Consider the following 63,871-nt stretch of genomic DNA (forward strand, 5'->3'; position numbering starts at 1 on the left):
AATGCTGAACAACCTTTTGCTCATAAACTACTGGATTACAGAAGAAATTAAGGACAGAATAAAGAAATTCACAGAATCAAATGAGAATGAAAACACTTCCTATCAGAACCTTCGGGACACAGCAAAAGCAGTACCCAGAGGTCAATATATAGCAAAAAATGCACACACCCAAAAAGAGGTGCACACATTCAAAAAGAAGAAAGGGCCAAAATTAAAATATTAACCATACAACTCAAACAAATAGAGAGCAGCAAAAGAAGCCCTCAGGCACCAGGGGAAAGCAAATAATAAAAATAGGAGCAGAATTAAATGAAATAGACAAGAGAAGAACAACTGAAAGAGTTAATAAGATCAAAAGTTTATTCTTCGGAAAGATCAACAAAATCAACAAGCCACTGGCCAAATTGACAAAATATTTGTCAACTGATGCAGAAAAGGCATTTGACAAAGTCTAACATCCACATATGATAAAAACTCAGCAAAATAGGAGTAGAAGGGAAATTGGTCAACATAATAAACAGCATTCATATAAAGCCAACAGCCAACATCATCCTAAACAGAGAGAGACCGAAAGCATTCCCCTTGAGAATGAGAACCAGGTAAGGATGCCCTTTATCGCCAATCGTATTCAACATTGTGCTGGAGGTCCTAGCCAGAGCAATTAGGCTAGAAAAAGAAATAAAGGGTATCCAAATTGGTAAGGAAGAAGTAAAGGTACCTCTATTTGCAGAGGTTATGATCTTATACACAGAAAACCCTAAAGGATCTACAAAAAAGCTACTAGAACTAATAGAAAATTTCAGCAAAATATGAGGATATAAGATAAACATACACAAATCAGTTGGATTCCTCTACACCAACAAAGAGAACTTCAAAAAGGAAATTACCAAACTGATACCATTTACAATAGCCTCCAAGAAGATAAAATACTTAGGAATAACTCTAACCAGAGACTAAAAGACCTATATAAAGAAAACAAGATTCTACTGCAAGAAACCAAAAGAGACCTACATAAGTGGAAAAACATACCTTGCTCACTGATAGGAAGACTCGCTATTGCGAATACGTATATTCTACCCAAAGTGATCCACAGATACAATACAATCCACATCCAAATTCCAATGGCATTTTTTAATGAGATGGAGAAACAACTCACCAATGTCATATGGAAGGGGAAGAGGCCCCAGGTAAGTAAAGCATTACCAAAGAAGAAGAACAACGTGGGAGGCCTCACACTGCTTGATTTTAGAATGTTTTATATCACCATGGTAGTCAAAATAGCCTGGTACTGGTACAACGACACAGAGACCAATGGAACAGGATTGAGAATCCAGACATAAATTTATCCACTTATGTGCAACTGATATTTGACCAAGGCCCGAAGTCCATTAATTGGGGAAAAGACAGTCTCTTTAACAAATGGTGCTGGCATAACTGGATATCCACCTGCAAAAAAAATGAAACAAGACCCATACCTCACACCATGCACAAAAGCTAACTCAAAATGGATCAAAGAGTTACATATAATATCTAAAATGATAAAGATCATGGAAGAAAAAATTGGAACAATACTAGGAGTGCTAATTCATTGCATAAACAGTATACAAGACATAACAGTGCACAAATACCAGAAGAGAAACTAGATAACTTGGAGCTCCTATAAATCAGACACTTAGGCTCTTCCAAAGACTTCACCAAAAGAGTAAAAAGACAAGCTAGAGACTGGGAAAATTTTTTGGCTATGAAAAGTCCAATCAGCATCTAATCTCTAAAATCTACAAGATACTGCAAAATTTCAACAACAAAAAGACAAACCAATTAAAAAATGGGCAAAGTATATGAAAATGCACTTCACCAAAGATGATACTGAGGTGGCTAACAGATATACGAGGAAATATTCACGATCATTAGCCTTTAGGGAAACGCAAATCGAAACTATACTGAGATATTATCTCATGCCAGCAAGGCTAGCATTAATCCAAAAAACACAAAATAATAACTGTCGGAGAAGTTGTGGAGAGACTGAAACACTTACACACTGCTTGTGGGAATAAGAAATGGTACGACCAGTTTGGAAATCGATTTGGATCTTCCCTAAAAAGCTAGAAATAGAAGTACCACAGGATCCAGCAATCCCACTCCTTGGAATACATCCTAAATAAGAACCCTCATGTGAATAGATACATGCACACCCGTGTTCATTGTAGCACTGTTTACAATAGCAAAAACATGGAAACAACCAACATACCCATCAAAGAATGAATGGAAAAACAAATTATGATATATTCACATGATACAATACTATGCAACAGTAAAGAACAATGATGAAACATCTCATAACATAGACAAATCTGGAAGACATTGTGCTGAGTGAAATTAGTCACAAAAAACAGATATTGTATGAGACCAATATTATAAGAACTCAAGAAAAGATTTAAACAAGAAGATAACACTCTTTCATGGTTAGGAGGGTGAGGGAGGGGGGTATTGACTAACTAGATAGTAGACAAGAATTATTTTAGGTGAAAGGAAAGACACCACACAACACAGGGGAAGTCAGCACAACTGAACTAAACCAAAAGCTAAGACGTTTCCTGAATACAACCAAATACTTCAAGGGACAGAGTAGCAGGGGCAGGGGTCTGGGAACCATGGTTTTAGGGCACATCTAGGTCAACTCACATAACAAAGTGCATTAAGAAAATGTTTTTCATTCCACTTTGGCGAATGGCATCTGGGGGGCTTAAAAGGTAGCAAGCAGCCATCTAAGTTGCATCAGTTGGTCTGAACCCACCTGGAGCAAAGGAGAATAAAGGACACCAAAGACACAAGGAAAATATGTGCCGAAGTGACAGAAAGGGCACGTAAACCACAGACTCCATCAGCCTGAGACTGGAAGAGCCAGATGGTGCCTGGCTACCTCCAATGACTGCCCTGACAGGGAACACAACAGAGAATCCCTGATGGGGCAGGAGAAAAGTAGGATGCAGATCTCAAATTCTAGTAAAAAGACCAAACTTAATAGTCTGACTGAGACTGGAAGGGCCCCAGAGGACATGACCCCCAGACTCTCTGTTAGCCTAAAACTAAAACCATTGCCGAAGCCAACTCTTCAGACAAAGATTACATTGGATTATAAGACATAAAAAGCATACTGGCGAGGAGTGTGCTTCTTAGCTCAAGTAGACCTATGAGGCTATGTGAGCCGCTCCTGTCCAGAGGTGAGATGTAAAGGCAGAGGAAAAAAGGAGCTGGTTGAATGGACATGCGAAATACAGGGTGGACAGGAGGAGTGTGCCATCACATTATAGGAAGAGCAACTAAGGTCACATAACAATGTGTGTATATGTTTTTGTATGAGAAACTGACTTGAATGGTAAACTTTCACTTAAAGCACAATAAAAAAATAAAATAAAATAAATGAATAGAATTAAGGTGAAATTAAGACATTCCCAAATATAATCCTAAATATATAAAACAAGCACTAATAGACTTGAAGGCTGTGTACTAGTAGTAGGAAACTTCAAAACACCACTTTCGATAATGGACAGCACACCTGGAAAGAACAATAAAGAAAGAGAGCCTGAATGACAATAAAAATCAACCAGACTTAACTCACATAGACAGAACACTCTACCTAACAAGACTATACTATATAGATTCCTCTCCAACGCACAGAAATCATTCTGCAAAATAGATGACATGTTAGATCACAAAGCAAGTCAAAATAGACAGAAAAATATTTAAATCATGTGAGTTGTTTTCTCTGACAAAAAAGGGAAGAAGCTAGAAATTAGTATCAGTTAAAATATACAAATACATGGGAATTAAACAATACACAGAGCCCTGGTGGTACAGCGGTTAAGAGAATGACTACTAACCAAAAGGTTCAGCAGTTCAAATCTACCAGCCACTCCCTGGACACCGTACTGGGCAATTGTACTCTGCCTGTCGGGTCACTATGAGTTAGAATTGCCTCAACAGCAGTGGGTTTGGTTTTGGGTTTTTAAACAACATGCTGTTAAACAACCAACAAATCAGGAAAAAATACAAAAGAGAAGTCACAAAATATTTAAGACTGAATGAAAATGACAACACAACATATAAAAATTTGTGGGATACAATGAATGTAGTGCTCAGAATCATAATTATAGCTGTAGATGCCTACGTTACGAGAAGAAATATCCCAATCAGTAATCTAACTTAACAACTTGAGGATTCAGAAAAAAAAAAAGCAAACCAGACCCAAAGGGACAAGATCAATACAATTTACAAACCTTTATTTACATAGATTTGAAAAGAGAGAGAGAAAACACAAATATCTAAAATCAGAAATAAAAGCAGGGTCATTAAAACTAACCCTACAGAAATAAAAAGGATTTTAAGAGAATACTCTGAAGAGAGACTTGTATGCCAACAAACTAGATAACGTATGTGACATGGACAAATACCCAGAAATAAATAAAATTCCTTCATTAACTCAAGACGAAATAAAAACATCTGAATAGATCCATTACATGTGAAGATACTAAATCAATTAAAAAAAAAAAAAATCTCCCAACAAAGAAAAGTCCTGAACCAGATGCCTTCACTGGAGAATTCTACCAAACATGTACAGCAGAATTGGCCCTAATCCTTAAGCTTTTCGAAAATGTATAAGTGGGAACATTGCCTAACCTAGTCTTTGAAGTCAACATTATTCTGATACCAGAACCAGACAAAGACACCACAGAGTGAAAAAAAAAAGGTACACACGAACATCCCTTATGCATACAATTGCAAAAATCCTCAACAAAATACCAGCAAACAAATTCCAACAGCACATTAAAAAGTTTACACTTTTATGTTAACAGTGGAGAAATAATTCAGAAAAGAAGGATGAGAATGGTTGCACACCTTGAACAGTGTAGCCAGTGTCACTGAATTGTACATGTAGATTTTGTTGAATTGGTGTATGTTTTGCTGTGCATATTTTTAACACCAAGAATATAATAAATTATTTTTAAAAAAGACAATATGATCAAGTGGGATTTATTACAGGAATGCAAGTGTAGCTCAACATTAGAAAATCAGTGTAATATACCACATTAATAGAACAAAGTAAAAGAACCACAGGATCATCTCAATAGATGTAGAGTTGGCATTTGACCAAATCCAATACCTTTCTCTGATAAGAAAACACACAGCTAGGAATAGTAGGGAAATCCCTTGATATAATGAAGGCCTCTTATGAAAAACCAACAGCTAACATCACACTTAGTAAAGATTAAGAGCTTCCCTATTGTGTGTTTCTGTGTAAAACCAAAACTAGACCAGGCTCATTGCTGCCAAGTTGATTTCCACTCATAGTGACCCTACAGGACAGGGTAATACTACCCTACAGGGTTCCCAGGGAGTGGCTGGTGGATTCAAACTGCCGAGATTTTGGTTAGCAGCCTTAGCACTTAACCACTGCACCACCAGTGCGCCGTATACATATATAGAGCTTGTTCTACTCTGTAACACATGAGTTCACAATAAATCAGAATTGATTGGATGGCAGCGATATATGTATCTGTAAATATATGTGTATATATGTACGTACCACACATATGATGGCACTGGGGTTTTTTTTGTGGATTATATATAATATTATATGTATTACTTTGGCTAGTAGCCATAAACAAATATATATATATATATACATATATATATATACATATATATATATACATACGTACATACATTTATATGCATGTAGGAGACCCTGGAGGTGTAGTGGTTAAGTGCTATGGCTGCACACATACACACACACACAGATATCACTGCCATCCTATGTGTGTGTGTGTGTGTGTGTGTATACCATTGCCACTAAATCAGTACCGACTTGTGGTGAAACCGTGAGTTACAGAGTAGAATGAGCTCCATAGTGTTTTCTTAGCTGTAATGTTTATGGAAGCAAATCGCTAAGCCTTTCTTCCGTGAAGCCTCTGAGTGGATTTGAGTTACTAACCTTTTGGTTAGTAGCTTAGAGCAAACCATTCACACCTCCCAGGTATCTCATAAAACATTACTAAAGTAAATTAAAGAAGACCTAAATAAATGGAAGGATTAAAGAAGGCCTAAATAAATGGAAGGACATTCCAGATTCATGGATCAAAAGAATTCATATTGTTATGCCTATACTACCTAAAAATTAAAAAAAAAATTAAAAAAAACCCAAACTCGTTGCCATTGATTCTGACTCATAGAGACCCTATAGTATGATACTACCTAAAGCTACCATAAATTCAATGTAATCTTCATCAAAATTCCAACAGCTTTCTGTGCAGAAATGGAAGAGGCAATTCTCAACTTTATATGAAACTTCAAAGAGGCCTGAATTACCAAATTCTTCTTGAAAAAGGAAGAACAAAGTAGGGAGACCCACACTTCCTGATCTCAAAACAATTATAAAGCTAGACCATCTAACAATCTTATACTGGTATGATAGGGATATTGATCAATTAAATAGAGCTGAGAGTTCAGAAAAAGCCCATACATGTATGGTCAATTTTCAACAACAGTGCTAATTCCATTCAATGGGGAAAGAATAGTCTCTTTAATAAGTAGTCTTAGGAGAACAGATTTCCACAAGCCAAAGAATGAATCTGGACCCACACCTCATACAATATACAAAAACTAACTCAAAATGGATCAAAAACCTAAATATAAAAACTGAAAACACAGGGATAAGGCTTCAGAACCTAGTTTTTGACATTGGGTCCTTAAATATGACACCAAAAACACAAGCCAAAAAAAAAAAAAAGATAAATAGGACCTTATCAAAATTAAAAACTTTTATCCAACTTCCGATCAGTGCCTGACCTCTAAAATCTACATGATGCTGCAAAAGCTCAACTACAAAAAGATAAATAACCCAATTAAAAAATGGGCAAAAGATATGAACAGACACTTCACTAAAGAAGACATTCAGGTAGCTAGCAGATACATGAGGAAATGCTCTTGATCATTAGCCATTAGAGAAATGCAGATCAAAACTACAATGAGATTTCATTTCACTACAACAAGGGTGGCATTAATCCAAAAAACACTAAACAATAAGTGTTGGAGAGGCTGTGGAGAGATTGGAACACTTATACACTGCTGGTAGGAATGTAATATGGAAATTGATTTGGTTTTTCCTTAAAAAACTAGAAGTAGAAGCACCATACGATCCAGCAATTCCACTCCTTGGAATATAACCTACAGAAATAAGAGCCTTTACACTAACAGATATATGCACACCCATGTTTATTGCAGCACTGTTTACAATAGCAAAAAGATGGAAGCAACCAAGGTGCCCATCAATGGATGAATGGATGAATTGTGGTATATGGAATACTACGCATCGATAAAGAACAGTGATGAATCTGTGAAACATTTCATAATGTGGAGGGACCTGGAAGGTATTATGCTAAGTGAAATTAGTCAGTTGCAAAAGGACAAATATTGTATAAGACCACTATTATAAGAACTTGAGAAATAGTTTAAACAGATAAGAAAATATTCTTTGATGGCTACAAGAGCGAGGGGAGGGAGGGTGGGACAGGGGAATTCACTACTTAAATAGTAGATAAGAACTACTGTAGTTGACGGGAAAAACAACACACAATACAGGCGAGGTCAGCACAACTGGACTAAACCAAAAGCATTTTCGTGAATAAACTGAATGCTTTGAAGGCCAGCGTAGCAGGGGCAGGGGTTTGGAAACCATGGTTTCAGGGGACATCTAAGTCAATTGGCATAATAAAATCTATTAAGAAAACATTCTGCATCCCACTTTGGAGAGTGGCATCTGGGGTCTTAAATGCTAGCAAGCTGCCATGTAAGGTATATCAATTGGTCTCAACCCACCTAGATCAAAGCAGAATGAAGAATACCAAGGACACAAGGTAATTATGAGCCCAAGAGACAGAAAGGGCCATGTAAACCAGAGACTACATCATCCTGAGACCAGAAAAACTAGATGGTGCCTGGCTACAACCAACAGCTGCCTTGACAGGGAACACAACAGATAACCCCTGAGGGAGCAGGATAGCAGTGGGATGCAGACTCCAAATTCTCGTGAAAAGACCAGACTTAATGGTCTGACTGAGACTAGAAGGACCCTGGTGGTCATGGCCCCCAGAACTTCTGTTGGCCCAGGGTAGGAACCATTCCCAAAACGAACTCTTCAAACAGGGATTGGAATAGACAATGGGTTGGAGAGGGATACTGGTGAGGAGTGAGCTTCTTAGATCAGGTGGACACTTGAGACTATGTTGGCATCTCCTGCCTGGAGGGGAGATGAGAGGATAGAGGGGGTTAGAAGCTGGCAAAATGGACACGAAAAGAGAGAGTGGATGGAGGGAGGGGGCGGGCTGTCTCATTAGGGGGAGAGCACTTGGGAGTACGTAGCAAGGTATATATAAGTTTTTGTGTGATAGACTGACTTGATCTGTAAACTTTCACTTAAAGCACACACACACACAAAAAAAACAACACTTTTATCCAAAGGCTTTATCAACAAAGTGAAGAGACAACTTATAGATTGGAAGAAAGTTTCTGAGAACCACGTGTCTGACAGGGTTTTCAAATAACTCTTGCGTTTAACAACAAAAAAGACAAACAACTCAATCCAAAATGGACAAAAGACTTGAATAGACATTTATCCAAAGAAGGGATACCAATGACAAACAAGCACATGGAAAGATGTTCAGTGTCATTACTCATTAGAAAAAAGCAAATAGAAAGGACAATGAAATATTTCACACTTACTAGAATGGCTGTGATTGAAAAAGAGAAATCCAACAGGTGTGGCAACAATGTGGATGATTAGGAACCTCATCCATTACCTACGGGACTGTAAAATGGTTGCAGCCACTGTGGAAAACAGTTTGGAGAGTCTCAAAAGTTAAACATAAAATTACCAAGTGATCTAGCAATTTCACTCCTAGGTATATACACAAGAGAATTAAAAGCAGGACTGCAAACATATACTTGTACAGCAATGTCCACTGCAGCATATTCACACAGTGGAAACAACCCAAGCGTGTACAGACAAATGAATGGGTAAACAAAGTGAGGTGTATATATACATATATACAAACGCATATATATGTATATATGCGATGGGATATTATCCAGCCATAAACAGAAATGAAATTCTGATAAATGCTATAACATGAATGAGCCTTCAAAACATTTGCTGTTGAGTTGCAGGAGTTCTGTATATGTACTGGCTATTACAGCACAGAAGTTTTTGTGGTTTTGACTCCCTAATGACTAGAGGAGTTCTCGATTCTATGAAATCCATTGGTCTGTAGGTCTGTACTTACTCCAGTACCACACTGTTTTGATTACTGTAGCTTGATAGTATGTCTTGAAATCAGGAAGTGTAAGTCCTCCTACTTTGTTCTTCTTTTTCAAGATTGCTTTGGCTATTTGGGGTGCCTTGAGATTTCTTATGAACTTCAGGAGAAGGCCTATATATGGCAATAATAATTACCACAAGGAAATAAGTATTGGGGTGAGTTTATTAACTTAGTATGCATACTTTTGGTGTTGTTCTACAATCACTACAGTAACAAGTATTGTCTGTAATTTCAAAAAATCTAATAAAAATGGATAATCCCATACAGACCTTTGAAAAGGAAATTATAATTGTTTCAGATAATGGATTAATTTGACACACTTTCCTTTCTTCTGTGCACCATTCTGAACTTAAAAATTCTCTCCAAAATGAATATACACTTAAAAAAAAAGAGCATGGGTGAATAGTCAGTAGATACAGGAGTACTTGATCCTTGAAAGAAAAATTGCTGAACACAAAATATTATCACAAAACATATGGCAAAGGCTGTAGAGAAAAGATAAATCATTCACTGAATAAGGAGGATGACATGGTGGGTGATTACTTAATGTTTATCAAAACTTGCAATATAAAAAAACTTGCAACAGTTTCATCAATATATGGTAAAGAATTTTGCCACTATGACACTGTAAATCATGTGGTTTCACCTGTATGCTCTATAAGCACACACTGTTGTTTTTCCTGCTGCTGGTGTTCATATAGTCGCTGACTTTGGCAAATTTTCTGGTGTTTTAGCTACAATATTGTGGTAATTAGCAGGGAGGGGTGGCCGCTAGTGACACTGTTATTTTCTCCCACAGAGTGGGATGGTGAGTTCAAACCACTCAACTTTTGGTTAGCAGCTGAGTGCTTAGGATGGCAAACTCTGCTTTGCTTTTCCCTGGACTATGGAGGACCCTGCAGCCATTCTATACTACTTGCTGCACTTCTCTGGTGAGAGGGCAACCAGTCTCTCTACAGCTCACTCGGAGGAAGGTAAGGTACATCCCAGGCCTTCACATCATTGGCTGCATTATTAAACGGCTAGGCAAGGCCTAGATTTGGAGAAAATAGCACATAGACACATCTTAGCCTCCAAGTATCCCAATCCAGTTTTATTAGATTAAATCACACATTCGGCGTGATTAGAATTCAAAAGGCAGAACGTATGTGATTAGCACCATCAAAACCTCAGCAGATGTCTTTGCAATACCTTCCATTATTTCAAGTAATCTCCAACTAAAGGAAATAGATTCTGCATTTAAAGGCAAACATAAGCATGAAGCAATTGGATAGCAAATGTAGGTTTAACGAACTAATCAAGTTTAATTGATACATTTTGAAATTTCTGTCATAATTCACATAGCTAAATATCATCTAGAATTTCTAAGCATTTTTTCTGACTTTTCAATATCAGGAGGTCACTATAATGACAAATCCTATGTTACTCATTACCAGCAATACAAGTAACACAGGATACCAAGTAGATCCAAAAAAAAAAAACCCAGAGCTGTTGAGTCGATTCCGACTCATAGCGACCCTATAGGACAGAGTAGAACTGCCCCATAGAGTTTCCAACGAGTGCCTGGTGGATTCGAACTGCTGACACTTTGGTTTAGGAAAAGCCAAATCAGAAAAAATAATTCTTGATTTTTTAACTCAAATTTCAGTAATTTACTGCATATTGCCACCTCAGAACTTGAGAAAATGATTTTAAAATCTAAGTGGGCACAAATATTATGGCTACATGGATGCAACAGTCATTCATAGTTTCACTGGTGCTAGAAATGCCAAACTACTCAAGGGGTCACATTTCCTGAATGTAGAACATGTAATTTTAAGCAGCCTTATTTCTCTGTGTGTGTGTATCTGTGTATGCATACTCATGTATATATACATATACAGTCACACATACATATATGCCCAATAAAATAGTAAGTTATTTGTAAATATTAGCAAATATTTTTAAATAGCAGGAACAATATATTTAAAATTTAAAACTTGTTTTATAGGCAGAACAAATAATATATGTACAACAAAGAAAAACATAAAATCCAAAAACAGTACTGATGGCTGCACATGATGAACATAATGTCTCTAAATTGTGCAAGTGAAAATGTTCAACTGGCAAATGTTGTGCTATGTATGGTTTTTGTTTTCTGTTTTCACACACAAAAAAACAAATCAATAAAGGTCTACTTAATTTTGACCTTAACTAAAATAGCTACAGGATGGCGGGGGGGAAGTTTTCTAATATGAATTACTTAAGTCTCCCTACAACTACTGAGTTGAAATTACTTATTTCCCTATGACGCACACAACTTTTTAAGCCCTTCACCTTTACTTGCCTAATATTCCTCTGAATTCTCTTTACCTTTCAAGAATTTAATTTTTGAGAGTCTATACAATCAACTCTTTGGCAACGGGTTTTATTTTTCATACAAGGTTTGAAAGGAGCCCTGGTGGCACAGTGGTTAAGTGCCTGGCTGCTAACCAAAAGGTGGTGGTTCAAACCTATCAGCTGTTCCATGGGAGAAAGATGTGGCAGTCTGCTTCCACAAAGATTGAAGTTGTTGTTAGGTGTTGTTGAAATGGTCTAACTCACAGCAGCCCTATGTAGAGTAGAATTGAAAACACTGCCCAGTCCTGTGCCACCTTCATAATTGTTGTGATGTGTGAGTCCGTTGTTGCAGCCACTATGTCAATCCATCTGGTTGAAGGTCTTTCTCTTTTTTTGCTGACCCTCTGCTTTACCAAGCATGAGTCCTCCTCCAGGGACTAGTCCCTCTCGATGACCCACCCAAAGTACGAGGTGAACACTCTTATTCAACATTGTGCTAGAGGTCCTAGCCAGAGCATTTAGGCTAGACAAAGAAATAAAGGGCATTCGGATCAGCAAGGAAAAAGTAAAAGTATCTCTATTTGCAGATGACATGATCTTACACACAGAAAACCCTAAGGAATCCTCCAGAAAACTACTGAAACTAATAGAAGTGTTCCGCAGAGTCTCAGGTTACAAGATAAACATACAAAAATCACTTGGATTCCTCTACATCAACAAAAAGAACATCGAAGAGGAAATCACCAAATCAATACCATTCACAGTAGCCCCCAAGAAGACAAAATACTTAGGAATAAATCTTACCAAAGATGTAAAAGACCTATACAAAGCAAACTATGAAGTACTAGTGCAAGAAACTAAAAGGGACCTGCATAAGTGGAAAAACGTACCTTGCTCGTGGATAGGAAGCGTGAACATAGTAAAAATGTCTATTCTACCAAAAGCCATCTATACATACAATGCGCTTCTGATCCAAATTCCAATGATATTTTTTAAAGTGATGGAGAGACAAATCACCAACTTCATATGGAAGGGAAAGAAGCCCCAGATAAGTAAAGCATTACCGAAAAAGAAGAAGGAAGTGGGAGGCCTCACTCTACCTGATTTTAGAACCTATTATACAGCCACAGTAGTCAAAACAGCCTGGTACTGGTACAACAACAGGCACATAGACCAATGGAACAGAATTGAGAACCCAGATATAAATCCAACCACATATGAGCACCTGATATTTGAAAAAGGTCTAGTGTCAGTTAATTGCGGAAAAGATAGTCTTTTTAACAAATGGTGCTGGCATAACTGGATATCCATTTGCAAAAAAATGAAACAGGACCCATACCTCACACCATGCACAAGAACTAACTCCAAGTGGATCAAAGACCTAAACATAAAGACTAAAACGATAAAGATAATGGAAGAAAAAATAGGGACAATGTCAGGAGCCCTAATACAAGGCATAAAGAGAATACAAAACATTACCAAAAATGACGAAGAGAAATCAGATAACTGGGAGCTCCTAAAAATCAAACACCTATGCTCATCTAAAGACTTCACCAAAAGAGTAAAAAGACCACCTACAGATTGGGAAAAAATTTTCAGCTATGACATCTCTGACCAGTGCTTGATCTCTAAAATCTGTATGATGCTGTTAAAACTCAACCACAAAAAGACAAACAACCCAATCAAAAAGTGGGCAAAGGATATGAACATGCACTTCACTAAAGAAGATATTCAGGCGGCTAACAGACACATGAGAAAGTGCTCTCGATCATTAGCCATTAGAGAAATGCAAATTAAAACTAAGATGAGATTCTATCTCACTCTAATAAGGCTGGCATTAATCCAAAAAACACAAAATAATAAATGTTGGAGAGGATGAGGGGAGATTGGAACTCTTACACACTGCTGGTGGGAATGTCAAATGGTACAACCACTTTGGAAATCTATCTGGCGTTTTCTTAAAAAGTTAGAACTACCATACAATCCAGAAATCCCACTCCTCCGAGTATACCCTAGAGAAATAAGAGCTTTTACACGAACAGATATGTGCACACCCATGTTTATTGCAGCACTGTTTACAATAGCAAAAAGATGGAAGCAACTAAGGTGTCCATCAATAGGTGGTTAAATAAATTATGGTATGTTCACACAATGGAATACTACACATCGATAAAGAACAGTGATGAATCTGTGAAACATTTCATAACATGGAGGAATCTGGAAGGCATTATGCTGAGTGAAATTAGTCAGATGCAAAAGGACAAATACTGTATAAGACCACTATTATAAGTTCTTGAGAAATAGCATAAACTGAGAAGAACACATTCTTTTGTGGTTATGAGAGTGGGAAGGGAGGGAGGGGGGGAGAGGGTGATTTACTGATTAGTTAGTAGATAAGAACTGCTTTAGGTGAAGGGAAGGACAATACTCAATACCCAGAAGGTCAGCTCAACTGGACTGGACCAAAAGTAAAGAAGTTTCCTGGATAAACTGAATGCTTCAAAGGTCAGCGGAGCAAGGGCAGAGTTTGCGAACTACGGCTTAAGGGGACTTCTAAGGCAATTGGCATAATAAACTCTATTATGCAAACAAACAAAAAAAGAAACAAAGTACAAGGTGAAGTCTCCTCTTCCTCTGTTCTAAAGAGTATTCTGGCTGTATTTGTCCGTGACAGGTTTGTTTGTTCTTGTGGCAGTCCATGGTATATTCAGTATTCTTTGCCAACACCGTAATTTAAAGGCATCAATTTTTCTCTGGTATTCCTTACTCATTGTTCAGCTCTCATATATATATTAAACCAAAACCAAATCTGTTGCCATCAAGTAGATTTTGACTCATAGCAACCCTATAGGACAGAGTAGAACTGCCCCATAGAGTTTCCAAGGAGCTCCTGGTGACTTGGTGATCCGTCAGTTAGCAGCCATAGCACTTAACCACTACACCACCAGGGTTTCCTTTCATATGTATATAAGGCCACTGAAAATACTGTGGCTTGGGTCAAGCACACCTTAGTCCTCAAAGTGTTGTCTTTGCTTTTCACCACTTTAAAAAGATTTTATCCAGCAGATTTGCCCAATACATTGATTTGACTGTTGCTTCCATGGGCTTTCATTGTGGAGCCAAGTAAAATGAAATCCTTGACAACTTCAATCTTTTCTCCATTTATCATGGAGGCAATGGCTGCAATGTTATCAGGTTGCTTATTGGTTCAGCTGTCAGAAGTTTTGTTTTCTTTAGGCTGTAGTGTTTGATCTTCATCAGCAAAGATTACAGCCTTGGAAACCCTGTGAGGCAGTTCTACTCTGTCCTATTGTGAGTCAGAATAGACTAGAAGGCAATGGGTTTTTTCCGATTTATATAAGATTTGAAGGAGCCCTGGAGCACAATGGTTGAGTGCTGGTGCTATCTTAAGTTATCTATCTAGTGCTGCTATAACAGAAATAAGACAAGTGGATGGCTTTAACAAATAGGAATTTATTCTCTCACAGTTCAGGAGGCTAGAAGACTGAATTCAGGGTGCTAGCTCTAGGGGATGGTTTTCTGTGTCAGCTCTGGAGGGAGGTCATTGTCTCTTCAGCTTGTTTCCTGGTTCCTTGGAGATCTCTACATGGTTTGACATCAATCTTCCCCAATCTCTGCTTCTTTGTTTGCTTTTTAAATCTATTTTGGTATTTCACCTTTGCTGCTTATTTCTGAAGAAATTGTTGGTGTTTGTTATATATATTACAACACAAAATGCTGCACCAGTAATTCTGTAAGTTCCTTCAAGCACTCTAAACCATGGGCTATCAGACTTAATAGTATACCAAAATCACATTAATGACTTGCTAAAACACAGGTTTCTGGGCCTATACATAGTTTGATTTAGTACATCTGAGGTGAGGCCCAAGATTTTATATTTCCAACAATTTCCCAGGTGAGGCTAATGCTAGCTGTCCCTGGCCTACACTTTGAAAACCACTGCTCTGACATACCCTCACAATATTGATTGGTCATACTGCTTTCATTAATATGAATCCTAGAATTTGTGGAAAACAAAAGAAACTGTTAATACTGATTCCCAAAGAGCAGAACAGTGTCATCTGACTGGTTGGGCTCACAGATTGATTGCTATTTGTTAATCCAAAACCAAATCCCATTGCCATCTAGTTGATTGTGACTCATAGTGACCCTAAAGGACAGGGCAGAACTACCCCATAGGGTTCCCAAGGGGTTCCTGGTGGATTCAAACTGCTGACCTTTCGCTTACCAACTGTAGCTCTTAAGCACTATGCTACCAGAGTTCCCTGTTACTTGTTAAGTGTTCTATTAAAACAAAATTGTTCAGCATAATATTCAGTCATCTTACCAATTTCTGGCTCTTGAAGTGATGTTCACCACATGAAAAGGCAACGCTGTAAGAATGAACACAACCCTGGTTCACATGAGGCAGAGGTCATGTATATATAACCCCATTTTCCAACATCACAATTTCTAACAGCTGCCCTGGCTTCCCTCCCACTCCTCCCTCTACCCATGCTCCATTTGTTCTGATAATTCATTGAGAGACAGGAGAGATGTACTTCCTTTGGACACAGACCCAGAGCTGAAATTCTGCTGCCATCACAGGTTTACCTGGTCTAAATTTCAGCTCTGGGCCTGTGTCCAACGGAAGTACATCTCTCCTGTCTCTCAGGCGGCCTTATCTGAGCCTCCACATTATAGGATTTTTATCAGTCACTGGGCAGATCCCCAACCCAGGAGTGGTGAGGGAGGGAGGGGAGCCCCAGCAGGGCAGTCAAGTCAAGCATAAAGATCAACTACAGGGCCGGGCTCCCAGCCAATCCCAGTAAAGCCAGTAAAGGTCAGGACTCAAGAACTGCAACCAAAATGCCAAGTTACTTTTTGGCAAGGTGATTCCTATGTCTTACACCATGTCCTCCTGATGATTTAACTAGTTTTAATTATTTACACTTTGAAACTCTTGTTTCTATATAATTTAAGAACTGCGAGAGCTTCATCAAAGCTGTTTTATAACTAGATCGATGTGATTGCACAATTTGACATACTAAATGACACTGAATGCAACTTTAAAAAGTTAACCTTAGAAGAATTTTACCTTCATTTAAAAAAAAAAAAAAAAACCAGGTGTCTCAATTCTTTTTCTACTTCCTCGACTCCTGGTAACTTTTACCAAATCGCACCATGATAAGGGCCCATTTTATGTCAATGTCTACTGTTATTCGGTACCTTGGTGCCACAGAGTCAATTTCTACTCATAGTGACTTCATGTGAGAGTAGACCTGTCCCCACAGTGTTTCCTAGGCTGTAATCTTTACACGAGTATAGCTGGTCTTTCTCTCACAGAGCTGCCAGGCAGGTTTGAATTGCCAACCTTTTGGTTCGCAGCCCAGTGGCTTAACCATCCCGCCACCAGGGGCTTCTTCAAGCCCTCCAAACTGGGCACAAAGGGATATTAAGGTACAAAGTGGTAACTGACTCCAGGGAAGGCTCTTGTGATGCAGAGGTGGTGATAATCCCTACAGACTCAATATGCTGTGAATTTATGCTGAACTTTTAAGTGCTCTCAAAAACTGAAAACTTATCTAAAAGAGAATTAGAAATACTAATAAAACAAACTCTTTATGAAGGTAAATGGAAAAAATAAATTTAAAGGATATGCCCGTCAAAGAACTCACAAATGACTTCTCTGAAATACAAGTTGCAAATTCCCAGGATTATCAATATAGCCACAAAATGAAGCAATCTGCATCCCACTGCTCCATAGATTTGTAGTGGTTAACAGCCTGGCTGCTAACCAAAAGATCAGCAGCTGGAATCCACCAGTCGTTCCCTGAAAACTCTATGGGGCAGTTCTACTCTGTCCTACAGGGTTGCCAAGAATTGGAACTGAGTCAATGGCAACAGGTTTGATTTTTTTGGCCCCACAGAACGAATTAAGAAGTGGGTAAATGAAGACAATCAAGTACGTTTATGTTTATCAGATTTAATAAAACTGCATTTTTTTCCTTAACAAAAAGCATTAACTTAGTACTGGTATCAAACAGACTAAACATTCATTAACAGGAAAATATTCTTATTTTTATTTTTGCATGTTATTCTCAAGTACACATTTACAATAGTGTCACACTTCCCTATGTGAATTTCTTTTAAAGTATTTTATACTTATTTTACAATGTATACAGAGAAGGAACATACAATATTTAATCGGATATTTCAATAGAACAATAACTTATATTATGTTCTTGTAAATATCTGTACCTCTTTAAAGCATTCAACTGAAACAACTACTTTTTTAGCTTCGCTAATTAAATTGTCTTAAGTATAAAACCAGCCTGTAACAAATGTTAGTATGTAACGGTAACTACAATTTTTTTATACATGTTTTACCATATTCACTTGACCAAACCCTTTGTTGTCTTTTAAAGGTTTCAGTATTGTGCTTCAAAACAAAACAACTGTGATGACTCCAGACTATGTAAAAGAAACGAAGTATGTCAAGTGTTGTGTTCTTTATCTTTCAGTTTGTTTCTTAAAATATATTTAAACGGCTAATTATATTTTCTCTATTAATTTTATGGAATGTTTTCAAATTCTTAAATTTCAATTTTTTTTAATTTTCTCTTGTATTACTCTAGGGAAAAATACAAAATCAAGGAAGATTTAAAAGACTTAAAAAAAAAAAGGAAAAAACAGCATTCACGACAATGGATGACATTTAAAATGTGCGGGCCAGGTATGGGAGTTAACTCAGCATAAAGGTTCCAAAATTCATGCCTCGGCTTTGGTTAGCAATAGATTTGAATTCCTACGTGCCTAATGAAATTAAACAAACTTGTACTTAAGAGGCTGCAACACCAAATATTTGTATTTCTTACTCTATAAATAAAACTCTTGGCTATGATTATTAGTGGCACAGAAAAAGGTAAAACCTGACAGCAAGAATGGAACGTAGCACCACAATGAAGTGGAGCAAAGTAGATATTAAGTGAGAAGAAAAACCTCTAATATATGTTGCTAACACTTATGTTAAAGGACCTAAAAAGTGTTTTATTTTCCAAAATTGTTAACGCAACCAAATTCTAATTAACTGCTCAAATTCATTTTATATTATATTCATGTTCATAACTGCTTAAAATACATCAATTCAATAAAAAAACAAAACTGTGAAAGATTTGGTAATGTCAGACCTCAGGTTTTCATTGTATATTTAAAACACCTTTATCTTCTAATCAAAGCCAACTTTTAAACTTTGCTAACAGTGGCTTTTTCTGTCTAAGACAGAACAAAGCACACTAAAATATGCCAAGTTTTAGTTCGCTAATTAGCAACCATCCTCAGTTACTGGCATTTAGTTCACTGGTGGGCTCAGAGAGAAAACTGAGGGTGGTTATGTCTACACATTCAGCTTCTCAGAAAAATACAAAGCCATGAAGCTGAAACTGTACGGAAAAACATTTTATCTGGAAACATCTTCTATTTCTCAATTACCAAAGAAATTTAAAATAAAGTACCTTTACTCTTTAAAGATCCTGAAGGATAATTAATAATTTTCCTTCTATTTCTTCACCAGAGTAGACTCGCTGAATAGCAAGTTTACAAAATGCTCTGTCATGAATCCCTAGATCTTTCAGGTTACTGTAAATTTGATACTTTTCATGCAGATTTAAAATTTGGGATTGTGTATAAATATGTAAAATAAGCAACACACAGCTAGACTACATTTACACATCAAGTTTCAAAAAGATCTTGTGAGCCCAATTTTCCTCAAAAAGATTCCAAAATTTAGTGTACAATAAGCCTCACTTTCAGAATGCAACTGTTCCAAGACAAACAGCATGAATGGAACAATAAAATGAACAGGAATGAGCAAAGCTTTTCAATGAGATTTTCTAAAAGTTTGCTCTGCTAGAAACCTAACAATACAAAGAATGTCAAAGGAAACATATTTGCCTGCTAAACAAAATGAAAATTAAATACAAATCTAACTATTCTTCCATGTTCAACAATGTCCGGCTCAAACAGGAAGTTTCACTGTCATGTCATCGGAAAATGTTAAGGCAAAGGAAATGATTTTTTTATCACAATTAAAGCTGACAGTACAATCTCCCCTTTGTATTAGCAGATGTCTCTGTTGTATGTAAAGATTTTTTATGTGTGCGAGGAAAAGCCGAAAAAATTATCTTTAGAGTTACCAACCTTAAATTATTTTAGCTTTAAGTCAAGAGTCTTAGAAGAATACCATGAAGGTGAATGAAGTATTTAAATAAACAGTAAAACTTCTAAGACTGTAAAGTTCATTACAGTATCTGGGGCTATGAATTAAAAGCAACTGAATTTTTGTCACTTTTCCTCACTATACAAACTGGAAAGAATTCAGAACACTATCTTGAATAACAGGTAAAGAAAATTTAACTAGAGGCAATAATCCTATTGGCACACAGCAGAAATCAATGTACACAGTACTGTATGTGAATGACACTGCGTTTAAAATCAATTTTCTGTTTTACGGTGGGTATCTCTACAAAAGACTGTAAGGAGTACAGTTAGGGCAGGCCAACTTCTTTATGATGCCTCATTATGTGCTGGTTCTTTTCTGAAGGTCTCCGGAACCCTTTCTTGCAGTGCTCACAACGGTGAGGATAGTCTTTAGTATGAATGGAAATAACGTGCCGTTTAAAGCCTGAGGCATCCGTAGTGCTATACTCACAGTACTCACACTGATACACTTTCCTGCCACTGTGGGTCTTCATATGCTTCTTAAGCTCATTCTGTTGCCTAAATCCCTTTCTACATCTCTTACACCTAAATGGAAGATCCTTTGTGTGGACTGAGAGAATGTGGCGACTTAGAACAAATGGGTCTGCAATCTTAAAGTCACAATGTCTACACTGGTGCATTTTTTTACCCTTGTGGGCAGCCACATGTTTCTTGAGTTCTGAAGGCCTGTGAAAGCCCTTATCACACATGTCACACTTGTGGGGGTAGTCCTTCGTGTGAACTGAAATTATGTGTCGTTTCAAATCACTTGAGTTCGAACTCTTGTGGTCGCAATGCAAACACTGGTGTGTTTTGCTTTCTTGGTGGATAACAGCATGTTGCTGCACCTCTTTGGTATCCGAGAAAGTCAGAAGACAAATGTCACACCTATATGGCATCTCTTTACTATGCTTAGTTTTTACATGAGTTTTCAAGTTAGAAGAGTCTGCAGACCTATATTCGCAGTACTGGCATTGGTAGGGTTTCTCCCCAGTATGGATCCGCATGTGCTTTTTCAGCTCTGAAGGGTGACGAAAACCTTTACCGCACTCCACACAAATATGAGGAAAGTTCTTGCTATGGACTGCCAAAAGGTGGCGATTCAATAGCCCCTGCTCAGCTGTCTCGTATTCACAGAATTTACACTTGTGCATTTTGCTGGATCCCTTTTCCTTATGCACCATTTTGTGAGTAAACAAAGCCCCAGTGTGAGAGAAATGCTTCCCACACTCATCGCATTCAATGGCCTTCTCGGCCTTGCTGGTCAACTTGTGGCTCTCTAGGTGGTTGTGTAAACTTATCTTCTTGTTGGTAGTGTAATCACAGTCAGTACAGCGGTATTTCTTCTTGGTAAGATGTTCAGGATGGTTTTTCATGTGCCTTTTCAAGAAGCCTCTCGACTTAAACTTCTTCCCACAAATCATGCAAGGATAAACAGTCAAGGGATGTCCATCAGGGCCAATAATTATTGCTAGCAAAAGGAAAAGAAAGGCAAATGCAAGATCAAAGTTGTTTTCTTCAAGAATTTAAATTGTGTGTTCTGAACCTAAAATATACCATTTACCACTTAAAATTCCTTTGTTTTTCAACATGAACGATTTAACAACCTAGTCATAAAGAAAACCTGGTCTGGAAAGTTTATTCAGTATTACTATACCAATCTATCTCCAGTCTAAAAACTATAAATCAGAAGTTACATCAATTTAGAGACCTGCATAAAAATCATTTATTAAATTAAAATTCACTACTTCTGCTTTGATTATTCAAAGAAAATATATGCTTAAAGTTTAACTACATCTATAAAAATCTTTTAGTATGCAAATATATACACAAAATATACAAGAAAGGAGTTTGTCCTATGTACAAGTACTTGTCCTGCTCCTCTGTAAATTATGCTTGCTCTATACTAGCATAGTTAGATTTTTAAATTTACGTTAATTAATCCATTTTAGGGATCCTTGTCTATATAATCACTGTGGGGAGGGGGGGAGATCACCTGAGCCTTTTAACTGTTTATCCTGAAGGTTTTAGTCACCATTTGTTTCTTTTTATCTAAGAAAATCATTCACGAATATCACTGAATTCTTAAAATGATGTTTTATGATTCAATACAGAAAAGCTGGATACGGTCTAGCAGCTAAAATGCCATCAGAACACCTCTGTGGACACATACTAGATTCAGTCTGGGAGCTGGCACAGAACTCTGTGCTGTGGAACTTGTGAGCCCTCACCTGTTTGGTACTGCCTGGAATCAGGTCTTCTCCTTTTCTTTGGTTTCTGTTTAGTCACTCTGCCGAGCCCAGCAGATTCATCTATGTGCAAGAGGGCACTTGCAGTGCCATTCCGGTTTTCAATTCCATCAGAATTATTACCTAACAATGCGCATTAGAAAAAAAATTATACAGTATTATAAACGATAAAGAATTAGGGATTCTTTATTAAGCACAACAGTGAAAAATAAGTCATGACAATCATGTCAGGAAATGTCCCTTTCTCAGTAATGGGCTTTGTGAGCACATTTAGAGCAGGATCGTAGGAAATGTCTAACTTTCAGATATTGTAAGAAGTACACAGGCTTTCACAAGCTGAAACTTTTCATCTTGATTATAGCTGGCACATAACTTTAAAATTTTGTAGACAACCAGGGAATCCACAGGGCAGAATGCTGACATGGGTTTTTTAGGTTTGAAAGCTAGACATGATTCCAGGCATGAAAGAAGTTGCTGTTAATATTAAAGGCAAAAAGTAGAGTTTATAATGCCGTTCTATTTTTACTTATATAACAATATTGGCACTTCAGAGATCTGAAATCTAAGACCATGAATTCAAGTTAAAAAACCAATGCAAGCCTAAGAGTGGTTATGTGACTTACCATAAGCAGCTGCCCATGCTATCGGCACAAAAGTTTTAATTTCACTGTCATCCATTTGCTGTTCATGCACAGCGGCAGCTGCTGCTGCAGCAACAGCAGCATCCTCCTCTCCTACTATCACTTCCATATAAACTTCATCAGCGATTTCAGCAACATCTAAACAGAATAAAAAAAAACTTTTGTAACTGTCTTTAAGGAGATCACAAAGAAAAGATACTGATTTGAATTCAATTAACAGACAAATACAAAGTTCAAATGTTGCACATCTAGAACACTGCTTTCCCTTAAGAAGCATTCGATAAATGAATCACATTTATTGGATTTCACATTTTTTTTTTAAAGCAACATTCTAAGAATATGCAGTTACTGATGTACTTCCTTGGAATGTGGCATCGTAATTATCTCAGAAATAGTGCTGCTTGTTTCCTTGCATACAAAAGAAAAAAAAAGTACAGAAACAAAACTGTCTCCCACAGAAAGGGCGCTACTTACTTAAATCTTCATCTTCTTGCTGAGAGTCATTTACAGTCATATAAACCATCTTTTCCCTTGGAACACGAATACTGCTATTCTGATCAAGTAGTTCAACTCCATGATCATTCTCAGGCTCACTTTCTACAATGTCTACCGTCCCACCTACAAGGGAAGATGAGAGCTCCAAAATTTTATTTCCACCTGTTTTGCTTTCTACCTTTTACAATAATTTTATATTCCTACATTGGAATTCTTTTCTAAAAAGTTATCCTCAGAAAAGATTTCAGATGTTCTCAAATTAAGTAACAGCAAAGTAATCAGACTGAAGAATTTGGATCAAGGTATGTCCCTATGCTGAAGGCTTCCTCTTACCTAAGTCATCTTCCCCAGGATCAGCTTTAAAAATATAGACTTTGATGACTTCAGGACAAGTGCCATCTACTTTACAAGGATCGATTTCAGACTCTGTGTCCATGGTTATTCCAGACGTACCATCGTGTCCCAGTTTGCCGGCATCATCCACTAAAAATGCAGGAAAAACACCACAAATAGTAGCAAATACTGAAACAAAATGTTACAGTTTTCAAACAAATATAACCTCTTAACTGCTTCACATAACACTGGATGATTTCACCTAGACAATTAGATGATTCAATAAATACAATTCTAAAAGACTTTTAAAAATGAACATATTAAAGAAAAATCTGATGTAAAGAAAAATCTGATGTAAAGAAAACTTTTGTAAGTAATGAAAAGGTACACTTTGCTTATCTGTAAGGTAAAAACATTGCTGTATTATAAATATTCTTAAAATACTGACAAGTGAAGACACTGGAAGGAATGTCCTAACAGTAAAATCAGCAACTCTTCATGTACATAAATTATCAGCACTACCTCATGGCCACTATTTATGAGTATTATTTGTTCTTATCTGTTTCCATTAGATTGTGCATTTTTAAATAATCAAAACTTGACTGCCTGAAAGGTACACTGCAATGAAATAGCCAATGTAAACTCTAGTTTTGTTTAAATTTGAAACTACACACACATTACATACACACAAATGCACACATACTTGAATTCATGAAGGTAATAAGTCTGCTTCTTAGCTGGCAAATGCAGCAAATTATATCAACATTTTTTTCATGTCTTAATGAAAGCAGCCTGTTTTATGGTTATTTTACTTCTTACAAAAGCCACCCTTAACAACAGAGTTAAGTATAACTTCCAATAGTACACACTCAAACAGTATACACGGATGGCACAAACGGTTAAGTGCTCAACTACTAATCAAAAGACTGGCAGTCTAACCCACCCAGAGGTCCCTTGGAAGACAGACCTAGTGGTCTGCTTCCAAAAGGTTGCAGCCCTGAAAACCACATAGAACAGCTCTACTCTGTACAAGTGTGGTCATCATGAGTCAGAATCAACTTGTAAGCAAATAACAACACAGTGAATACAATAAACATTATATATTTCAAGCTTTATATAGTAAATGTGATATGATGCTTAGGACTTGGAAAATTAACAAAAATAAAAAACGCTGTCATAAAGCAACAGATTCTGGATTGGATTAAGTACCAAAAATATAAGCTCCATGTAATGTAACTTCTCAGTCCCACCCAGTCCTAGGCAACCACTGATCTACTTACTTTGTCTTTACAGGTATTCCAATTTTGGGCATTCTGTGTTTTTTCTTAGCATAATGTTTTCAAGACTCATCCATGCTGTAGCATGAATCACTGCTTCATTTCCCCTTATGTTTGTATATTCTATTCTATGGATAGACCATTTTGGTTAACTCATCAATTGAAGAACATTTGGGTTGTTTCCACTCATTTCCTTCAAATACCGGTTGCATTTTAAAAAAAACCTTACAGAAACATAAAACTGTCTCCCACAGAAAGGTCACCTACTTACTTAAATCTTCATCTTCTTGCTGAGTCATTTACAGTCAAATATGAATGCTGCTATGCACATTCGTGCACAAGTTTTTCTGTGGACATATGTTTTGAATTCTCTTGTGTATATCCCTAGGAATGGAATAGTTGAGTAACATGGTAACTTTTTAATGAACTGCCAATCTTTTACAAAGTTGCTGTACAGTTTTTCATTCCTATGAGCAATTTATAATGGTTACAAATCCTTCACATCCTTGCCAACACTTTTCTTTTTCATCATAGCCATCCTGGTGGATGTGAAGTGGTATCTTGCAGTTTTGATTTTCATTCCCCTATTAACACATGAGAGGTCCCTGGGTAGGACAAACAGTTTGCATTTAACTAGAAGTCTAAAAGTTGGCTGTTTTAACTCACCCGACAGAGCCATGACAGAAAGGCCTGGCAATCACTTCCACAAAGAGCCCAAAACACCCTATGTAGCAGTTCTACTCTGAAAAAGATGGTGTTGCCATGAGTCATGATCGGCTCATGGCAACGGGGTTTTTTTTTTTTTTTTTTAAAGGACTAACACGGGAAGGCAGGGTGGTTCACCGGGAGAATTCTATCCTTCCATGAAGAAGATCTGGGTTTGATCTCAAGCCAATGAACCTCAAGTGTACCTACCATCTGTCTCAGTGGAGGCTTGTGGGCTGCTAAGATCCTGAACAGATTGAAGCAGAGCTTCCAGATTAGGAAAAGGCCTGGTGACCTACTTCTGAAAAATCAGCAATGAAAACCCTGTGGATCAATGGTGAAATACACACAGCTTGACAAAGCTAAACTGTCACTAAAAAGCACACAAGAAAACAGGACCTGAAGGTGATTGCCATGCCACATATAATTTTGAAGCAATAGCAAAAACAACCAAACAAAATAAGGTGTGGCTATGTGTGTATATATATATATATGAAGGCATATATGTGTACAGGTATGTACATGTGTATACGCATACAGGTTTATGAATAAACACGTATATGGATCTATGTGACTATGAACATGTACCCATATATGATACGGCTCATAGTTAAATACTTTAGACTAACAAAATACAACCTGTGACTGGACTTCTGGATTTGAAGGATTAGGACCACAGCCTCATGGGACATACCAGTCAGCTGGCATTATACAGTTCATGGAGTTACGTTCTATATCCTAGTTTGGTGAGTAGTATCTGGGGTCTAAAAAGTATGTGAGTGGGCCATCTAAGATATAGCTATTGGTCTCTACTCACCCAGAGCAGAACAGAAAGAAGGAAAACAAAGGCTGAAAGAAGAAACCAGCCTAAAGGACAAATGGTCTATACAAACCACATACTCATCTACTATCCTAAGAACAGAAGTACATAGTGCCTGGCTACTAATACCCAAATATTCTAATCAGGCCCACAACAAATGGACCCTGATAGAATAGTAGATAAAAGTGGAATAGAACCTCAAACTCCTAAAAACAAAAAAAGCCTTACTGGACTGGCTGAGGCTGGAGGACTCCTCAAGACTACTGCTTGAAGTAAATTAATGGAAAAGGAACAACCTGATGGACATAACTACTATGTTCACGTATTATGAAGAATGTAATCTATGTCACTGAACAACCTGAGTAGAAATTCTTGAACAGGAGCATAAACTACTGTGTAAACCTTCACAGAACACAATAAACTACTATTAAAAAAATAAAAACAAAAACCTATGGATAGAAATGATACAATCCTGCTGTGCATGGGTTTACCATGAGTCAGAGACCAACTCAACAGCAGTTAACTACAACAATCACTAATGAATGATGTTCAAGTTTCTCTTCATGTACGCATCTGGCCGCTTGTAAATGTGCTTTTAAGAAACGTCTATACAAATCATTCGCTCATTTTTTAAGTTGGATTGTCTTTTTGTTATTGAATTTTTAAAGTTTTTATATATATCCTGGGCCCTCAATCTATTTATTGGATGTACAACTTGCAAACAGTTTCTCCCATTCTCTGGGTTACCTTTTTCTTAACTGTGTCCTTGAAACGCTACACTTTAATGACAATGAAATTCAATTTTTTTTTTTCTCCTTTTGTTGCTTCTGCTTTTGGAGCCATTGCTGACTAATTGAAGATAAAGAATATTTACACCTGTGTTTTTTTCTTAAGTGTTTTATAATTTTAGGTCTTTTCATTGAGGTAGCTGATCTGTTTTGAGTGAACTTTTGCATATGGTATAAGGTAGGGGACCACTTTCATTCTTTTGTATATGGATATCCACTATCTTAGCACTATTTGTTAAAGAGGCTTATTTCCACACTGAATTTAGACACCCTCGTCAAAAAAAATCAGCTGGCCAAAGGATCATGGGTTTATTTTGGACTATTAATTCTATTTCATTGATGCATGTATCTATCCTTCTGTCAGTATGAATTACTGCAGCCTTTTTGTGTAGCTGGGATTATAGTTTGGCTGGATATAAAGCTCTTGATTGACAAGTGTCTTCTTTCAGCATGTTTACTGTTATCCCATTGCCTTCTCACCTGTTTCTGATGATAAATATCAATTTTTTTGAAGAAGGATCACCTGCATGTGATGACTGACTTTTTCTCGCTATTTCGAAGATTCTTTGGGTTTCAACAGGTTGATTATGTTGCATCTAGAGGTGGAGCTGTTTGAGGCTATTCTATTTGGAGTTTGTTGAGTTCTTAGCTTACGTATGTAGGTTAACGTTTTTCATCAAATTTAAAGTTTTCACACCCAGTACTTCTTTAAATATTATTTTGACTCAGCTGTTTCTCTCGTCTCTTTTGATGTTTCCATTAGGCACGTGTTAGTATGCTAGATGGTATTCCATAGGTCCCTGAGGCTATCCACTTTTCTCCAATCCTTTTGTTTCTCAGCCTGGAAAATCCTTCTTTAAATTTACTGATTTTTCTGCCTCAAATCTACTTTTCAGCCCAGTTTGTGAGATTTTCATTTCAGTCATATACTTTTCAAATTTAGCTTCTTTCCTGAGGCTAAGAGTTTAATATCTACCTCCCTTTATTGCCTAGTGTATCTTTGTTGAAACACTGTATCTCTTGTAAGATTTTCTAAACACATTTTAGAGTTCTATATAAAAACACATCAATTCTAGTGTAACAAACGCCTCTTTCTAAATTTTATCAAATTTAAAAAAATGATCAACATTCCTCTATAAAATATCCAGTAAATAAAACTTTTCTCCCTTTTCAGAAACATTCCCTTGTAGATATTTATTTTTTAAACTCCAAAATTTATTCTGTGTTTTAACCAAATGGTCTGATCGGGAGCATACAATGGCAAGATACATACATATCTAATAATTAGCCTACAGAAGAAAGGAAAAAACAAATAAATGATTACTTATACAAAAAAATAAAATAATGACTATTTCACCATACTTTCTGTACTGGTAGGCACTAGAATCAAAGTAACCGTTATGCTGAATGAATACTCAGAATGTATGCATTAAACACCTAATATGCATAGGGTTTGATGGGGAAAACACATAAGTAGGTAAGACAGAAGTACGTTAAGATCATGTCCTCAAGAAATATAATCAAAGAGAGGCTAAAGAGAGGGAAATATGATAAGTTACTGATTGATGGATACCGAGTTTGTCTGGGGTAAGGAAAAGTTCTGGAAACAGAGTGGTAATGACTTTACAACATTGTAAATGCATTTAAAGTCACTGAATCATACACTTACACATGGTTAAAATGCAAATTTTATGTTACAATATTTTACCACTATACATATAAACACATACACGCATATATAAAGAAGAAACAATCTATTTAGAATCAAGTACGAAGATTAGATAAAGACATCATCTTGATCTCAAAGGCATTTATGCTGCTACAAAAAGGATTCAGGTCTAGATATGCTTCTGATATTGTTAGTTGCCACCAAGTTGATTCCAGCTTAGGGTGACCCCATGTTTGCAGAGTAGAACTACTCCACAGGGTTTTCAAGGTTATGACCTTTTGGAACCAGATCACCAGGCCTGTCTTCCAGAGCACCTTTGGATGGGTTTGAGCCACCAGCCTTTCAGCTACTAGTCAAGCACTTAACCATATGCACCACCCAGCCACCTATGAAAACAGTATAAACAATGCAAACTCTTCTTTGTGAGTCTTCATTCTTAAGTGAGACCTTCCAAAGAGACAAAAACAACCAAGATGGATACCAAAGACTTTATGAAAACTCTATGTTAGGCTCTTAAATAACTTACTGAAAATTCTAAAGACAAAACAGTACTAACACATCTATTTATTTTCTTTGGCCAATTATACTAAGTAGATATACCATAAATTCAGAGAAAGTATCATCTCTCCTAACATTATAAAAAGCATTAAGACTGTCAACAGCATCTGAGTTTTCTCTATCATGTATAAAATTTGGCAAAGTTCCTCTAAACACTTACAAAAACCCATCAACCCTAAATACGGTTTTAAGTTATAAGGCATCATGAGAGAAAGTATCTTCCAGGGAGGCAAAAACAAGAGAAATACCAAGAAAACAAATCTCTAGATAACTTCACCTCATGAAAGTACTTTAGATTACACCGTTAAATAGTTATGATAAATAACCCCTCTTCCCTCTTTGTCTTTCACACTGGATTGTAAACTCAAGGGCAAAATCTGTAAGTTCTTCTTAAATAGTCTGTAACAGTCCTTTATAAAAAGAAGTCAATCAATGATTATTAAACCAGGCTCTTGGCACTTATTAAGCAAGTTCAGCTGCAGGTAGAAATTTATCATCATCAGGAAGAAAGGACTTATTATATAAGACTTAAGAATGTCTGTTATTCTACACCCAGCAAAATGCCTGCAAACTCTTTTGCTGTGCTATGCTCAATGATAGTGGGTAAGGGGAAGAGACCTGCAACTTGTATTAATGGGAAAACTGAATTCAATCTATACTATAAATTATTATTCCAAAGACATTAGCAGTCACATAAAATGGTGATTAAGGATATGTTAAAGTTATTTAAATCAACAGACTATGAGGCTAGTCTATAAAGCTGGAATTTCATTAACGTTCTCAGAACGTACGTAAAAATTGAAGTTATAGAGACACCATTGAGGTATTTTAATAACACTGAATTATCATGATTTTCTATCTAAGCAAAACTATGTCCAATCATGTCCTGGATGATAAAGAGGTAAACACAGTCAAGGCTGTCAGCATCCCACAAGGGCAGTGGACAGAATACAAAACCAAATAATGCTAAATTTCTATCAATCTAAACTCACTGTAAGTTAGTTGTTTATAGTCTTGTTCATGGCTACTTTATTTTAGATACTTTTTTTCAAGTTGAACCCCTTTCAAGTTTTAAATGGTAATTCTGACAAGAAGGGTCACAGTTTAGACATGTCTTTCACGATTTCACAAAGCCCAATCTTATCCAATTAAGCCATTATCTTTCTCAGGAAATTTCATTTTTCTATTCCTTTCTTATATAGAAACAAATCTTTACTCTTAACATCTCACTTTTCTTAACTTTGGCTTATCTCACAAAATGCAAACTGAAACAACAACGTATGTAGGTTTACCCTGATTTTTGAACTTTAAGTCAAGAATATGTCAACCTTGATTCCAGTTAGAAAAGACAGTACTCAAAACCACCTCTGACAATCACTTTAACCTCAGCACTTACAGGAAATCATAAGGTAGTCCTCACAGTTGCCTTTGTCATCATCTTGCTGGTCCACAGGGATCCCATTGGCATCTATGACTGCTTCAGATGTACAGTCTGCTACCAACACTTCTTCTGAAACTATGTCGGTTGTCAACGTATCAGTGACGATTTCTGCTTCTACTACATTATCATGAACCACATGTTCAACATTCCCAACATCAGGCACACGTATAGGTTCATGTGTCAAGACATGTTCTGGCATAGACATTGAGGCTGAAGTAATGTCAGAAGCTAAAACATCATTTGGCACTGTGCAATGTGTTAAAGAAACTTCTTCGGATATATCTGACTCCAGTACTTGCTCAGGAATAATGACATTTTCAGATACATCTGCTTCTTCTAAGATATCTGAGCACTGAACATTCTCTATAACAACATCCTCAATAACATCTTGGATTACAACGGAGTCGGGGTCTTCAGGAGGAAAGTTATGCACGGTTATGTCTGAATCCACAACATCTGAAACAAAAACAGTTTCTTGTACCTCCACAACAATTTGATCACCAACCATGTGTGTAACATCAGCTCCTTAAAAAAATAAAAATTAAAATGACAGTTCAGGTAGGCATGCAGGGTTATCTCAAATAATATGTTATTTAATTTCTACAGGGAATACAGACTATTTCCTCAGGTTTTTTCAAACATTAAAATAGAGTAAAGAAATAAAGAGGGAATCCATTTTTTATTCTTATCAGAAATTGAAAATTATAACTTAAGAACTTTATTTTAAAAAAAAAAAAGACATTACTAATCAATGAGCACATAAAGAAATACTAGGGAAACAAAATATGAGGCAGCCACAAAAGAAAAAGACCTATAGAGGGAAAAATCCAGAATATCTGCATAAAAAACTTCCTCAACCACTAAATTTTAAGGGATGATTATAAAAACTGCATAAGTAGCCAAGTTTAGAAAACAAGTATATCACTTTCCTTGATTGCATATGTTTCATTCCTTCTTTTCCTGACTCCCTTCAACACATGGTTTTTCTTTTTTCCATCACTCTTACAGATTTTCTTTTAGTCTTTGTTTTTTTGCTTTCACCTGTCATAATTTTCTCCTTTTGATCTGATGCACTATTCCACCAGTATCTCTCCCCTGTTGCTATGCAAATTTAGAAATCATACTTTGAACCCAGGACTAGAAAGGACTGATATAGAGGGGAAGAAGGCCACAGATAAGGAAAGATTATTCACTGAGGGACCTCGGTGGATAGGTAAAATGAATAAAAGTATAGCTGCTTTGGTGTGACTGAAGGTGAGATTAGTTGGAGAGGGGCCTGCCACAAATTCATGAGAATGAATCAGGTCTAACTACCTCCATACCTCTATCCTCCTCCCTATTCTTCCAGTCTCTAATACCCTGCACATTTCCACAGAATATAATAAACTCTAATCTAGTCCATTCTGAGGTTAAGGAATAAAGGTACAAGGTTAAACTAATTGAAACCCAGTGAGATTAAAGGATTTAACCAAAATCACTGGGTTTGCATACAGTATGGTGCTCAGGAAATATTCTCAATGAATGCTATAGATGAAAATAGAATTTATGTATCTTAACCAAAGATATTAAAAAAAAAAAACCAACTGGGTATTGTGGCTCCTGGTTCAAGAAAAGCAAGCAGTGTATTATGAAAATTTCACATAAAATGCAATTAGTCAGTCAATTAGTGCTTCCAGCTGTGACTCAGAACAGGCTGGAGCCAAGCAGTGCCTAATTCAATGACTGTGTGCCACTGACCAGGCCCCAAAACAAATAAAAGGCTTTCAATAAACAAAAGTGGCCAAAGAGTAATAAAGTTGTAAGAAGTTTTTAAAGTCAGTTAATACCCACTATAATTTACATATAAGAAGAATGTGTTTGCTTTCTCCTCTATAGTACAAAATGCTTTATACTCATTTGTCTTCAGTAGTCATAATATTAACAAAAGGCCACTTGAATCTCCATTTTGCAATGAAACATGAAAGCATTTAGTGGCCAAGAGCACTGACAAAAGGTCTAAATTATAGAGCGGATTTGGATACATTATTTTTGTGATCTCAGGCAAGTCATTTAACCTGTGAGTTTCGGTTTCCTCATCAGTAAAATGAGGACAGTAGCGTCTGCCACACATACCTCACAGGACTGTTTTGATAATCAAATGGGAAGGTATGCAAAATGTTCTGAAAAACTCTAATGAGAGATTTCATTATTATTATAACATGAAAATGGAGGCACTGGCATATTAAGTGACTTGCTCAAAGATAAACATCGGAAGTGCTAACAATCAGGACTGAAATGGAATAGCCCTTCAATCTACCTTAGGCTATGACCCATGACTGCTGTGACAAAATTAAACTATTAAGTACTAGCTTTTCCCTGAAGAACTTTCAGGCATATTTATACCAAAGGGTCAGCAGTTCACAAATCCACCAGCCACTCCTTGGAAACCCTATGGAGCAGCCCTACTCTGTCCTACAAGGTCACTATGAGTTAGAATCAACTCGATGGCAACAGGGTTTTTTTTTATATTCCAGTAAAGAAAAAAATCTTAACTTTGTATTTACCATTATCAAAGTGAAACTACCAAATGTGAGTTAAGACTATCCCAAGTTGTTCTCTTTCTCTCTCTCTCTCACACACACAGCGATACATAAATTATACATAACATACCTTGTATTTCTTGGTAAGGTTAATTGCTATCATTAATACACAGCAAATGACCACTTAAAATTTAATGAATAAAATCACTGCAATTTATAAGAGTAGCTATATAGTATAATATAATTTTATATTACAAAATCAGCTGCGATCACCTACATTATTACATACTTTGAACTAACAATAATCTGAAATTTGGAATACTTTTTTAATACTATTACAACTCCATGAATATAATCCTTCTTGTGCAGTCTGGGTGAGCTAGCATTATCTGCCTGAGGCAGAAGGCTCCTTTGAAACGAGATGACCTTGTTTTATATGTTACCTCTTGAGCAAGAGACGAGAGAAATGATGTGTTCCATGTGTTATTTTAGGATGAATAATTTGTTAGGTAGATTGAAAAAGAGGCTAAGGGTAAGGAAAAGAGTTTAATACTACGGATTAAGAATGAGACAGCAGAGCCCAGCTAAGCCAAAGGAACTGGCATGAAGAGAAGCAGTATAGAGGACAGAATGCCCCTTCCCCCTCAAAGACATCTATACCCTGATCTCTGCAACCTATGAATATACCACATTATAGCTTATGACAAATGAACTTGGCAGACATAAGTAAGTTTACCGTACAATAAAAGATTATCCTGGGTAGACTAAGTGGACCCAATCTGATCACATGAACCCTTAAACCACTAAACTTTCTCTGGCTATAATTAAAGAGTTGCAGTCAAAGGATAACTTGCAGAGAGGCTGAACATGTGAAATTGACTTAACTTGCCTTTGCTGGAGGGAATACATGCCGAGAGCATGAGAAGGAACACAAGTCACCATAACGAAGGAGCAAAGACCACTCCCCCAGGTGACGTCGGCAAGGAAACAGAAATCTTAGTCATCCAACTTCAAGGAACTGAATTTGGCCAACAGCAGGAATGAGTCTGGAACAAGGTTCATTTCCAAAACCAAAAAAGCAAACCCATGGCCACTGAGGTGATTCTGACTCACAATTACCCTGTAGGAAAGACAAGAATTGCCCCATAGGGTTTCCAAGGCTGTAAATCTTTACGGAATCAGAGTCCACATCTTTCTCCCAAGGAGCAGCTGGTGGGTTCAAACCACTGAGCTTTTGATCAGCAGGCAGGTGCTTAACCACCATACCACCAGGACCCCTAGATTCATTTTCAGAACTGAGAACGAAAACATCTTGATTTCAGCCTTCTGAACCCAAAGCAGAAGATCCAGCAATGTTATGCTAGCCTTCTGTCCCACAGATACTAGGAGACAATGAATTTTGTTTTAAGCTAGTAATTTTTTTTTTGGTCATTTTCAAGGCAGTAACAGAAAACTAATTCAAATTTTGGTGACTGACAGTAGAGTGCTGCTATACAAATATCTAAAAATCTAAGCGGCAACCATAACTAACAATAGACAAACAGCAAAAGATCAACTAGGTAACAGAGATCTTCTAAGTTAAGCACTTATGCTCATTGAAGATTTCACCAAAGAGTAAAAAAGAACCTACAGAGTGGGGAAAAGAACTGGCTATGGTATATATGATAAAGGTGTAATATCTCAAACTTACTAGTAAATCCGACACCTCTACAACAAAAAGATAAAGAATCCAATATAAAAAATGGACAAAGAATACGAACAGACACATAACTTTATGAATGGCAGCAGAACACTGTTTGATACCGTGCTGGAAGATGAGCTGATTGATGTGGCATGACTCAAAATGAGAAGAAAACTGTTGCAAACACCCATTAGTAACTGGAAAGTGCAACGTACAAAGTATGAATCTAGAAATACTGAAGTAGTCGAAAATGAAATGGAACATATAAACAATCAATATGGTAAACATCAATGACCTGAAATATACTGGGATTAGCCATTCTGAATCACAAAATCATATGGTTTACTATGTCAGAAATGACAAACTGAACAGAAATGGAGTCGCATTCACTGTCGAAAAGATTTCAATATCTCTCCTGAAGTACGACACTGTCAGTGGTAGTATAACATCCACACACCTACAAGGAATGACTATTAAGATTTACATACCAGCCAAAGATGAGGAACTTGAAAGATTTATACAAACCTCTGCAGTTTGAAAATGATCAAATATGCAATCAAGGTGGATCAATAATTACTTATGATCAGAATGAGAAAGCTGGAAATGAAAAATGACTGGTAGTTGAAAAATATGGCCTTGGTGATAGAAACAAGGGATTACATAATGATATTTTGCAAGATTAACCACTTCTCAATGCCAAATAACTTTTCTCAACAACATAAAGGGGGACTACACATGAGGACCTCACCAAATGGAATACACAGGAATCAAATCAACTACATCTGTAGAAAGAGATGATAGAAAAGCTCAATATCATTTAGAACAAGGCAAGGAGCTGACTGCAGAACAGAACATCAACTGCTCATGTTCAAGTTCAAGCTAAAGCTGAAGAAAATTAAAACAAGTATACAAGAGCCAAAATACAACCTTGAGTACATCCCAGTTGAACTTGGAGACCATCTCAAGAACAGTTTTGATGTATTTAACACTAATGACTAGGCATGTTGCAAAATGACAGCAGGGACATCATACATGAAGCAAGCAGGTAGTCATTAAAAAGAGGAAAGAAAGAAAAGATCACAATGGATGTCAGGAGAGACTCTGAAACTTGCTCTTAAATACAGAATAGGTAAAGTGAATGGAAGAAAAAGCTGAACAAAAGATTTCAAGGAACATCTCAAGAAAATAAAGTAAAATATTAATAATGAAATGAGCAAAGACCTAGAGACACAAAACCAAAAGGGAACAGCTTGCTCAGTATTTCTCAAGCTGAAAGAACTGAAGAAAAATTTCAAGCCTTGAGAAGCAATTCTGGAGGATTCTACAGCAAAATACTGAAGGACACCAGAAGCATCAAAACCAGATGAATGGAATACACACAGTCCATGTACCAAAAAGCACTGGTAAACGTCCAATCATTTCAGGAGGCAGGATATGATCAAGAGCTGATGGTGCTAAAGGAAGATGTCCAAGTTGCACTGAAGGCATTGCAAAAAACAAGACTCCTGATATTGACAAAATACCAATTCAGATGTTTCAACAAACAGATGCAGCACCAGAGGTATTTATTCGTCTATGCCAAGAACTCAGAAGACAGTCACCAGGCCAACTGACTGGAAGAGATTGGTATTTGGGCCCATTCCAAAGAAAAATGATGCAACACAATGTGGAAATTCTCAAACAGTATCATTAATATCATACACAAGTAAAATTCTGCTGAAGATCATTCAAAAGTAGCTGCAGTGGAAGATCAACAGGGGACTGCTAGGAACTCAAGACAGATTCAAAAGAGGACATGAAACAACGGATATCATTGCTGATGTGAGATCATGGCTGAAAGCAGAAAACACCATTACCTATGTTTTATTGGCTATGCTAAGGCATTAACTGTATGGATCATAACAATTCATGATGATATGGAGTCGCTATGAGTTGGAATCAACTCGACAGCAGTGGGTATTGTGAAAAATGGTAATTCCAGAACACTTAATTGTGTTCATAAGGAAACTGTACATAGATCAAAAGGCAGTCATTCCAACACAGCATGGTTTAAAATCAAGGAAGGTGTACATCAGGGTTCCATCCTTTCACCATAACTTATTCAATCTGCATGCTAAGCCAGTAATCCGAAAAGCTGGAATATATGAAGTGGCATCAGCACTGGTGGAAGGCTCATTAACAATGTGGGATATGCAGATGAGACAACTTTGCTTGCTAAAAGTAAAGAGGACTTGAAGCACTTATTGATGAAGACCAGAGACTCCAGCCTTCAGTGTGGATTGTACCTCAACATAAAAAAAAAAAAAAAAAAAAATCCTCAACTGGACCAATAAACACCATCACGATGAAGAAAAGACTGAAATTGTCAAGGATTTCATTTTACCTCAATCCACAATCAACGCTCATAGAAGCAGCAGTCAAGAAATCAAACAACATATTGCACTGGGCAAATCTGCTGCAAAAGACCTCTTTAAAGTGTTAAAAAGTAAAGATGTTGCTAAGGTAAGCCTGACACAAGCCATGGTATTTTAAATCACCTCATAGGTACAGAAAAGCTGAAAAATGAATAAGGAAGGACGAAAAAGAATGATACCTTTGAATTATGATGTTGCCAAAGCATACTGAAAATACCACAGACTGCCATAACAATGAACAAGTCTGTCTTGGAAGAAATACAGCCAGAATACTCCTTGAAAGGGAGGATGGAAAGACTTCACCTCACAAAGTTTGGACAAGTTATCAGGAGGGATCAGTCCCTGGAGAAAGACATTATGCTTGGTGAAGTAGAGGGTCACTGAAAAAGAGGAAGACCCTGAATGAAATGGATTGACCCAGCGGTTCCAACAATGGGCTCAAACATAACGATTATGAGGATGGCACAGGACCGGTCAGTGTTTCTTTCTGTTGTACGCAGGGTTGTTGTGAGTTAGAACCCACCTACGGGCACCTAACAACAGCAGTTTATAAAGAAAATGTTCTACACCCAACTGTGGTGAGTGGCATCTGGGGTTTACAAGCCGGTGAGCAGCCATCTAAGATACATCTACTGGTCCCATCCTGTCTGGAGCAAAGGAGAATGAAGAAAACCAAAGATACAAGGGGAAGGAAGATTAGTGCAAAGGACTAATGCACCACAACTACCACAGAGCCACCTGAGTCCAGAACAACTAGATGATACCTGGTTACCTCCCCTGACTGCTCTGACAGGGATCACAATAAAGTCTTAAGAGAGAGCTGGAGGAAAATGTAGAAAATTCAAACTCAAAAAAAGACCAGACTAACTGGTCTGACAGAGACTGTCAGACTCCAGGAGTATGGCCTCTGGACATCCTTTTAACTCAGTACAAAAGTCATTCCTAAGTTCACTCTTTAGCCAAAGATTAGACAGGCCTATAAAACAAACAACCCACATGAGAAACGTGCTTCACAGTTTAACCATGTGTACCAGACTAAATGGGCTCACCAGCCCAAATGCAAAGATGAGAAGGAAAGATGGGACAGGAAAACTGGATGAATGAAAATGCAGAACCCAGGTTGGAGAAAGGGAGAGTGGTGACACGTCACAGGGTTGGCAACCAATGTCACAAAACAATTTGTGTGTTAAATGTTCAATGAGAAACTAATTTGCTCTGTAAAATTTCATCTAAAGTACAATAAAAAACAAACAAAAAAGTGAGTGGCTGTGGAATTATCTAATTCCCTAAGAATTGTGAGAAGCGTCACTGAAGAAGCCCAAATTGACCAGACTACTGGTACCAGTATGAATATTAACAACTCTACTACTGAGGACTCAGAAAGTAAAGAAGAGTATGGTAGAGAGAAATTCTACTTCGATTTGGAGAATTTCTAACTCGCAATGAATGACCAGGAGCAGTAATCTAGACTTTAAGAATGTTATTGATGAAATAGTGAAATACAAGTATTGGTGGTCTTTATTCATCTGGAACAAAAGTGAAAGAAGGAAACCCAAGAATCAGAGAAGGTATAGGACCAATTATCTCCATGAATCACTGCCTCCTCCACCATGAGACCAAAAGAACTAGGTGGTGTGCTACTAAGCATTCAGAGTAGGAACACAATAGATGAGTCCTAATCAGAAGCGAGAATAATGTGGAAAAGACCTTCGAACTCCTAAAGAATCCAGATTTACTGGAAGGATCTACAGAGGCTGGAGGAGTCCCCAAGACTATAGCTCCAAATTGCTCTTCAAACCTGAACTGAAACCACCCCCTGGATCGCCTTTAAAGTAAGTAATACCTTAGCCCAGAGTAAAGACTGAAAGATTATCACCCCTGAGCAATGCATTAAAAAAAATACGTATATATACACATATATATAAGACCAAAGGATTAGCAACTATTTTAAAGTACGGTTGTGAAGGTTGAAGGACAGGGAATTTAAGTAAATAAAGATGAAACAACTAGTAGAGAATTATGATAATGCTAATAAGTGAAAAATGTAATCAATGTCATTGATCATTATGTCTTTTGACTGTAGAATAGGAGCCAGTATGCTGCACTTTCATCAAAAATAAAATTCAAGTAAAAAATGCAAGTGAGAAACATGTTACTGGAAACTAGAGGAAAGAGGGGATTCTTATCATGTAGCAGTACTGAACACAGTAAAATTGTGTCCAGTAGTTATGTGGAAAAAATAACTTGTAAATGACGAACTTAGGATATTTAGCTGAGGAGATCTGCAAATAATTTTTGAAGTGCCCTGGCTTCTTCTTGCAGGTTATAGTAAAACACCAAAGAGATACAGGCTATGGTAATAACTGTTAAAAGGGAAGCTGGACACAACAATCTGAGAAATAGTCTATCCAGAAAGGATAATGTTAAAATTAAAGAGATTTGCTGTAAGGGAAAGATGTTTGACAGAAAAAAACAATGTGTGACTCTACAATACTTGCCGGATTTTTCAGGAAATCAAAAGGTTAAACAATTCATATAAACTCACATAAAACACTCTCTGAAAAGGCTGAGTGTACCTCACCGAGACTCCTCAATCAAACATAGACACTTCCAGGAAGCTTAAGGGTATTGTTCCTCACCCTTCTCAGCCCAAGTAAAAAAACAGAGATGGAATTATGCCAGAAAGATCTGCAGATAAGCCTTTTGTCTAATGCAGTGAATCCCAGTGACATATGCAGAAGAACCATAAAGTTTTGAGAAATTTATATAAGTGGAAACTCTGCTAGCTTAGGCTCAAAGACTCTGAGAAAGTACAATATGAAAGAGCGTCGTTCACGGCCCCCAAAATTATAGAGTCAGGAACCAGACTGGTAGATCTACTTAGCTAAAAACACATGAATGTTATCTTTCTTGAAAAAAGCAAAGACAACTCAGAGCAGAACCACAGCTCACGAAGACTACTGTTGTTGTATACCACTAAATTGATTCTGACTCATAGTGACCCTATAGCACAGGCTAGAACTGACCCATAGAGCTTCCAAGGCTGTAATTTTTATTGAAGCAAGCTGCCACTTTTTCTCCCAAGAAGCAGCTGGTGGGTTCCAATGCCCAACCTTTTGGCTAGCAGTGAAGCACTTTGCCACTGCGCCACTAAAGAAAAAAAAACCCAAACCCACTGCCGGTGAGTTGATTCCAACTCACAGCAACCCTATAGAACAGAGTAAATTGTTATTACAAGGCCTCAAAACCTAGTGGAGTTCACCTAGCTGGATTTGAAAACTTCTTTGGATCAATGACTCATTTTACATTCTGAATTTCCCCATCTGAATCAAGATGTCTAAAACTGTCCTATTAGAGTATACTGGGAGTAGACAGCTTGTTTACTTTCTTAGACTCACAGACCCAGAGAAATTGTGTTCCAGATGTTATACTTAATGAACTACATCTGGAGCATCAGCCATACCTGTTTGCATGATTCAGGTATCTGAAATTTTGGAGCTGATTAGCTTTAGGTAAGATTTTGGGGACCATGGGAGCAAATTAACGTATTTTTGCATTTGGGAGGGACATAAATGTTTAGAGACTAGAGTGTAGACCGTATGTGGTAGGTAGAATGGTTCCCCAAGGATACTTCAGTCCCTAAATTTTTAAATGTGTTACAATGATACGTCAAAAGGAACTCTGCAGATGTAAGGCTATGGGTCTAAAACAGAGAATTATCCTGGATTATCTGAACGAGTCCAATCTAATCAAGCTATCAAAAGGAATAAAGATTTCTGGTTGGCAGAAGTCAAGTCAGAGAAATTCAAAGCTTGAGACCCAAACCACTGTTGCTTGAGGGGGCCACATGAAAAGCATGAGAATGAACAAATGTAGGCAGTCTCTAAGAAGCAAAAAACGGCCCAGCAAGGAAACAAGGATCTCTGATCTACAACCAAAAGAACCAAATTTCACCAAATTTTTCAAGGAACTTCAAAGTGGATTCTTCTACAGAGCATCTAGAAAGGAACACAACCCTGCCAACACTTTCATTTTGGCCTTGTGAAACTCTAACCACAGGACACTCTTGAGCCATACCATATATTGACTTCTGATTTACAGAACTCTGAGGTAACAAATTCAGGTTAAGTCTCTAAAATTTGTGAAAATGTATTATGGCAGTAATAGAAAACTAATATGCCTAACACAGATATAAACAAGAAACACTTTTAAAGTGAGAACTAATAGGACTTACTGGTATAAATGGGGAAAATGAGGATTAATGATAACAGTAAGATTTTTACACTGATGGTGTTAGTAACAAGAATATAAGAGTTGGCTACAAGATTATGACAGGATAACAAGATACCTAAGTATGAATCAATATCAGATCTAGCAATTTTTCTTCTTGATAAACAACTCTAAATTTGGCAGATGGGAGGTAGAATAACCCAAGAAACAGTTATACCTATTCCATCAAAAAATGAGTTTGGCTCTTGAGGTTGTAATTCAAGTTCATCTTCATCCATGGCCTTTAATTCTCATTAGTCACAGCTCCTAAACCAGGGAATAAAGTATATCAAATATTAATTTTTCATACCATATATTAAAGATGTCATCATATTTACATTTCTAAAGTGCTGAAATAATTTATCAAATATCTATCAAATAAAATAAGGAACATAACTGATTTCCACTGATACATGGACAGTTATGTAGAAAGAGATGACGGCTAAATCAAGCAGGTTGATTTTGGGTAGACCATATTTAGAGTATTTGTCTGAACTGAGGCACTAGTCATATAGAGTGCACAAATCTTAGTGTAGATTAATGACATATTTTTGCATAGGTATTTCCACCACCCAGGTTAATATATAGAATATTTCCTGCAGCCAAGAACATCCTTTATTTTCCCCTGCTCCATCAACAGCCCAGTGACTCCTTCAAAGTTCAACTCCAGTATGCTTTATAAAATTTCCTTACTGTATCTCTAAAGTAGTCTACAATCTTTCCATCAAAAAATTCCATAATGATAAAAATTCCAAGTTTGTGATTACGGTAAACACACTGACATATCTTGCTAGCTTACAACGACCTTTCCTAACTTACCTCTTGATTAGAGAAACAATTTTCACAGTACTCTCCAACTACAGCTAATTGATACTAAAAATATATATATTTTATACTAGTTATCTACAAAATGGTAAAAGTGAATTCATTTTTGGACACAAGAAAATCAAAGTCTTATCCCTAAAATATCTAGAGTTTTGAGGGTGGCAAGAGGGGTTTCTAAAAAAGTGGATCTATGACTATTCAGCTCTCACAGTAGAGTTAATAACTGCACAAATATCTTCATATGTATAAAGATGATGCCAGTGTCAACAACTTAGGGATGTGGTGATAGCAACTAATTCATATAATCATATGTACCATAAACATGTAAATCCTGGTTTAAGGAAAGAAGAGCTCAAACAAATAAGAAACCAATTAATTAACTCCTGAGCTGGATCCTAGGACTCTATTCAGCAAAGGCTGCTACTCACAGAAAATCTTCAAATATAAGGGCCAGCTTTTATATCATATACATTTCCTATTACACAGCCTGGCCTAATATTTTGTCTGGCTTGTCATATATCTTATTTTTACTAAAATGATCAATCATTGCTCAACAATGCACTTGACTAGTTATTCTTCCCTTTATTTCATCATCATAAAAATGCAAATGGGCAAAGAAAAATTTTTTTCTCCACTTCCAAGGCAAAGATGACTATATCTCACCTTAGTAACCTTTCTTGGTTTAGAAGTTAATTCCTTCCAGTAGTCAGAATAAGACCATGTTCTTAAAATGGAAAATACTCAAAAGAGTTCCCAAGATTGTGATAATGCAAAGGCAGAAGAACATGCTCTGATGATTTAGCCGAAACTGACCATGGTGTTGCAGCAGGAATCAAGCCTAGATATAGACTGAAGGTGAAGACAATGAGAATGACTCAGGGAACCAAGAGTCTAAAAATTCAGCGTGAAAATACTTCTACTTTTGAGGCCCCACTATCATGTGAAACTCACTATAAGACTTTCTGTCCAGCTGTTAGGTCTTGACTTTGAAAATTGTAACCTGGACCCTGAAAAGTAAGATTATGAGCTGCCTGGGGAGAAATTAATTTGAAAATTTTACAGTTTAAAGGAAGATAAAGGCTTGGCAGAAATCTGGGAGATTCATAAGTAACAGTCCTCAATTCTTTAAAATAATAAAAAAAAATCATTCTAAGTTAATAATACAGAAATATTTTATCTAAAACTAATGATAATGACTATAATTTATTTACACTTTATATCTCTTGATACTTAGACACTTGATCTCACCCTCTGGCAAGTTTCAAGACAGTGATTATATACCCCTTTCTTCTTTACAAAGTATGTGCTTTTTAACATGCATGCATAAATCATTTTTCTAATTCTGGTCTCCCAAACATACATTCAATGCCTTTTAATATTATTGCTTTATTTTAGTTCCTCTCCCTAAGTCATACCCAAAAAACCAAAATATGTATTATACATGGTAGACAGAATCACTAAAAAATGCTAGGAAATCAAAATAAATTCATCTGTAACAGATTTTTTTCACAAAAGGAAGTTGTAACCAGTGAAAAATTAACTTATGTTTAAAGTCACTAATACTACTGCCTATTGAGAAACGACATTCTTTTTATTTTTCTGTGTTGTTCAGTGTTAAACATCATTCCTCCAGGTATCTAAACTTCAAATCTAGAGTGACATTTCATTCATCTTTCTACTTCAGCCCTTAAGTGAATAACTTCCTCTTTATTCTCACTGCTATCTTATCTCCCATTCAGACCAGCTCCTTTCAACGAAAACATATGAGCTTTTCTTTTTTCATTTTTGCTAAAAATTTCTATCAGGATATAAGAACAACTAGAAATAGTCTTTTTATCACTTTATCCGATTTCTCTATTTTCCATCTTTACCTTTACAATGCTTACTAAGAGAATCTCCATGCTCATTTTTCTAAGCTCCCAATTTGATCTTGAGCCACATACATTCTGTTATCACCACATCCACTAAATTGTTCTTATTTAAAAGATAACATAAAATTGTACATACATGTAATAGTAAACAACTAGACACAACCCAAATGTTACAGCAATAAAAAGAAACTAGTGTTTGCACACATAACTTGAATAATCTCAAAGGCACATGCTGATTTAAAAAAAAAAAGGCAGTCTCAAAAGGCCACATACCTAGAAGAGAAACTAGATAACCGGGAGTTCCTAAAAATCAAACACCTATGCTCATCCAAAGAATTCGCCAAAAGACTAAAAAGATTACCTACAGGCTGGGACAAGTTTTTAGCTATGACATTTCAAATCAGCGTCTAATCTCTAAAATCTACATGATACTGCAAAAACTCAACAGACAAATAATCCAATTAAAAAAACAGGGAAAGGATATGAATGGGTACTTCACTAAAGAAGACATTCCAGTAGCTAGCAGATACATGAGGAAACGCTCACAATCATTAGCCATTAGAGAAATGCAAATCAAAACTACAATGAGATTTCATCTCACCCAAACAAGGCTGGTATTAATCCAAAAAACACAAAATAATAAATGTTGGAGAGTTGTGGAGAGACTGGAACACTGATATACTGCTGGTGGGAATGTAAAATGGTACAACCACTTTGGAAACTGATTTGGTGCTTCCTTAAAAAGGCAGAAACAGAGCTACCATAGGATCCAGCAATCCCGCTCCTTGGAATATATCCTAGAGAAATAAGAGCCTTTACACAGACAGATATATGCACACCCGTGTTCACTGCAGCACTGTTTACAACAGCAAAAAGATGGAAGCAACCAAGGTGCCCATCAACGGATGCGTGGATAAATTATGGTATACTCATACAATGCAATACTATGCAACAATGAAGAACAATGATAAATCTGTGAAACGTTTTATAACACGTAGGAATCTGGAAGTTCTTATGCTGAGTGAAATTAGTCAGTTGCAAAAGGACAAATATCATATAAGATCACTATTATAAGAACTGGAGAAACAGTTTAAACAGAGAAGAAAATATTCTTTGATGGTCACGAGCTTGGGGAGGGAGGGAGGGAGAGGGATATTCACTAATTAGATAGTAGACAAGCAAAGGGAAAGACAACACACAATACAGGAGAGGTCAGCACAACTGGACTAAACAAAAACAAGGAAGCTTCCTGAAAAACTGAACGTTCTGAAGGCCAGAGTAGCAGGGGCAGGGGTTTGGGGACTATGGTTTCAGGGGACATCTAGGTCAATTGGCATAATAAAATCTATTAAGAGAACACTCTGCATCCCACTTTGGAGAGTGGTGTCTGGGGTCTTAAACACTAGCAGCCAAGTGGCCATCTACAAAACATCAATTGGTCTCAACCCACATAATGAAAGGAGAATGAAGAACACCAAAGACACAAGGTAATTATGAGCCCAAGTGACAGAAAGGGCCACAAAAATAAGACTACATCAGCCTGAGACCAGAAGAACTAGATGGTGCCCAGCTACAACCGATGATTGCCCTGACGAGGAACACAACACAGGATCCCTGATGGAGGACTCTAGTGGGATGCAGACCTCAAATTCTCATAAAAAGATCAGACTCAATGGTCTGACTGAGCCTAGAAGGACCCCAGAGGACACAGTCCCCAGGCCTTCTGTTAGCCCAAGACTGGAACCATTCCCAAAGCCAATTCTTCAGACAGGAATTCGACTGGACTACAGGACAGAAAATGATACTGATGAGGAATGAGTTTCTTAGCTCAGGTAGACACATGAGATTATGTAGGCAGCTCCTGTGTGAAGGGTGGATGAGAGGGCAGAAGGGGAAAGAAGCTGAGTGAATGGACATGGGGATACGGGGTGGAGAGAAGGAGTGTGCCGTCTCATTAGACGAATAGTAACTAGGAGTATATGGCAAGGTATACATAAATTTTTGTATGACACTGACTTGATTTGTAAACTTTCACTAAAAGCATAATAAAAATTTTTAAAAGGCTACATATCGCATATACTTGACATTCTCAAAAAAGACAGAATTATAAATAACAGAGAACAGAGGAGCGTCTGACAGAAATGTCTACGGAGAGAGTGTGGCCACAAGGGATTGTTTTGGGTGTTCCGTACCTTGACTGTGGTGGTGGTTACACAAATCTATGTATATATTAAAATACATACCAGCAAATTTTAAAAGTCAATTTTACTGTGCCATAATTTAAAAGATATTTTCAAATAAAAGGAAAAAATTCATGCTTTAATTTCAAAATCAAATGGTTTCCTTTCCACAGTAATGTTTTTTTTCTTTTTTAAGCAGGCACAATATATTTTCAAACATCTGATGATTTAACGTTTATTCTATACCCTGTATTAAACTGTCCCCACAACTGCTTCAATTTCGTGCCTCCTTTCAAGCTACTGAATGATTTTTCTCAAAAAACATACTTATTCTTGGTTTTCTGTTCATGTTTATACACAAGGATCTTAAAATCCATACTTACAGCTGGGGGTGTGTTTCCTCAGCCCAAGCAAGAATCCCTGTTTGCCTAGCAGTTAATACATTCTGACTACAGGATCCTTATCTCAAATGGGTCAATGATAGACAAAGAAACCACATAACCAGACAGGCTTTAACAGTGAACTGGCATCCTATCAGAAGCCATTATGTCACAGTGGTTAAGCACTCAACTGCCAATCAGAAGCCACCCCTCCAAAGAAAGATACAGCAGTCTGCTTTCATGAAGATTTACTTCCTTGGAAACTCTACGGGGCAGTTCTACTCTGTCCTAGAGGGTCACTATGAGTTGGAATCAACTCAACGTCAACTGAGGCATCTGATCTTCCAGGTGCTGGAGCTTTAATATCCTCAGGACAGCTGCAAGCTATCTAAAAGCACTGCTTTTACCTCTCTCTTCAAGCACCTGCTCTAGAATTCTCTCTGTCTGAACAGCAACTGAGAAAGTTGAATTTTTTTAGTTATGCAGCCCAAGAAAGGCTTACCTTTCAATGACCCAGGCTATCTGGTTGTGCTATCTCCCAGGCTCACTACTTTTGACAATGGAATTATGCTAGCAGAAAATTTCATTTGTGGGGGAAGGCCCATCCTACTGATTGAATGGAGCTGAGTGTCCATTAAGCTCTCTTGAGTTTTGCCATTAATCCATTCACATTTGTTCTCTTCAACAAGAAATTTGTCATATTCTAGTCTGCCATTGGCACCTCCTCCACATTTTTCATCTTTCTTTAGCTTATTTTCATATTTCTTCCTTATTTTGACTTTGGGAAGAGTAAAATGTAAATGTAAACTCTAAGCTATGTTCAATCTGAAGTCATGGATCTTTAAGGAGCCCTGGTAGCACAGAGGTCAACAGCTCAGCTGCTAATCACAAGGCTGACAGTTTGAATACACCAACTGCTCCCTGGAAACACTACAGGTTGGTTCCACTCTGTCCTATAGAGTCACAATAAGTTGGAACCAACTACATAAAAATGGGCTTGTTTTTAATGAATCTTTATATACCAAACAGAACACAGAAGCATGCAAAGAAAGACTAAAAAAAAAAAAAAAAAAAAAAAACTACAAAACAAAGAGGAACCCCAAAACATTCATTAGTAGTAGAAGGCTACAGCAACTTTATGAGCACTTGACAAATCAACTTGTCAAAAAATAAGGAAAAAGAAAATTGCAATAATTAATAAGATTAATCTTATAACCTTCATTCAAATTACATTACCTAAGAATGGCATATTTTCTCCTCAAAGAACTCCAGAATATTTCAATAAGTGATCATCCAATTGGTGCAAATGAAAACCTTGATACATTTTATGAATAGAAATTAATGAACTATGGTATATAAAAATTTTAATAATGTAATAAACAATACAAGACTTAAACAGTCAAATAATTCTTGGATACAGAAAATATAAAATTCAAAACTTTAAAAAATAGGTTATCAATTTTTAAATCAAAATTGATAGAATGAGGCATTTGTGTATATACAACCATACAAGTACACACACACAGACATAACCTGAGGAATATCAAACATACAAAAAAAGGACTCAAACCAAGCAAAACATTCAAAAAACCAAAAGCTTATGATTTTGGGAACAGTTTACAGCAATAAACCCTATTTAAGTAAATTTAAGTTCTATCAAAGTTTCTAAATTAAGTAAAAACTAAAATACTAAAAAAAAATGGATCTGTACAAATTATATATAATTTGAGGTAAAATATAGTCTATATAAAAGTACAGTAGCAGGAGCATAGGAAACCATTACACCGGATGACCAGTTTTGAGTGATTGCTAATCAAAATGTTATATCCTGAGAGTTAAAAGGCTAGTTATAAAAACCGAACAAACCAGCAGTGGGAGAAAAAAAGTAAAAATCAGAAAAGCAGACTGGGTAATGTATGAGCAGGTTTGCAATCAGTGACTTAACAACTTCAACCCCCCCAAAAAAACAAACCCAGCCAGTGCCATCAAGTCGATTCCGACTCATAGCAACCTATAGGACAGAGTAGAACTGCCCCATAGGGTTTCCAAGAACGCCTGGCAGATTCAAACTGCCAACCCTTTGGTTAGCAGCTGTAGCACTTAACCACTACGCCACCAGGGTTTTGTTTTGAGTAACTGGAAGCATTTCTATCATGGTACTTAATCATTCTCCAGGAAGCCCTGGTGAGCCAAAGGTTAAACACTTTGCTGCTAACTGGAAGGTTGGCAGTTTGAGCCCACCTAGTGGTTCTCATAAAGACTTCTTATAGTTATGGCTTGTGGAATCAACTTCAACTCACAATGACCCCATGTGACAGGGCAGAACTGCTCAGCAGGGTTTCCTAGGTTGTAATTTTTATAGGAGCAGATTGCCAGGTCTCTCTCCCATGGAGCCAGAGTGTGTGTTTGAAGGACCAATCTTTTGGTTAGCAGACAAGTTCTCACTTATTGTATGGTATGACCAAGTATCCTTTTTGGTAAACATGACAGTGTCACATGGGGTCATCGTAAGTCAGAATCAACTCAACGGCACCTACCGACAACAACAATCATTCTTCAGCGTAAAAGCTAATGAGCCAGCTATTTAAAAAACAGAACTACAAATCTAGCTCTTTTAGACAGTAAGAAGAGACAATGAAATATGAGTAGTGAGTAAACTAAAAAAGGGCAAATAAACTGGTGAAAAACACAAACATGTATGTTTCTAAAAAGAAAAAAAAAACAGACAGAAAAAAATGAAAATACTTAAAACACTAGTTCTGTGCTAGCATACTAAATTAAACAGATTAAAAATAATCTACCAGGAAATATAAACTATCCGTATTAATTTAAGAAGAAACAGAAAGCACTGTAACCTCATAAAAAATGTTAACAAAATTGTCTAATATCATCTTTTACAGCATTTGAAACTCAAATGGTTTCACAGGGAAATTTCTGCACAGCTTCCAGGAACAGACAATTCTCAAGCTAACTTTCTCAGAACATGAGGTGTCACAATTCCTTCTACAAGCCAACAAATCACTGAAAACAAAACCTAACAAAATAATTCAAACTAAACTCAAACTCTATTACTTCTGAATCCAACTTAAGTATTTGCAAATGTGACCCATCATGTAAAAGGAAAAAATACATACACACATACTTTAATAAAGTAAGCTGTTCTAGAATGTACATAGGGAGGCATATGGAAATCCTGGTGTTGTAGTGGTGAAGTGCTACTGCGGCTAACCAAGCAGCTGGCAGTTCGAATCCACCAGGCACTCTGTGGAAACCCTACAGGGAAGTTCCACTCTGTCCTACAGGGTCGCTATGATTCAGAATCGACTCAACGGCAGTGGGTTTTGGTATAGAGACATATATGTATACAGGTATGTACATGTGAGTATAAATGAGTAAATACAAGTATATATAACGATGTATGTGTGAATGTGCATAGTCACATGTATGTAATAAAGCACACAGGAGGCACAGTCACAAGCATTTCTTAGATATAACCAAACACCTTATGGGATTGATTTCCTGGGTTTGAAGGCTTAGGACCAAAGTCTTGTGGGAAAACTTAGTCAAGTGGCATAATGTAAGTTTATGCTCTACATCCTAGTTCGGTGAGTACTGTCTGAGGTCTCAGAAGTTTTCGAGCGGCCATTTAAGACAGTCCTATTGGTCTCTACTCATCCGGAACAAAAGATAATGAAGGCAACCAAAGACTCAAAGAAGAAACTAGTCTACAGAACAGAGAGTCTATATGAACCAGGGCCACATCTACCCTGAAACAAGATGTGCCCAACTACCACTACCAACCATTCTAATCAAGCCCACAACAGATGGACCCGGTAGAACAGGAGAAAAACGTGGGACAGAACCTTAAACTCTTAAAAATCCAGATTTACTAGACCAACTGAGATTGGAGGATTCCCAGAGACTACTGCCCTGAGCTACTTCAAACCCTGAACCAAAACTATCTCCTGAGGTCACTGTTAAGCTAAATTAACAAGACTGGCTCACATAATAAAGAGTATCATTCACGAGTACTGCATTCCTTTAAAAAAAAAAAAAATCGCCCATATGCACTCAAAAGGTGAAGAATTACTTGAAAACTGAGATGAGAATGTAAAGGGACAGGAAAACTACATAAATGGAAACGGAAGAACCAGAACAGAAATAATGAGAAAGTTCATGCATTGTGAAGAGTGGTAACCAATGAGGGGAAAAAGCAACCAGTGTCACTGAACAATCTGCACAGAAATTCTTCAAAGTGAGCCTAAATTGCTGCAATAGCCAGGATTGAAAACATAACAAAGTATTATTTTTAGAAAAATCTACTCACAAAAAGATACCACATACATACATTTTGCAGATGAATTCTACCTTTCAAGAAACACACAGTCCCTTTTTAATACAATTTGTTAAAATAGGGGAACTCCCCCACTAATTTTATGAGGGTTACACAACCTTGTTATCTAAAAAAAAAAAAATTATGGAGCAGTAATAACCCAAAAAAAACCCCATGGCCACTGAGTCACAGCTACCCTACAGGACAGAGAGCACTGTCCCCAAAGAGCACCTGATGGATTTCAACTGCAGACTTTCTGGTTAGCAGCCATAGCTCTTAACTACTACACAACCAGGGTTTCTATACAGCAATAATAAAAGGGTGTAAATACCCAGGGCATTCATGGAGAGCTTAAAACTGAGAAATCTATCACTACAACTGACCACCTAAGTAGATTAAAAAGAAAAAAGCATATAGTCAATTCAACAGATGCAGCAAAATCATTTTTAAAAAATTTTAATTCATGATAAAAACTAACTGTGAACAGAAGGCAATTAAAAGATAATCTACTCAAGAAAACACTACAATGTCATACTTAAAAATACTGAAAGCACTTCTCTCAAGTACCTAGGTATAAAAGCCGATTGGGGGGAAAATGTAACACAATTATTCACAGAAAACTATGTAGTAAATGCAAAAGAATCACTGCCTAGCATTACTCCTGTACTTAATTGTAAGACGTGCCACTAGTTAAACCACTAAGAAAAAATACTGCCAGGTAAACTGAAATAATACTTTTCCATCACTTGAAACTTTTATTTGAAACATACAGTTCTTTTAGACTTATACATATTTTTAAAAATCATATGTCATTCTTGCGATATAAAGAAAGAAAAATACACCCAAATAAAATTGGTTAGACTATTGCTAAAACATCACATTCAGGACACTACTTTGAATCACTTTTCTACCCAAAGTGCCCTCTTGCCAACAGCAGTATTGATGCATTCTTATTATCTCTGAAATTTTTCAGGTCAATGACATCTACTATGCAAAGTTTTCCTGCTAGCACTTTACCAACTGACTAAATGTTTCAATTTTTTTTTCCTCAACTGAAGCTTGTTTATGCATGTTAACCAGCTTCTATTCAAAGCTGGAAAATCTGCAACCAATAGCCACTCTATAGAACTAATTATCCCATGATTAAACTATGAATCAAACACACCAGCCTGAGGTTGCTTTGAAACTTCTTTGAACATTTCTAACGACCGTGACAATTTATTTTGTCTTCAGTTGCATAAGTTGGGATCCTTTAGCAACAGGTATAGATGGTATTCACCATGCATGTAACTCATTTTAAGTTATACTACCTAGTCAACAGTAATTACAGGACTATCAACAGTTGCAAAAAACATCCTGCTTTCAGAGATGTTAAAATATAAAGGGAAAAGTACATCTCAGAATGTGTGAAATATAGCCATATGTGAATTCAACAAGCCTGCATGATCACTAAATGAAGACAATTAGAAATTATTTCTTAAACACTATTCACCATGACAATAAAAATCACTCAATATCTAGAAGTAAAGTTAACACAAATTCTGCAAGATCTCTATAAAAAGCAGAATAGTAATACGTATAGAACCTGTAGTAAGAATAGAAAAATTCAAATCCTAGCTCAAACACTTAGCTACGTAACCTAAAATTTACTTCATATCCCTGGGCTTTGGGTTTTCACAAGACAAAGTACACAAGGGCATTTACTTACTTACAAGGTGTTGACATAAGGATTAAATGGGTTACATACGTAAAGCCTCAAGAACAGCACCAGCACACAGTGTTTGCCATGATTATGGCAAAGATGATAACATAATGGTGGAGAAAATTAAAACTTTATAAAACAACATAAAAACCTTAAGGAACAAAGAGACATAATATGTTTAGCAAAAGGCGTGTGTCTATACACACCCATTTTATAAATCTGATGCAAATACAATGAAAACCTGTTTTTCCATGAAAACTGACAAACCAACCTTAAATGAGCTAAAGGAAAAAAATAGTTAAAATACTTGTACAGAATTCATATTAATATTTACAGTTTTTAAAACAAGACACAAAGATATACAAATAGACCAGCTAAAAGCAATATCATTGTCCTCAGCTGTCATCAAGTCAAATTCAACTCACAATGACCCCATGTGATATAGAACTGTTTCAAAAGGTTTTATTGGCTGTAATCTTTACCAAAGCAGGCTGTCGGGTCTTTCTTCCATGAAGCCACTAGGTGGGTTTGAACCGCCAACCCCTTTGTTAACAGCCAAGCGCTTAACACAAAACCAAAATACAGAAACTAAAATAATGTACATACATATGGAAATCTGACCCATCTCATGAGTTGCATTACAAATCAGTGGGGGAAAAGCTAAACAGTAAATAAATCCATGTAAAAAAGGTAAAATTAGAATCCTGTATCACAAAACATACAAAATAATTCCAGATGAATATAAAAATATATATATAAATATAAAAAAAGCAAACATTAAGACCTACATTTAAAAAATACAAAAACAGTATCTTAATAGCCTTGTAACAGGCAACAAAAGATGCTGGTGGCTCAGTGGGTAAAAAATGGGATGTCATCAAAAAGGTTGGCAGCTTGAACCCACCAGCCAACTCCTTGGGATACAAATGTGGCACTCTCCTTTCTGTGAAGATTTCAACCTAGGAAACCATATGGGGCAATTCTACTTTACCCTATACAGTGTTGCTATGAGTCAGAATCTACTCCAAGGCAACAGACAGAGGTAAGGGAGAAGTTTCTTGAAGGCACAAAAAAACACAGGCCATATATGAAAAGACTAAAAAAACCTACCCTCAAATTAAGTCTGACTCAACAAAATATACCAAAAACAAACTAAAAGTCAAGATATGCCAGACTGAGGAAAGAGATCTGCTGTATAAATAATCAGCAAATTGTTGTTAACCAGAAAATAAAAATAAAATCTAAAAATCAATAAATAAAAGGCAACAACACAACAGAGAAATGGGCTAATGATATGCACAAGCCATCACTGAAAATGACAGCCAAATGGCCAATAAATACACACACACACACACAAAAAAAAAAAACTCAACCTCGCTAGTAATCTAATAAATGAAAAGTTAAAGCAGCAATGAGATACCACTTCATACCCAAAACATTAGAACTAATGTCTTGTCTTTGGCAATATGGAGAAAGAGAGGCTTATCTATAGGTCAGAATCTATTTAAATACAATCACACTGAAAGCACTTGGCAATTCCAAGTAAAGTGAAAGCACATTTCACCTATATTATAAATCCAAATCATACACAAAAGCACTGCTTTGAAATAGCAAAAAGAGTGAAAATCTAACTTACCTAGAAATGAATAAAACACAGTTAATTTACACACTAGAATGTATGAAGGAATTAAATAATTTCTCAAATGCTTTCATTTCAGGACTCTTATAATTTTAAAATTTGAGAGTCTCAAGGAGTTTTTTGTTTATTTGAGCTATATTTATTCATATTTATCATTTTAAAAATTAAAGCTGAATAATTTTTACATTGTTATTCACTTAAAACTAGTTTTAATGTTAACATAAATAACTTTATATAAAAAATGTTTTCCAAAAAAAAAAAAATTGTACCAATCTTTTTAAAGTCTGGCTTATTAAAGACATCTTGGTCACCCTATCTGCTTCTGTATTCATTTTACAGTATTACAAGTCACACACCCTCTGGAAAATCAAGAGTAAAAAGGCAAATAACTTATTATTAAGAAAATAGTTTTTCCATCACCAAACCCACTGCCATCGAGTAGATTCTGACTCATAGCAATCCTCCAATATTTTGTAACTTAAATGTTTAATAGAGCAATGTTAATGTATCTGCTGAAAGCCATCCAGACTGCGTAACTTCCTTGCCTTGATTAAAATTCCTTTCTTTCAATAAACCAGTATTTGCAATCTACTAACTCTTTTTATGTTATGTTTTCCAATTACAAGAGACCTACTAGGTTTCATAAAATGTTGTTTTGGAAATAATTTGGTAGAAATAGGAATGGGTTGTCCACATTCTCATCAGTTAAAGTGTAACAGGAAGAGAAGTTGTTTCTGAGCTCCTTTGGATGGACTGGGTGCCTTCCCAAGATGGATGCGCTATGCCTCAACAGTACCTTCTGTAAAAAACTCAATGTCTATTTGGGTACTGAATTTCTACTCAAAAGCTAACCATCTCCATATAAGTTAATTTTTGGAGATAATGATCATGTACCAAGTCATCCTACTAAGTAAACAAAGCAGAATGAGAAACATGGTTCTGGAAAAAAAATGTTAAAGGAGGGACACTGGTGAAGTAGTAGCTAAGAGCCTGGCTGCTAAACTAAAGTCTGGCAGTTTGAATCCACAAGCTGTTTCCTGGAATTCCTACGGGGCAGTTCTCTCTGTCCTATAGGTTCTCTATGAGTTGGAACTGACTCCATGGCAAAAGGTTGGGTTTTTTGGTATGGGTAAAAAAAAAAAAAGGAGGTGACCTAGTGGTCAGTAGTTAAGGGCTCCGCTACAAACCAAAAGGTCAGTGGTCAGAGCTCACCAGCTGCTCTGCAGGACAAAGATGTGGCAATCCGCTTCTGTAAAGATTTACAGCCTTGGAAACCCTATGGGGCAGTTCTACTGTGTTCTATAGGGTCACTGAGTCAGAATCAATTCAGAGACAATGGTATATACACACATAGATTTCAATAACTGTTACTGAGTACCCATATGTGCCAAATTTTATTTCAGCTATGTTGAGGGTGAGTGGAGATATTCAGTAGGCAATTAGAAATGGTAGGTGAGAAACACAAGGGACCCTAAAAGTGGGTCGAAGAGTCAACAAAAAAAGATAGATGACTGGCCTTGAAGGAAATTCTACATTTAGGTGATAGAAGAACCACAGAAGACAGAAAAGGCACAGAGAGTACTGAAACAGAATTATTTTGTATGAAATACCCACTAACATGCTGTGAAACAGTTTCCCTAATTCAGGAAATACTGGATTCAGAAATAAGTGGAATAATAATAAAGGTAGTGGGAAAAGAAAGTTTTTTTAAGTTAGCAAACGTAGAAATATATATAAGGCCAAAAGGGGACACCAGATTCAGGGAAGAGCACAGGCAGAAGAACCTAGTTTTAGAAAGGGGGCAATTCCAAGAAGGGCAGCCAAAGACAAAGGAGTAAACCCTAGGTAGAAACAGAGGGGAAAAATCAAATGTTTATATCAGATGGCTGTTAAACCTCAATTAAGAAAAGATTAGGTAATTTGCTGGGGGTGAGATTTCAAGGACTGGGATTCAGAAATTTTAAGAGTTATTTGGTTTAGTAATAACAATTACTTTAAAACACAGATGAGAATGCAAGCAGGCAGGGAAACCAGATTAATGGAAAAGAAACAACCAGCATGGAAATAATGAGAATGTTCAAGCATTTTGAAGAATGTAACCAATGTCACTGAACAATTGTGTAGAAATTGCTGAATGGGAACCTAAACTGCTGTGTGAACCTCAATAAAGAACAGTTTTTTTTTAAAAAAAATTACAGTAACAAAGAAGATTTAGACTTACTAGTATCCACAAATACAAATAAAAAATCAATCCTTGTCACTACAAGGAATTAGGGTTAGAGAGCAAGCTTTTACAAAAAGCACTGAGAAAGAAATTTTTAAAAAGCATCTTTGCAGCTACCTGAAAAACACATGTAGGTTAAAAATACCTCTTTTGTCTAGCATGACTGGGTAATAAGATATTTCACCAATTTTGCAGGTCAGGAAAGGTTATTAAAAAAATTATATTAAACCATTTCTGATGGAAATCCTTCTAAACCATACATTTTACCTGTCTTCTTAGTCATACAACTTGGGTCTAATGAGTCAATCTTGAGCATCCATTGTTGCTGTGTACTGGAACATCTACAGCTGCTGTACTGTGCAGTAATACAATTCTATCTTCTTTGTAGATCTCTCTCAGCTGTCAAGACATAAAGCAACTAATTCTTCTACAGTTTAGCCTTACCTTTAACACCTCAACTACAATCTACCTTAGCAACTCGCTTCTGGTCTGATTGCTGCAACCCACTGTTTTCCAATTTTTTCTAAACCACAATTCTTTATGATAAACATGAATGTCCAATTCCCTCTCTCTCATTGACCGTTATTGCTCTGACCTGATGCAGTCTAAAAAATGGAGAAACTTGATTTTTCTACAATACATTTCTAGGAATCAAGTGCTGTCCGTGTTTCCCAAACTTCGCAACTAGCACATTCAAAAGTCAATCAAACTGTGGCTTTGGAAGGAAGCTTGGCTAAGTGTACCAAAAGGTTACTTTCACCTGGAGGAAGAACAAAGTTTGCACTGAGCCATCTGAACGGCACTGCATTAGTAATAATTGTTTTTCTAGCCTACTGTTTAAACCATGTTTTCAACTATGGTAAATGAAACTTTATTACAGAAGCTATAAAGCTTCTGATCAAAGATTACTTGGGGTTAAACTTTAGAACAGAAAAAAAAGAGCAAGTTATTTAGAAACAAAGCAGCAACATTATTTATAATCTTTCCAGTAGTGAACAACCACAATGCTCAACTGAAGCTACTCACTTGCCTTGTTTCTCAACTTTGAAACTTTTCCTAGTCCAATAGCTGGAACCAAAAGTGCTAAGTGACATATAGAGCCCCGCTCAGGTGTGTCATCCCTCTGCCACTTGAGGGCTTCACAAATGTCTCTTACCACTAGTATAAACCCCTTAAGCTAGGCAAGAAAGCTCTTTTGCGACCATTCTTTGCTAATCCGAGTTCGCACCACTCCTCTATCAACAGCATTCACTTCAACCAAAATGTATAGAATTAGAGCCTCACTTCTGGGATTCCTTTCTCCTACCACGAGCTTTGCCTAACGAAGTCCTACTCACTGATAGTAAACCTTTCAAAAAGTCATCTACTTCATGAATTTTCCCAGATGCTCCAAATGGAAATCCCCTGTCTCCGAAGTCCGAGCAGCTAGTCTTGCAACAACATTCTAACAAACTTTTGAATATTTCTTAGTACCTAACATCGTGCACGGATAACACGACTTCGAGTTTACCAAGAAAGTTGTATAGTGCTCAATCAAAAGTACTCTAAGGACAGGAACGCTACTTAAAACTTTTCGAAAAGATATTAAATTTAAAAAGCTTCACAAGTACATGAAATATAAATAATGCATCACATTATGTTGTCCTTCAGAAAGAAGTGCTTTCAGCCTCTTTTGGTACCCTTCTTACTGAGAAAAATACAAAGAGATCATAGTTCAAATGCAGTTTATCAAGATAGCTGTTTTCAGATAAATGAAACAAAAGGACTGCGGCAAAACGTTAATCTTCCGCTTTAGTAATGTGCATTTGCATTTTTGTGTACACTTTTGCCCTATTAGGACCCCTTTGCTATCAAATGCCATCTTTAGCTTGGTTATTCAGGTACTCGAGGAGGCAACGATTGTGCAAAATATTCGCACAGAGGACACTCTAAGTGCCACTTTAAAATTTCTTGGTGTCCCGTCTGCCTCGGTAAAGTCGAGATCAATCGACAGCGTGAGTTACAAAGCGGATCCGAGCAGCGGCGGCCCTGAACTCTGGGACTCCGCGCCTGAGCTCTGTTAAAGTGTCCACCTGGGTTAAACTCAGCTCGGTTGAAAACCAAGAGTCACCGGCACACGGCCGACAGACGGCAAGGTGGCGCTGCCTCCCAGGACCTGGGGTGCAAAAGCTCAACATGGCGGAAAAAGCAATGGCCGCTGTAGGGAGCGGGCACGCCCCCTCTGCGCGCACACGCCAGCGCGCCAGACCTCCCAGACCCGTTACCGGCGTCTCGGCCGCAGCAAGCAGCTCCCCGACACCCCCCGACGGGTTGCAGCGGAATTTCCGCTCCCGACACCGCCTTCAAGATGGCGGCCCCCCCTGCCGGCAACCCCCTCAACCGTCCCCAGCAGCAGGCGCCGAGCCGCCGCCATTTTATCCCCCATCCCTCCCCTCTTTCGGCAATATTTACATAGTGAAAATCGGCCCGACCAGCCTGCGGCCTTCACCTCACGCATGCAGCCTTAGCCTCCTCACTAGGCCTCGCCCCCGCATGGTACCCAGGGCCGGTCGTGGCGTCCACCGGAGGCCCCTGGGCGACTCTTGGGCTACCGGGCGACTTTCCTCAAAACCCCTCCCGCTTACGGAACGCGCCTCCGCCACCGATCGGGACAACCGGGCTCCTCCCCAGGCCTAACTGCGGCCTCCTCAGCGCCGTATGGGACACTGCCCAGCCTATCGCAGGAGGGCGCCCTGCGGGCCACCGACCAGGCCCAGACCAGGCCCCGCGGCCCCGCCGGCGCCCGGGACTCACCGGACGGGCTTGCGGGAGGTCGGCGACGGTGGCGGGTGCCGCAGACCGGCCTTTCTCTGGAGCACTGGGCCGGGCTCCGGCTGGTGGGACGGGCGGAGGGAGGGAGGAGGGGCCGAGCTCGGAGCTGACAAAAAGCGGCCCAGCTCTCCGGCACGGGCCTGCCGTCAGCACGTCACGTCAGCGCCCGGGAAAAAGACCCAGGAAAATGCGGAAGGGTAGAAAGACCCCTCCTCCGCCCGGTAGGTGCCTCCGGCGCCCCGGGTCGTTGCGGCTCACGCCCCGCAGCCTGTGAGCCCAGTGGTCTCGTGGCAGCTGGGTCTCCGTGACAACACTCTACATTCCAAGTTCTCTGCGTTCCCGCCCGTCGCCGCCTCAGACGCGGCGCCGCTGCCGCTCTTGCCGCAGCCTAGACCGTAAGGCCAGCGCGGGGCCTACCCGCGGAGAGACAGGCGGCCTGTACCTGTCCCGGCCGCCCACCACCATCCCCTGTGGGCCGCGACTGCCCCCGCGGACTTCCCCGGAGACCTACCTACCGTCTCTTTACCTGGGTCCTGGCAGAGGCGCCAGCTCGAGTAATTTGCAGGCCTCAGACAATGTCAGTGTTTTCGTCCCTGTGACTGGGGAACAAGGTCGATTTAGCAATCCCCTTTGTTACTTTCCTTCGCTTAAAGAAAAAGCTTTTTTAAATAAAATGAAAATGGATTTGCCAGTCCAAATGAGTGTGTGGGCAAGAGGGGAGGTTTTTCCTACAGCAACTACCAAACTTTAATTTTATAAATTAAGCTGTCAGGATAGCTAAGTTTATTTGCGAATGAAATGAAGAAACGGTTACGTTTTAAAGGTGGTTTTGCACACTGCAATTAACAGGAATTTTTAATGTACAGATTTGTGACTGTGTCTCTTTCACAGTTTGGGAGCCTAGGAAATACAGGTCTTCTGTACCTGTTTCATAAGTTAATGAGTTTTCCCTCTTTAATAGGTTGAGTAGCAGATTTGGGTATAGGTTTTTGGTTTTGTTTTACAAACAGCTAAAATCTTTAAAGTTTAAAAAGGACTTTTGGAGAAAGAACCAAAATGTATTTGATTAAACAAACAGCATTTGCTTTTTGTGTGTTTTGCTTTTGCCCAAAAAAAAAGAGGTGTATGTGTGTTTTGCTTTTCCATTAACTTAATATTTATATGCTACCATTCCATACTAAATCTGGGACTGAGACTATGTTTAAAAGTTAATAGTATAAAGCTAAATACTGTAGTATTTACATACATTCATCCAAGATCTGACATGCTATACTATGAAACAGTACTAAATGTAAAAGACATTTGTAAAGATTAAGGGACACAAAACTTACATATAACATACTGGCGTAAAATCTATTTAAATGCAGAAGCCCTGTGTTTTAGTTCCTGTCAACTCTTTTAAACTCTGGAAAAGCAAATGCGCCTTAGACATCAATCATACAATGTTTTAGAAAAGATAAAACAAAGGTAATGCAAGAGCCCTGGTGGTGCAGTCATTAAGCCTTGGGCTTCTAACTGAAAGGGTGGTGGTTATTATCCATCAGCTGCTCTGCAGGAGAAAAATGTGGTAGTCTGCTTATGTAAAGAGTTTTCCCTTGGAAGTCCTATGGGGCAGTTTTACTCTGTCCTAAAGGGCCACTTTGAGTCGGAATCAACTCAATGGTAACGGGTTGTGGAAGAACTAACAAGAATTATGACAAGAGTATTTTGTGTGCTGACGATGCTGCTTACAGTTGAATGATGAGAGACTCCATTAACATAGCATTAAAGGCCTTTGGAAAGTAATTAAATGCTGGTTATCACTTTAAAAAATACTACACAAATGTCAGTACAGAGCTTGTTTTAATTATTTTTACTTTAAAAAATTGCTTAGTTTTATTTCTTATTGTGAATACAGTCATATATATCACAGCCTGATAGGATTTTCTATAACCAATAATGACACATAATTAGTCATTTTTTAAATAAAATTTAATCACTTGAAAAAAATCAAAATTAAATCACTGAGAGGAAATTACCATGACACAATGGTAAAGAGCTTGGTTGCTAACTAGAAGGTTGGAAGTTTGAACCCACCCATGGGGCCCACAGGAGTACCTGGTGATCTGCTCCAATACAGATTACAGCCTAGAAAACCTTATGGGGAAGTTTTACTCTATCACATGGGGTTGGCTGTGAGTCGGAAAATTAACATTAAATACTTATAACCCCACCAGTATAAAGCACTTAAGCAACATGTGTCTCAATAGCCTTAAAATTTAAAAGGTAAGAAACACCATAAACATAAACTCACTACTTCACCAAAAATGGTTTTTTCCTTCCTGCCCCTGGTAACTGCTCACAAACTTTGATCTCCATATATTTGCCAATTCTTATGTCAGTATAATGTCTTTAAGGCTTATCCCTGTTACAGCATGTATCAGTACTTTGATTCTCTTTATAGCTAAGTGCCATCCCACTGTATGTATAACCCCATACAAATAGTGGACTTCCAGTTGTACATGTCCTAGTTTTTGTATTAGTATAGGAAACCAACATATTTTGGGGGTGTTTACTTTTTATCCTCCAGCCTTGCTAAATTTATTAACTACAGATGTTTTTTTGTAGGTTTTTTCGGATTTTGTATATACAGGATCATACTACCTATGAGTATAGTTTTATCTCTTCCTTTCCAATTTGAATACCTTTTATTTCTTTTTCTGGCCTTATTGATCTGGCTAGAACTTTCCAATACAATTTTGAAAGGAGTAGTGGGGGGGGGGTATTTTTGTCTTGTTGCCCAATTTGAAGGGGAAGTTCTCTACCTTTCTCCATTGAGTAAAATGTTGGCTATTGGTTTTTATAAATGTTGTTAATCATATTGAGGAACTTTCCTTTTATTCCTCTCATGTAGATAGTTTTATGAAGAAATGGTGTCCAACTCATAGTGACCCTAGGTATCACAGAACCAAACACTGCCTGATCCCATACCATCCTCACAATCAGTATGTTTGAGCCCATTGCTTTGTTGCAATCACTAGTCAAACCAGCTTATTGAGGTTTTTCCTCTTTTTTTTTTTTCTTTTTGCAGACCAAGCATAATATTCTTCTCCAAGGACTGGTCCCTGCGGATAATGGGTCCAAAACATGTGAGACAATTTTGCCATCCTCCATTCTAAGGAGCATTCTGACTGTACTTCTTTCAAGAAAGATTTCTTTGTTCTTTTGGCAGTCCATGATATATTCAATATTCTTCACCAGTGCTGTAATTCAAAGGCATCAATTCTTCTTTGATCTTCCTTATTCATTGATACTCATATGCATATCAGACAATTGAAAATATTATGGCTTAGGTCCTGAATACCTTAGTCCTTAAAGCGATATCTTTGCTGTTTAACAGTTGAAAGAAGTGTTTTGCAGCATATTTGCCCAATGCAATATGTCATTTGATTTCCTGACTGCTACTTCCATGGGTGCTGATTGTGAATCCAAGTAAAATGAAATCCTGGACTTTTTTTTCCCGTTTATCATGATGCTGCTTTTTGGCTCAATTGTGAGGACTTTTGTTTTATGTTGAGGTATAATCCGTACTGAAGGATCTTCATCGGTAAATGCTTCAAGTCCTCTTCACTTGGAGCAAGCAAGGTTGTGTCATGTACATATCACATGTTGTTAATCTTCCTTCAGTCCTGTTGCTGCATTCTTGATACAGTCCAGCTTCTTGCATTATTTGTTCAGCATACAGATTGAATAAATTTGGTGAAGAATACAACCCTTATGCACCTTTTCCTGATTTTAAACCATGCAATATATCATCTTGTTCTGTCTAAAGGACTGCCTCTTGGTCTTTGTTATGGATTGAATTGTGTGCCCAAAAACTATGTATCAATTTAGCTAGGCTATGATTCCCTTCAGAAACCCTGGTGGCATAGTGGTTAAGTGCTACAGCTGCTAACCAAAGGATCGGCAGTTCAAATCGGCCAGGCACTCCTTGGCACCTCTATGGGGCAGTTCTACTCTGTCCTATAGGGTCGCTATTAGTTGGAATTGACTTGACAGCCCTGGGTTTGGTTTTGGTTTTTATGATTCTCATACTGTGTGATTGTTCACCATTTG

General features: G+C 37.4%; 1 protein-coding gene across 2 annotated transcripts; it reads right to left on the reverse strand.

The window, feature by feature from the left end:
• Nucleotides 1-17,698: 17,698 nt before the first annotated feature.
• Nucleotides 17,699-59,809, reverse strand: LOC126069880 (zinc finger X-chromosomal protein). Of its 2 annotated transcripts, XM_049873531.1 has the most exons (9): nt 59,759-59,809; nt 43,300-43,485; nt 41,990-42,078; nt 30,884-31,453; nt 23,671-23,820; nt 23,317-23,460; nt 22,825-22,980; nt 22,184-22,324; nt 17,699-21,423 (listed from the first exon to the last, which is right to left on the reverse strand). In XM_049873531.1, the coding sequence occupies exons 3-9, from the start codon at nt 42,048-42,050 to the stop codon at nt 20,240-20,242; spliced, it is 2,406 nt and encodes an 801-aa protein (XP_049729488.1). In that variant the 5' UTR covers nt 42,051-42,078; nt 43,300-43,485; nt 59,759-59,809; the 3' UTR covers nt 17,699-20,239. The 2 variants fall into 2 exon arrangements, with proteins under 2 accessions (XP_049729488.1, XP_049729489.1); XM_049873532.1 differs by lacking the exon at nt 43,300-43,485 and having other exon boundaries at nt 59,759-59,773.
• Between the last annotated feature and the right edge of the window lie 4,062 nt (nt 59,810-63,871).

The sequence above is a fragment of the Elephas maximus genome, chromosome Y, assembly GCF_024166365.1.
Source record: "Elephas maximus indicus isolate mEleMax1 chromosome Y, mEleMax1 primary haplotype, whole genome shotgun sequence".
Taxonomy (NCBI): Eukaryota; Metazoa; Chordata; class Mammalia; order Proboscidea; family Elephantidae; genus Elephas; species Elephas maximus.

Coding starts and splice junctions, on each gene's coding strand:
- LOC126069880 (XM_049873531.1), bottom strand. CDS start 42,050: ATGGATGAAGATGAACTTGAATTACAACCTCAAGAGCCAAACTCATTT. Junction 23,821..30,883: donor GGACTACCTTATGATTTCCT/GTAAGTGCTGAG, acceptor CTGCATTTTTAG/TGGATGATGCCGGCAAACTG. Junction 22,325..22,824: donor AGCATGGGCAGCTGCTTATG/GTAAGTCACATA, acceptor GCGCATTGTTAG/GTAATAATTCTGATGGAATT.